Genomic DNA, 72,089 nt, shown 5'->3' with positions numbered 1-72,089 from the left:
ACACGGTAGTGGCCACATTAAGAAAGGAAAATTAGAACAAATGGAGGAAAGCAAACCGGAGAAGGTTAAGGAGTTGGTGGAGGAGTGAGGCAATTGATATGAGGAGCGTGGAGGTGGGAGCGAAGGACGCGGGGAGGTACAATGGAAGGAAGGGGAGGAAGTGTGCAGCGAAAATGGCTCAAAGGTCGATTTGTATAGGCCAATAGAGGAGGAAAAGAAAAACATCTTAATGCCTATTACAATGATTCAGGAAGTATGCCCATATAAGTGTAAGACAGGGGTTATCATCGGGAATGGTTTGAAAAGTTGTTGACGATGGGCAGGTGGCTTGGACTCGGTGAGTTATTTTCGCTTAATTTTCCTTATTTTTGCTTATGTTTTCCATCCTTATCTTGTTGTTTTTATTGATGCATCACATCGATGAGATTTGGCACTGATGAGGCTATGACAGACAGTATGGTGATCTATGTATCCCGACTGTGCCATCACCGTGTGGCGTTTGGCCAAACGCTTGTTTTGACATATCGTACTTTAATTAAAAATGTTGTTAGTAAGGTGCAACAAAGGAGTGAAGCACAAAAAAGATTGGCCCCAGAACAGTTGGACTGCATCCCTAATGATTTTAAGTTGATGACAGGATTATGCAGTATGTAGGGGGAAAGTCCCAAATATGGCCACGGTTGGGCAATGGTTAAAAGAGTCTACGTATCATCAACGTCAGAGAGATGCACTGAGAACAGTCTCGGCATCTAAAGGAGGGGTTGCTGAAGATCCTTGACTACAACCCACTATTTCGAGACAAGCAGTTTGAGATCGATTGGAGGCCACTCCAAGTTGTTCCCGTGGTTGTTGTGTGACAGCATGATTTTTGGGCACTTTGGTGTCAGTACTAACCGAAAGTGGCCACTTAAGCGCTCTACCGTCTCAATAAATGAGTCAAGGTAAATTTTGTAAAAACTAACTTACATATACAATTGTTCTGTAATTTTATTCAATGCTAATGTCTTCTTCCTATTGTAGTGCTTAATGGGGCATATGCCCTTAAATTTCATTCATTCGACATGACCAACACCCCAATGGCGGTTAATGACAAACAATGAGTAACTGTTGAGAGCGTTGGGCTGTTGATTGCTTCCATGGGCATATGGATCCGTTTTGAGTGACCAAAACCCAATCAAAAGTAATGAAAGTGACTTTGAATTTTGTAGTTTATGTGATGTTGATGTTGATACTTGGGTTGTGGTGCGTGATGGTTGCAAGTGTCATGCTATATGGAGCTTTACCGAAAGAGACGGACTGAGTGAACTTCTCAACCTTGCACTCTGTACTTTTATTAAGTGTTTTTTTTTAATTTACAAAAGCTGACGTGTCTGTAGGTGTGTGTTGGATAATTTCGCAGATTCCTGGCAACAATGAGAGGAAACTTCTCAAAGGCTGGTTGGCAAGAGGAGGCATCTGCAATAAGGCTGCTGGAGGCATGGTACCAAACAATGATCTCAGACAGGTTCCTGGCAAACAGAATTTGAAAACTTCTCAAAGGCTGGTTGGCAGGAGGAGGCATCTGCAATCAAGGCTGTTGGAAGGCATGGTACCAAACATGATCGTCAGGTTCCTGCAACAGAATTCGAAAACTTCTCAAAGGCGGTGGGCAAAGGAGGCATCCGCATCAAGGCTGCTGGGAAGGCATGGTACAAAAACAATGATCTTAGACAATGATTATACGAATCCGAAAACTTCTCAAGGCTGGTTCCAGGTCACTGAGGGAAATAAAATGTAATGGAAGGAATGGTACGAAAAATGATACTTGGAAGGGGTTCTTCTTGCAATTGTTTGGTGGGGAAATTTTTTACAATCAAAACTAGAGTTAAATGTCTTAGGAATTATTGTGTTTCGGCACTATTATGGATGATTTTAAGTTTAAACTTTCATTACATTGTATTCTTAAACTTTCAATTACTTTGATGTCTCTTATATTTGAGTTATGATGAATTAGACTGATATGAATTACTTAATTTTGCGATACAAATTCTTTTTGGATTTGGGAGGGAAATGTGAGTAGAAATGTATCCCAATCACAGTCTTCGATTATTACTTAAAGACAACCATGGTACCAAACAATTACGTATATGAGTGACCCATATATCTCTTAAACACAAAGTTTTCTACAAATGACGCTAAGCGATCTAAATCGCTTAAGCGACTAAAGTTATTTTACAAAGAATCGCTTAAGCGATTCATAAGATCGCTTAAGCGATCATAATCTGGGCAGATGTTGATTCTGCCTCGGTAAAGATCGCTTAAACGATCTGAAATTGCTTAAGTCGACCAAGAGTCTTTTCCGAAGAATGGCTTACGCGATACAGGGTCGCTTAAGCGATCATAGAGCGGGCAAAGATTCTGCCTGGAAAGATTGCTTAAGCGATCTGAAATCGCTTAAGCGACCAGAGTAAAGCCAGGACGCTTACGATCATAATTATGGGTAGAAGATTCTGCCTTGAAAAAGATCGTTTAGTGATCTAAATAGCAAGCAACACAAAAAAGCTAGGAATTGCTTAAGCGTAGGTAAGGATCCGCTTAAGCGATCATAGATCTGGGCAGATGATTCTGCCGCGGACAAGATCGCTTAAGCGATCTGAAATCGCTTAAGCGACCAAGAGTAAACTAAAAGAATCGCTTAAGCGATCATAGATAAGGGGTAGATGTTTTTGCCACGGACAAGATCGCTTAAGCGATCTGAAATCGCTTAAGCGACCAAGAGTAAAAGCAAAGAATCGGTTAAGCGATACAAACGGATCGCTTAAGCGATTATAGGTCTGGGCAGATGATTCTGCCTCAATAATGATCGCTTAAACGATTTAAGATCGCTTAAGTGATCATGAGCAAAGAATACACAAGTGCCCACATCACTGAATTACCGGCCAGTTCCGGTCGTTTGTAGGCCGTGGTGACAGATTCCAGCTACCATAGACAGTGGTTATCGGAATCTGACAAGTATGGGTGGGTGGGGGTATTTCTGTTAATTTTTAAACTTTTTTTGGGGGTATTTAGGAAATTAATAAACTTAAGGGGTCTTAATTAATTAAAAAAAATATTAGTATATTTCCTAGATAATTAAACAAACAAATATTTTGGGAATAGGATTAGGAATATTCAACCAAACGCACCCTTTATGTTCTGAAGAAAGAAGAAGAAAATATGTTCACTAAGCTTGCATGGTTATCTAGTTCTCGACCCAAAGATCTAGCGATCCTTGATCGCCTCTACAAAAGGAAATTCGTTTAATCGCTTAAGCGTTTAATGTCTCACTTAACACTAAAACATAATAATAATAATAAAAATTTGAACCCTGTAACCATATGCTCTGTAGTCTGTAGACCATGAGAGTGCCAGAATTTTTCAGAAACTTTTTCACTATTAACAACGATTCCTGTTATCACAATAAGGTTTCCAGCATAACTGTTGTAACCTTCTTAAGCGATCGCCTGCTAAATAGATGGGATCGCTTAAGTGATTAAGGGTAATTTACTACCATATTTCTTTTCCAAGTTTATGGACATATGTTTAATATAGACGTAAACATTCTACACCATATACATTTGATATAGACGTACAAGAACTATATGTTTAATTAAAATATAATAACGGTCAAGTTCCACTGAACGAATCATACACCCTATATGTTCAGAGTTCGAGTAAGAACATGGCTTCAGAGTTGAGATACGGATAAAGAAGAAGACGGTTAAATTTTCACTTGGTCGATTAAGTGATCTACGATCACTTAAGCGATCATGTGATGGGCAGAATCAATATCTGCCCAGGTGCATGATCGCTTAAGTGAGTCTTCTCTTTTCCCCATCGTCGATTAAGCGATCTAAGCGATCATGCACCTGGGCAGATATCATGTGATGGGCAGAATCAATATCTGCCCAGGTGCATGATCGCTTAAGTGATCCGTGATATCGCTTAAGCGATTCTTCTCTTTTTCACTTGGTCGATTAAGCGATCATGTGATGGGCAGAATCAATCTGCCCAGATGCATGATCGCTAAAGCGATCCGTGATATCGCTTAAGCAATTCTTCTCTTTTTCACTTGGTTGATTAAGCAATCATGTGATAGGCAGAATCAATATCTGCCCAGGTGCACGATCGCCTAAGTGATCCATGATATCTTCGGCAATACATACTTTTCCATCATTTCTTCTGATTTTTGACAAACTAAAATTACCAACACATATTAATTCCATACTTTCTTCTCAATTTGACAGCCTAAATCCAAACTAAAATCACCAACCAACACATATTTAGGCTGTATAACAAGAATACTGAATATGAAGAATTATTTATTCAAGGTAACAATAAAATTGAAAACATCAATAATTGAAAACAATAACTCATCAACGGTTGGCCTTAGCAACTCCCTGAATTTCATCCTTCTTCGAACCTAATTTTCAGGATATGCATGTGATTACTTATAGCAACTACTTCTCTTGTGGCCAGGTTGCTTGCAAATTGAGCACTTATTCATCTTTCGAGGAACCTCAGAGGCTGATGGAATACGCTTAACTCTTTTTCTCCCCTTTGTTGTCTTCTTGAATGGCAGATGGATGACAATGTCAGCCAACTCTTGCGGCACTACCCACTTCTCTTCTAGAGGCACTGGATATATCATTTCTGAATAAGCTAGCATGTAGTGATTTGCCATATACAGAGGGGAGCAAAGTTCCATGTAAATTCTTGAACCAAAATCTGGCTTCTGTTGGTGTTTCAGTGCTGCTAGTGCATGAGGACAAGGTAAATGTTGAATGTCAAGCACTTTACAGCTGCAAGTTCTGCTAACAAGGTTAACTAGGGCATCCAGACCATAGCCGCGCACAGTAAACTCTTGAGAATTAAGAGGGTAGGTAAATAGTGCATTTGACAGTTTCATACGTTCTCGCAATAATTTTTCAGTTGACGGAACAAGGGTTGTAGTAAAATTATCTGACTCCGTACGACGCTCATGGAACAACCGTGACAATGTCCTCTGGATTGCATCAAAAAGTGTAACTATTGGAAACTCTTTTTCTATTAGCAACTTCGAATTTAAGGACTCGGCTATGTTCGTGGTCATGACATCAAACCTTCTTCCAGGAAAGTAAGCTCTACTCCAATTGCTCGAAACCAACATCATGCTCAAGATACTTAGCAACTCTATCATCCTTGATTCGGATTTGTTGGAAATGCTCCTCGAACTCATCAACTCGATAAGCTTTTGCTGCCATGTAGTATGTCTGAAAAAGGCCAGCACACTTAAACTTTTTGTAACGCCGCACTTGAGGTACGTAGTTAATGCTTCTTCTTTTGCTCTTTTTGAGTTGATTCATTATTGTTTGGTTGGCCTTTGAGTGATATGTTGAACACTTGCCTTGATATTGGTTGAAAATAGAAGAAGTTTAGTGTTTCAGGCTTCGCCGGTGCGAAGAACAATCTTCGCCGCGGCGAAAAGGTGTTGTAGCCATGGGGAAGCTGCTAGACAGTTTCGCCGGGTCGACAGAAGATTCCTCGCCGTGGCGACGTGCCAACCAAAATGTTTGTTAAGTTTTAGATATATTCTTCCCTAGGGGCAATTTGACCATTCTACCCCTAATTAGTAGGAAAAGTGGGGAGTAAATTGAAAGGATTTTTCATGGAGAATATGTTAATGTGGGGGTGTGTTTGTAATGAATCAAAGGATATAGATGGAGTTCCTAAGGAAGAGTAAGGGCAAAATGGGAAGGCTTGTGCATAAAGTGTGTTAAAAGGAATTAAGTCAATGCAAACCCTTCATTCTTCTTCTCCATCGCCACTTTCCCTTCTTATTTCCTCTCAATTTCTCTTTCATTTGTTCAAGGTTTTTAAGAGGGCTTTTGGAGTGATTTGGGGTAGGAAAGCAATCCAAGGCATCCTAAGGTAAGGATTCTTACTTTGGATGTGAAGTTTTATGAAATTTGAGTGTATTTGAGTATTGAGGGCCTTTGGTTGAATTGTTTAAGGGTAGAGAAAAATCAAGCAAACCAAAGAGGAAGGAAGTACTAGTGAGATCTCTCCACCTCAAAGTAAGTAAATCCCAACCCAAGTGGAGATTTGAGAATTTTCTTGATTAGGGTTTTAATAGCACTTATGTATGTATGTTGTATACATGTTATATGCTATGTTATTGAGTCTCAAATGGAGATTATTATTGCTTTGTGATTGTTCATACATTTACATTATGAGAAATGAGATGTGGGTTGGAAAGGTAGTTTGAGATGGAATTGAAGGATATTGAGAAATCCTTTTTGGAAGTGTTATTCTTTGGCAGGAATTATGGCTATGTGAGGGAGTTTTCTCCCATTTTGGATGGTTAGAGAAAGACATCCCTATCGGGTGCTCTTCGCTTTGTTTATCCCCTCGTTATCCCCTTCCTTTGAACCAACTTCCAACGGTTTTCCTACAAAAGAAACCCTTAAAATCGGCCTCGAACCATTATCGGCCACATCAATCATTTATAACTTCACACTTTCATCCGACTTTAATATAGCAGGAGGTACCTTATAATGTTCAAGAACTCTGCTTAAAACATACTTCATAACTATATCACTCCGTGAGCAACTCAAATCACCTCTTCTAATTATTTCATCAAAACTAACCTTTGTGCTCACAGCAATTGGTATAACTTCTTTGTTCTTCCCAATTCACTTCCACCTACTTTCTTCCTCCACCCACTCACCAAAATATTCAACACCCAAAACAACTTGTCCCATATCTAATAATAGCCAACTATCTATAATGCAAGAAAAAAATATTCTTAACTGATGTACTAAGGGTTGAAATATTTTAAACAGCATCTGCACAGTAGCTTAACAGGTCTGCTGTATTGCTTAAGCGATCTAGTATATCATTTACTGGATCGTTTAAATGATATAATGGATCGCTTAAGCGATCCAGTGTAAATAAGCATGATCGCTTAAGCGATCCAGTGCAAATAGGCGTGATCGCTTAAGCGATATTATGCCATTTACTGATCGCTTAAGCGATCTGCTGCTATACACCAGACTTTTGGCAGATCGCTTAAGTGATCTATCTGCTACATTACCAGACGTGCCATATCGCTTAAGCGATACACCAGATCGCTTAAGTGATCCATCATATCCAGAACACGTTTTCAGTCATCTCCACCTACAATCGGTGCTACCACCCCCAGCTACCCACAATGCAAGAAAATTTTCAACAAATTCCACTCCTTTCAACTTCCATTACATCAAACACAACCCAACAACCTAAGCAACTAAATCAAAATCATAACCCAAAACCAATCCATCATTAAATCTTTGTAAATCGAAAGGGGAGATAAACATACCTGGATTGCTTTCTTAGCAGCAGCAGCAACAGGAGGGGGAGGAGGAGGAGGAGGAGGAGGAGGAGGATCTGTGTTGGAGAAGATGTTAATGGCTGAGGAATGCGTTAATGTGGGGGGAGGAAGAAGAAGAAGGTGTTTGGGTTTGTTTGCAAGATTCTCGACTCTTTGGAAACTTATTATAATTTTTAAAAGATTACCCAATTATTCATTAATCCTAATTAACCCCCTAATCAATAATCATGTTTAATTAAGCTTAATCATAAACAAGGCCATTTAGTTAAAATTTACAAACTCTATAGCCTTTTAATTAAATTTTTAGTTAAAATGGTCTTTTAATAAAATGCCCCTTCTAAATGTTTGAACTTTGAATAGAGCCAAAAATGAGAGGGGCAAATTTGTCTTTAGATTTTAAGAAGTTGCTCCAGCCAACTTTTGAAGTTATTTCACGAGCAATATTACAATTATAACATAATCTAACCAACTTTTCTCATAAATCTTGATATGGCAAACAAAACTAGAAAAATGACTGTTTTTTTAACCTTTGTTAAGCATGCTATTCTCTTTCTAAGATCCCTACATAACATTTAGAATTAGTTAAATATTTTATTTTATTTATCATTGTTACATTCCATCCTTAGTATTCTAATTATTAATAAATACATTTTTGACTAAATGGGAAATTAAGTAAACCCCCATGTGTTACATAAATTAGCATTAAGCACCCTCTAGTTTTGAAAATAGGACCCTATACGAATCGAGTCAAGCCGAGTATTTGGCTACTCGATCTCACCTCAGCTGCTATAGTACCAAGTTCGAGCTCAAGCTCAACACCAAAAAGGGGAGCTCGAGCTCAGGATGTCTTACTAGCCTTAATAATGTCCAAGTCTGATTGTGAACACCCATTGATTGGCAAAATGACCATTTTGCCTCTTTTCAACCCAAACAACCTACCCCCATTACTAAAAAATTGATACTTTGGCCCTTATTCAACTCAAACACTGAACTTGCATAGTGTAATCATTGCTACTGCCCTCGTTGGCGACTCTCACAACTTCAACGCAGCCACTAGAGGCCTTAAAGGCCTTGCGAAAGTAATTGGAGGCCACCAAAAACCATGCAATGGCCATGAAAGGCTTAGAGCCTCACAACTACTGTGAAAAGGCTTGGAGGCCTCTAGCCGACGCCGACACTAATGAAGGCAATTAACTAGCCTCTCGGAATTGGCAAAGGTCCGAACTGGCCCTTTTCAACAGCTTAGAGGTTGGCTCTAGCCTCCATCGACACCATATGTGCCTTAACTAGGGTTGGCAGATTTTGAGTATGGGTACAAGTAGTAGTTTCTTTGTCCCCGCCCGCGAACACCAAACATAATCCCTAAACTCTCCTTTCCCCAAAACTTTTATACCTATTATGCCCTTAATTAAATACCATTTCGGACACAATTACCCTCAAATGTCTACCAAATAGCAATCCCCAACCCCCCCCCCCCCCCAACATTTGAGAAATTAGCTAAAAGACCCTAATTGCAAAAAACATTAAAAGTTAACAAAATACCCCCAGCCACCCAAGACCACCGTTGTGCGCTGATGACAATCGTTGTAATGGCGCACGACCGGCGGGATCTGGCTGGTCGTGCGCCAGTAAGGCCGTTTCTGGCCAGATCTGATATTTTTCATGGTCGTTTGACGGCGAAATTTGTGGCCGTTTCATGGCCACATCTTTGGCCGTCAGACGAGATCCATGGCCGAAAATGTCTTTGCCGGCACACGGCCGACCATATACGCTCAGTTGTGCTTCATTTTGTCGACTGCCAGCGGAGACGGCGATGGTGGCTGGCTGCCGGCAATGGCTTGGGGTGGGTGGGAGTGATTTTGCTACAAATTAAAGTTTTATCTGGCTGGGGTGTTTTAGCAAAATTTTAAATGTAGGTGGTTAAAAGAAATGATTTAAAAATAATATTATTATTAATATTTAAAAATGAGGACAATTTAATAATCTATATAACATACCCACTCATTTATCCTCCCACCCAAACATATAAATATAACATACTCATCAATTTATTCGAACCAACCAAGTACATTTCCCTAAACATTCTCAGTAATCTTCAAGATGATCTATCTTTCCATTAATATAACATCCCTCTATAATAAAACATTATATGATTAATAAAAAAAATTGGACAATAATGCCCTTATTTTGAAATCATTTTACATGAACATGTCATTACAATTTTACCCTTAATTATTTAAATTTTTGGACAATAATGCCCTTATATTTAAAATAAATTGCAGGCCACCCAAGACCACCATCATCCGTTAGCCACCGCCGTCGATTGTTGGCCAACGACCACTGACAATCAATGGAGTGACGCACGATCGGCCAGATCTGGTTTACTGTGCACCGATTTGATCGTTTTTGGCTAGATCCATGACCCTTAACAGCCATAGATCTATGGCAAATCTAGTCGTTAATGGTCAGAATAGATCTAGTCATTTCTAACCAGATCCACGGCCAGGTCGGCGCACAATCAGCCAAATTCGTCTGGTTGTGCACCGTTCCGGCGATTGTCGATGGTGGTCGGCAGCCAGCAGTTGCTTGGGGTAGGTGGGGTATTTTGCTACAAATTAAACTTTTATATAACTGGGGTGTTTTATCAGAATTTCAAATATAGGGGTTTAAAAAAATGATTCAAAAAATAATAATAAAAATAATATTATATTAATATTTAAAAAGGGGAACAATTTAGTAATCTATATAACATATCGACCAATTTATCCTCCCAACCAAACATGTCAATATAACACGCCCACAAATTTATTCCAACCTAACTAAACACATTTTTCTAAACATTCCTAGTAATCTTCAAGGTAATACATTTTTCCATTAATATAACATTCACAGTAATACAACATTCCATGAACCAAACGCACATGTAATAAAATATTCCCTAAGCTAAACGGCCTCAAAATTTTATATTAAATATGTTTGGTTAGATTGGAATAAAATGGTAGGTGTAAAAAATTAATATGTTTGGTTGGGAGGAATAAAACAATGTTGAGATAAGCTTTTTACTAAATTGCCCTTTTTTTAATATTATGATTATTTTTAATATTTGGATTATTTTTTTAACCCCCTACATTTGAGAATATAGCTAAAACATCTCAGTCACAATAAAACTTTAAAATTTAACAAAATACCCTCGGTCACCCAAGACCACAGTCGACCGCCAGTCACCACTGTCGGTGCACTACCGGTAGAGGAAAATAAGGACATGGTTTTGTAGAGGAGAGTGAGGTGGTTTGATAGGTGGTGATAGGGTGAATTTCTAACCGTCCAAACAGTCAAAAAAAGGCTTACAAAATGGCAAATTGGACAAAAATGAAATGGGCATAGCCGTCGATCAAGCTTTGCAGGGTTTCGAAGAGGAGCTGAAGGGGTGTCGATCAGTGCAAGTGAAGGTGATTTCCGTTGGAAAACGTGACTGAAAAAAGGTCAAGAAAATGGGAAAATGCATGGAAAAGCAGTGGGCTTAGCCGACCATTGGAGGCAGCTCCAGTGACAAGGTTTGGTGGGATTTGAAGAGGAAAGCGAGAGGAGTAAGATGGTGGTGGTTGGGGCTAACGGTGATGCCAGATTCAGTCCAGATCAGGCTTAATATCAGAGGCTACGTAGAGGAAAAAATCACCAAAAAAGCCCAGATCCGATTGGTCGTGCACCATTCAGGCGACGATGGTCAGCGACCGACAGTGGTCTTGGGTGGATAGGGGTATTAATTTGGGGATGTAATTTGGTGGAAATACAAGGGTAATAATGTCATAAAAATCTTGTGTATAAGGATAAATAGTTCATGAATATTTTTGTAAATTGTTTTCAGAACAAGGGCATTATTTTCCAAAAAATTTATTACTTAGGGTTAAAATTGTAATAAAATTAAGATTAACAAGCAATCTTAGAATATCTAAGAAAGAGGTGGTATTCAGATTACCAACTATATAATGTGCAGTGATTACTATTTGTATTGGAAGATTACCGAAATTTTTTATTACCTGGCAATCAAACATGATCATGTGGGTGTGTTCGGTTTATGGAATGTTATATTATTGAGAATGTTATATTAATGGAAAGATAGATTACCTTGAAGATTACTGAGAATGTTTAGGAAAATGTGTTTAGTTAGGTTGGAATAAATTGGTGGGTATGTTATATTGATATGTTTGGTTGGGAGGAATAAATTGGTGGGTATGTTATATAGATTACTAAATTGCCCTCCTTTTTAAATATTAATAAAATATAATATTATTTTATTAATAATTTCTTTTAACCCGCTACATTTGAGATTTAGGTAAACCACCCCAACCACATAAAAGTTTAATTTTTAACAAAAATACCCCTACCCACCCAAACCATTGTTGATCACCTAAACTGTCGTCGGCTGTCGATTAGGAAGTAAAATGGAGATGTTCTTTGAGGGGTTTTGAAGAGGAGGTGAAGGGAAGTCAATCGGTGCAAGTGGGGGTGATTTCTAGTGGAAAACATGACTGGAAAAACGCCAAGAAAAAGGGAAATCGCATAGAATAGCAGTGGGCTTCGTCAGCGATTAGGGGCAGCTATGGTGATAGGTTTGGTGGGATTTGATGAGGCAAACGAGAGGAGTAAGATGGTGGTGGTTGGGGCCGATGGTGATACCAGAATCAGCCTAGATAAGGCTTAACACATGTGGCTACACAGAGGAAAAAGTCCAGATTTGACTAAACAAAGCCCAAATCTGCAGCCATCTGGTTGTGTCTAGCCATTGATCTGGCCGGAAATGACCATATTGACGCATAGCCGGCCAAATCCGATCTATCGTGTGCCGTTTTAGCGACATTGGCTGGTGGTGGTGGTGGTTGACTGTCGACAGTCTCCTGGGTGGCTTGCAATTTGTTTTAAAAACAAGGGCATTATTGGCTTAAAAACTTAATTAATTAGGGGTAAAATTGTAATAACAAGGTTCATATCAATTAATTTCAAAATAAGGGCATTATTGTCCAAAAAATTTAATAATTAAAGGAAAATTGTAACAAAATTAAGATTACCAAGTAATCTTAAAATACCTAAAAAAATGAAGGTAATCAGATTATCACCTATATAATCAACAGTAATTACTATTGGTTTTGAAAGATTATTAGAATCTTATATTATTTGACAACCAAATATAGTAATATAAGATGACATTACCTTAATAATAAGAATTACCCCCAACCAAATATATCATATTAGTAATATAATATATATTACTAGAATGACGAGGATTACCTCCAAACAAATGCACCTAGCTAGATTTTTCAGGTCAGTCAGCAGTGGGGGCTATGCGTAATCCCCCACTTTACCTTTGGTGGCTCTGTCCTCTGAAACATGATTAAATAATTTTGTAAGAGGGAGAGGTTGTACCTAGTAGCTAATATTTATTGCTTCACATAAGTAACATGACCATCAATAATTGAACTGAGGGCTCTCACGCTTCTCATTTTAATAATCGCACCAAAACTTCTGTCCATTCTTAATCAGTACAAGTTCAATAAGTATTCATTCTCTAGAGCAACTTTTTAATTTTATATTTAATAAAATAAATGAATAAAAACTATAAAATGTTAGGTACTGGGCCACCTCATCTCTTCAAAGTCATAATTTTTTGGCCATTTCCCCCTTAATGCTCTTTACTCTTTTCATGGGGCAGTTTATTAAAAGGCCATCTCAAGTCTACATTTAATTAAAAGGCTATCAAGTTTTAAAGTGTTAACTAAATAGCCATATTATTGATTAAGAGTAATTAGTGCTTAATTAGGATTAATGAAGTATTATGTAATCTTTTCAAAATTATACTATATTCCCACAAACACGAAATTGTTGCAAACAAACCCAAACACCTTCCCGCCATTAACGCATCTCTACCTCTGCATCTTTTTCTCTTCTTCTTAGCTTCGTCTACATCTTCTTCTTCCTCTGCATCTTCTTCTTCTTCCTCCTTCCTCTACATCTTCTTCTTCCTCATTCCTCTTTATCTTCTTGTTCCTCCGCCATTAACACTTTATTCTTCCTCCACCATTAACATCTTCTCCGCCAAAGATCCCCCTCCTCCTCCTCCTGACATTTCGTCTAAGTATGTGTATCTCCTTTTTTACATTTTATATTTAGATTTACAAAGATTTAATAATGGATGGGGTTTGGGTTATGATTTTGATTTAGTTGTTTAGGTTGTTGGGTTGTGTTTGATGTAATGCAAGTTGAAAGTAATGAAATTTGTTGAAAATATATTCTGGGTATGTGTTCTGGGTATGATGGATCGATTGTAGGTGGAGATGATTGAAAATGTGTTCTGGGTATGATGGATCGCTTAAGCGATCTGGTGTATCGCTTAAGCGATCTGGTAGGTCTGGTAATGCAGCAGATAGATCGCTTAAGCGATCTGGTAAAAGTCTGGTGTATAAGAGCAGACCGCTTAAGCGATCAGTAAATGGCATAAGATTGCTTAAGCGATACAGCAGACCATATAAGCGACTGTGCAGATTCTTTTTAAAATATTTGAACCCTTAGTACAACATTTAAGAATATTTTTTTTCTTGCATTACAGGTAGTTGGCTATTATTACACATGGGATAAGTTTGTTTTGAGTGTTGAATATTTTGGTGAGTGGGTGGAGGAAGAAAGTAGTTGGAAGTGGATTGGGAAGAGCAAAAAAGTTTTACCAATTGTTGTGAGCACAGAGGTTAGTTTTGAAGAGCTAATTGATGAAATAATTAGAAGAGGTAATTTGAGTTGCTCGCGTAGTGATATAGTTGTGAAGTATGTTTTAACTAGAGTTCCTGAACATTATAAGGTACCTCCTACTATATTAAAGTCGGATGAAAGTGTGAAGTTATATATGATTGATGTGGCCGATAATGGTTCGAGGCCGATTTTAAGGGTTTCTTTTGTAGAAAAACCGTTGGAAGTTGGTTCAAAGGAAGGGGATAACGAGGAAGTAGGCGGAGATTTGCCTGGTTTTAATTTGAACTACGAGGCCATGATTTGTTAGTTGAAAAATCAAGAGTAGACGGTGAATTGGGTGGTGAGGAGGACACTATAGAAAAGGTTGGTGATAGGGGGCAGAATGAAAATGTTGAGGAGGAGGACCCCGTAGATGTTCCCACAGATGTAGAGATTTATTTAAATATAGATTATGCAGAAGGCGTAGATTGTGAGGAAGAGAACACTATGGTCATTTATGCAGGTTCAGAAGGGGCAATTGGAGATAGTAGTGAATCAACTCATGTTTTTATGGATGGATTGGAGTTGCACATAGGGTATTTATTTGACAACAAAAAGGAAGTGGTGAGGAAGCTAAAACTTGTTGCCGTGAGAGATAATTTTGAGTTCATCACCAAAAAGTCAAATTCAGTGGCTGTGATAGTTGCATGTCGTGACCGAAAGTGCAAGTGACAAGTTTATTGTAAAAGGTTGGCGGAGTCAGAGAAATTTATTCTTAGCACATATACCCGTGAGCACACATGTGGTTTGGGACATATTTCAGGTGAGCATCGACAAGCGTCCGCTAATGTTATTGGACAATTTGTCAAAAGTCGGTTCGTTGAAGGGAAAGGTCCATCTCCTAAAGACATTCAGAGACTTGTGCGCACAGAGTTGGAATGTGCTGTTAGTTACTGGAAATGTTGGAAAGGGAGACAACATGCACAAGATTTTGTGAGGGGCACGACGGAGCACAGGTACGCAATATTAGAAGCATACCGTTATATGCTTGAGTTGACAAACCAAGGTAGCGAGACGGCTTTGAAGTGGGACAGGAATATGATGTTTAAATATTTTTTTGTTGCTTACGGTTCTGCTATAAGGGGTTTTGTAAACATGAGAAAGCTGTTGGCTGTTGATTGTTGCTTTCTGATGGGAAAGTATGGAGGTTCATTGTTGGTGGCCATTGCACAGGACAGTGAGAATCACACATATCCTGTTGCATGGTGTGTGGTTGACTCTGAGAATGACGAGTCGTGGACTTGGTTTTTTTGGCAATTACATACGATAGTGCTTGATAGTGACGAGTTGTGCATAATATCCGATAGGCACAACTCTATAAAGAAGAGGATTGCCACTATTTACCGTCAAGCACATCACGGATTCTGTATGAGGCACCTTGGTGAGACCATAAAACAAAAGTTTAAGTGTGTTGGCCTCCTTCAGACATACTACATGGCAGCAAAAGCTTGTCGGGTTGATGAGTTCGAAGAGCACTTCCAGCAAATCCGAATCAAGGATGATAGAGTTGCTAAGTATCTTGAGCATGATGTTGGTTTCGAGCGATGGAGTAGAGCTTACTTTCCTAGAAGAAGGTTTGATGTCATGACCATGAATATAGCGGAGTCCATAAATTTGAAGTTGTTAATAGAAAGAGAGTTTCCAATAGTTGCACTTTTTGATGCAATCCAGAGGACATTGTCACGGTGGTTCCATGAGCGTCGTACGGAGTCAAATAATTTTACTACAACCCTTGTTCCGTCAGCTAAAAAATTATTGCGAGAACGTATGGAATTGTCAAATGCACTGTTTGCCTATCCTCTTAATGCTCAAGAGTTCACTGTGCGCGGCTATGGTCCAGATGCCCTAGTTAACCTTGTTAGTAAAACTTACAACTGTAAAGTGCTTGGCATTCAACGTTTACCTTGTCCTCATGCACTAGCAGCACTGAAACACCAATGGAAGCCGGATTTTGGTTCAAGAATTTACATGGAACATTGCTCCCCTTTCTATACGGCAAATCACTACATGCTAGCTTATTCAGAAACAATATATCCAGTTCCTCCAGAAGAGCAGTGGGTAGTGCCGCCAGAGTTGGCAGACATTATCATCCATCTGCCATTCAAGAAGACAGCAAAGGGGAGAAAAATAGTTAAGCGTATTCCATCAGCCTCTGAGGTTCCCCGGAAGATGAATAAGTGCTCAATTTGCAAGCAACCTGGTCACAAGAGAAGCTATTGCCAGAAGTAATCACATGCAGATCCAGAAAATTATGTTCGAAGAAGGATGAAATTTAGGGAGTTACGAAGGCCAACCATTGATGAGTTATTGTTTTCAATTATTGATGTTATAAATTTTATTGTTACCTTTAATAAATAATTCTTTATATTTCTTGTTACATGGCCTAAATATTTGTTGGTGATTTTAGTTTGGAATTAGGTTGTCAAATTGAGGAGAAAGTATGAAATTAATACGTGTTGGTAATTTTAGTTTGTCAAAATTCAGGAGAAAAGCTGGAAAAGTATATATTGCCCATGATTGCTTAAGCGACTAAGTATATCGCTTAAGCGACAAAGGGTTTTTCAAACAGGATCGCTTAAACGAGATCACGGATCGCTTAAGCGATCGTACACTTGGGCAGATATGATTCTACCCAGGTGCACGATCGCTTAAGCGATTCACGATCGCTTAATCGACCGAGACAAAAAGACAACAATCGCTTAAGTGATATCTCGGATTGCTTAAGCGATCATGTGATTGGCAGAATCAATCGCTTAATCGACCAAGTGAAAAAGAAAAGAATCGCTTAAGCGATATCTGCGATCACTTAAGCGACCCTGTGTAAACGAAGTTCCTTTTAGTACGATCGCTTAATCGACTAACGAAAAATTTTAAAATTTAACAAATACACCCCCACCTACCCAACTTCCCAGATTTCGGCCACCACCGTCGAAATCCTACCGGGAAAGGGCATTACGATGCATAGCGATCGGATCAGGCTAATAGGGCATCGATATGGCCTTTTCCGTCCAGATTGACCACGGATGTGGCCGAAAAAGGCCAGATCACTGCCAGATTTGGTCGTCGACGAACGAAAAAGTCGACATTGGGCATTTTGCGATGACCAAATATATGGCCGTCGTTTTTGGTCAACGATGCCCAAGATTTGGCCATCGTTGACCGCCAATGTTGGCCATTTCTTTGAAAGTCGATGACGGCCAGATGTGGCCTTTTCTGGCTAGAACCACAGTGGATTTGGCTGGAAAATGTCACATCTGTGAATTACCGATCATTTTCGGTCATTTGTAGCCGTCGGTGGTGCCAGAATCTGGGAAGTTGGGTGGGTAGGGGTGTTTTTGTTACTTTTTAAACTTTTTCAGGCGGTATTAATGAAATTAATTCAGTTAATGGGTCTAAAATTTATTAAAAAAATACACATATTTCCTAAATAATTAAACAAAGAAATATGTTTAATATAAATATAATAACGGTCATAGTCCACTGAACGAATCGTAAACCCTATATGTTTAGCATAGACGTAAACAGTCTACACCTTACANTATGTTTTATACTGACATAAAATAACTATGTGTTTAATATAAATATAATAACGGTCATAATCCACTGAATGAATCGTAAACCCTATATGTTTAGCATAGCGTTAATCGCTAAACCGATGCTCTGAAATACAAGAAATAATATCTGAATACATAGGATCACCTAAGTGATCCTTTGTATTTACACAGTCGGTTAAGAGATCCGTCTATATCGCTTAAGCAATTCTTTGCTTTTACTCCTGATCGCCTAAGCGATCGGTAATCGCTTAAGCGATCTAGCTCGCGGCAGATGCCCAGATCGAAAATCGCTTAAGCTATCCATTTGTATTGTTTAAGCGATTTTCGTAAAAGACTCTTGATCGCTTAAACGATCTTGGCCAAGGCAGAATGAATCTACCCAGATCTATGATCGCTTAAGCGATCCATTTGTATTGCTTAAGTGATTTTTTAAAAGACTCTTGGTCACTTAAGCGATCTCAGATCGCTTAAGCGATTTTGTCCGAGGCAGAATGAATCTGCCCAGATCTATGATCTCTTAAGCGATCTTATGTATCGCTTAAGCGATTCTTCCTAAACGAGTATCTGTCGCTTAAGCAATTTGGGATCGCTTAAGCGATCTTTGTCAAGGCAGAATGAACATCTACCCAGATGGGTAATCGCTTAAGCGATCTTATGTATCGCTTAAGCAATGCTTCATAATAGACTTTTGGTCGCTTAAGCGATCATATCTGGAAAAGTCTTGGTCATTTGGGAAACATTTGTACATCACTCATTTCTCTCCCAAATCTGAAAAGAATTTGTATCGCAAAATTAAGTAATTTATATCAATCTAATTCATCACAAATCAAAATATAAAAAACATCAATGTAACCTGTTTATTGAAACACAAAATAAAAAATAGGCATGGGATACGGCAAATATCGAAATATATGGACAAGCTAACCATTAGCCCTAACTTTGGTGAATCAAATAATCACACCAGTACATCACACGTTGTAGTGATACACAAAATGAAACAAAATGCTAAAAAACCATTATCCAACTTGGGTGAAGCAAATGATCACACCATACATAGTAAATTCAAACTGCTAATGAGATATCTTATATGGACAAAAAAAAAATATCTCCCAAATGTCAGATCCAATTCTTTATAATGATTCTGCAGGCACAAGGCTTTTGGCTGCCACAAGAAGAGCCACAGCACAAGAATTTCCTATACACTGCCTTTAATTTACTTTTTGATGCCAAAGAGTTTAATGTCACTAACACCTTTGCACAATCCCTTTATTGCAGATGCCTCCTCCTGCCAACCAGTCTTTGAGAAGTTTTCGAATTCTGTTTGCCAACAACCTCTCTGAGATCAGTATTTTGTAACCATGCTTCCCAGCAGCCTTTATTGCAGATGCCTCTCCTCTTGCCAACCATCGTGTCTTTCGAGTAAAGCTCCATATAAGCTGATACCTACACATCAGCACCACAACCCAAGTATATCAACATCACATAAACACAAAATTCAAAGTCCAACTTTCATACCTTTTTATTGGGTTCTCTCACTCAAAACGATCCATCTGCCCATAGAGAAGCCGACAGCCCAGCCCTCCCGACAGTCCTCATTGTTTCGTCATTCAACCTTCATCGGGTGTTGTCATGTCGAACTCAATAATAATTTCAGGGCATATCCCCATTTCACACTACAATAGGAAAGAAGATATTAGCATTAGAATAAACTTATAGAACAATTGTATTAATTAAGTTATTTTTATACAAAGTTACCTTGACTCATTTATTGGGCCGGTAAGCTCTTATTGGCCACTTTCGGTTAGTACTTCATCACCAAGTGCCAACATCCCGCTGTCACTAATAGCCATGGGAACAACTGACAGTGGCTCCAACTCGACTCTAACTGCTTGTCTGACAAATAGTGGGGTTGCGGTCAAGGATCTTCAGCAACCCTCTCTAGAGCGCAACGACTGCTATATCCATGCATCTCTTGACGAGGATGATGCAGTACACTCTTTTAACAAAGCCCACCATGGGTCATATTTGGGCGATCCCCCGTAATACACATATTCTGTATCAAAATGAAAATCACTAAGGGATGGCTCCACTGTACTGGCCCAATCTTTTCGCTTCAGTCCTTTTGCTGCACCACAGCAACAACATTTTTATTAAGTGCGATATTAAACCGTTTGGCCAAACCACATGGTGATGCACAGTCGGGATACAGATCACAATCAGTAGTTGTCTAGCCTCATCAGTGCCATATCTCATCGATGTGCTGCATCAATAAAAACAACAGATAAGTATGGAAAACTAGGCAAAAAAAGGAAATTAAGGAAAATAACTTACCGAGTTCCTCAAGTCATGTGCCATCTCAACAACTTTCAAACCATCCGGGGATAATCCCTTGTCTTACCTTGTATGGCCATTACTTCTTCTGATCCATTGTAATAGGCATGAAGTTTTTCTGTTCTCATTGGCCTATACAAATCGACATTTGATCCAATTTCCCTGCCCATACTTCCCCCCTTCCTCCATTTTACATTCCTGCTTCCTTCGCCTCCCACTCTCCTCCTCCATTATCACCACCCCACTTCCTCCACCAACCTGCTCAACCTCCTCCATTTTGGTTTTTCCTCCATTGTTTCTTAATTTTCTTCTTCTTACCTGTGTCACTACCAGTAGTCGTATCATCCTCCTTTGGTCTCTCTCTTTCAAGCAGGTGTGCACTCAACTTGCGTCGCTCTTCTTCACCGTTCACTCCCACCAATCTCCTCTAATCCATTTCCTACTCTACTCACATTCTTCCCACTTATCTCCCCACTCTTTCTCTCCCCTGTCTTCTGCACTCTCATCTGTGCAAACCTGGCATAAACGACTGTTGAAAACTCCAACAGGCGTTTTGAGGTCAACAACCTCATCCCGACGCCGAGTCTCGGCAAGCGGTACGTTGTTACGGTTTGCTGAGGCATACGAACCTCTCCTCCCTCTTCTCCTCTCACCTCGGGCCTCCCACCCATTAGAGCTTCATAATCCTCACATCAACGACGTTGGCAAGCATGGCCCTGCAACTGCCATTACTAGGGGTGAGCGTTCCGGGTACACTGCATTTTCCGGGGAACCGGAACTGGAAACCGCACAGTGCAGGTTCCCAAAAAGGAACCGAAACCGGAACCGCACAGTGCAGGTTCTTCAATTCAAGGAACCGGAACCTAAAATGCAGGTTCTGGTTCCTTCCAGGGTACCCTGTAAAAATCAATTTACCCCCCTATTAGTTTAAAAAATAACAAAACACCTTATAAGTTTACAAATACACCCTAACAAATTTTCATTATTCATTCATTGTGTCCAATGTAACTCATAACCTATAAGCTCTAACAATACTTGAATTCAATCAATATTCTCACAAATCACATAAAATTGCGTCAATCAAAACCAAACCACAACAATTATTTATCATACACAATGTTTAATTAATTAAGTAATATACTATTTAATTATAATGTAAATATTATAATTATAATTGTTAATCATTTAATTAAGTATTGTAATATTGTTTATAATAAATGTGATAATTAATTAATAATCAACCATAAATTATAATATAAATGTTATAATAATAAAATTATAATAATTTGATTAAGTTTCTGTAAATTGAAATACTAAGTTTATAATATAATGTCATAATCAATTTAAGTATCATTTAATTATGTAATGTTTATTAATTATATGATCATACTATAAAGTATAATGTAATGTTATAATGAATTAAGTACTATTAATAATTCTATATTTAATATTATATTATTAAATTTCAAATCATTTGATTACTAACTGTTATAATGGAATGTTATAATTGATAAGTATCATATTTAAATATATAAGGTAATTTATAATATTAATTTTTAATCCTTAATTAAGAATGTTATATATATTAAATTAGTAATTACTATGTTATAATGTAATGTTAAATTCATAAGTAATTATATATATGTAATCATTAATATGGTAATGCTATAATTAAGTAAGTGGATCATAATATATAATGTAATATATAATATTATAATTTAATTGAGTAATTATTGTAACTATAATTTAATGCTTATATTAATGTTTATAATGAAATTTATAAGGAATGTTTAATTAATAATTTCTTATTATTAATTAATATGGTGCAATGTTAGTAAATATAATTCTATGTTTAAAACATAATATATATAACTCATATCAATTAAGTAATCTTTAATTATTAATGTTCATATTAATTATCATGATCATACTATAAGAATATAATATATGTTATAATGAATTAATTATCATACTATAAATCTATATTTAATATTATATTAATTAAATTTCAAATGCATTGATTAATAACTAATGTTTATAATGGAATGTTATAATGATTAAGTAATCATATTATAAATATAAGGTAATGTTATAATTATTAAATTTTTAATCCTTTAATTAAGTAATGTAATATATAGTAAATTAGTAAATTACTAATGTTTTATAATGTAATGGTATAAATTCATAACAATTATGTAATTACTGTAATCATTTACTATATAATGCTATAATTAAGTAAGTGATCATAATATATAATGTAATATAATATATTATAATTTAATTGAGTAATTATTTACTATAATGTATGCTTAATTAATGTTTATAATGAAATGTTATAAGTATAATTTTATAATAATTAAATTTCTTATCATTTAATTAAGTATTATGCTAATGTTTATGTAGTAATTAGTAATTACTAATATTTATAATATAATGACATAATCATTAGTAATTATTTAATTACTGTAATGTTATAATTAATTATATAATCATACCATAATGTTAATGTTATAGTGAATTACTATTAAGTAATCTATATAAATTTTTAATGTAAATTATAATTAATTAATTTTTAATCATTTATTAAGTTTGTACTAATGTTATACAAAATGTTATAATTGATTAAGTATTATACTATAATCTATAACGGAACTGCTAATATTATTAAATTCTAATTATAAGTCAATTAATTAACTATTTATTATATTATAACTTATAGTCAATTAAATTATATTCAATTAAATGGTACTTCTAGAATTAATTATACTATAAATCAATTAAGTAATGTTATAAAATTATAATTAATTAAGTAATCATTTAACTATAATGTAATGTTATAATTGATTAAGTATGATATTTAACTAGTAATTAAATTTATTAATGTTTATCAATTTATCATATATAATTAATTAATTACTAATTTATTATAGATATACTTAGAACTTGATAATTGAAGTAAATAACTAAATATATTATTACTCAATCAAATATACTATTTTATTCAAAAATAATTCTTTTAATAACATTAAAAATGTAAAACACTTTTAATTGGATCATAATTCCAATTATTCACTTAATTGATCAAAACTTTAATATTAATGTATTATAATATATTAAAGCTTTTAATATGGTGTAATTTATATGTAATAAGTATAATTGTATTCGTATATTTATTTAATTAGTTTATTCTAAAAATTTAATTTTTTCTATTTTAAATTTTTTTATATGTAAAATAATAGAAACTCCCCCATTATTTACATTTCACAAATATTTCATTATAGTCCAGGTTCCAAAATAGGTTCTAAGCAGGTTCCAAAGCAGGTTCCAAATAGGTTCCAAAACAGGTTCAAAACAGGTTCCAAAACAGGTTCCAAACTAGGTACCCCCTACAGGTTCCAAACAGGGTACCTTTTTTACAGGTTCCGGTTCCAGTTTCGGTTCCTCCACATGCAAGAACCGGAACCGGAATCCGAAACGCACAGTAGCAGTTCCAAAAAATTGGAACCGGAACCTACCCGCACAGTGCAGGTTCTGGATAGGTTCTGGTTTCGGTTCTACCCGCTACCCGTGCTCACCCCTAGCCGTTACATACGTGATCCCTTTTAGGTTTCGCATCAGGCGATCTATCCGTTCATCCCTTTCATCCTCCATTGCTTTGAAAGATGTGACATAGTCATCTTCTGCTTCATCCCCAGTAGCAGTGAGAAAGGAACGGACGACTCCCTGCAATAAGAAACAAAATCAATCAGATTGAAGCAAAATCAAAAAGCAACTGCATATTCAAAAGCTTAATCCTTTAATCTTACCCCAGCCGCTTGAATCTCAATCTCTATTTGGTCGTAATCCGAATGGTTACACTTCCCGACATGCCACCGCAACATCCTAGGAAATTGCTGTTGCACATCCAAATTGTTGCTCCTCTCCCCCGCCTTAGCGAAGACAGGGATGGGCTCGTACATCCAAGCCTACATTGTAAAAAAACAGTCCATATCATAATTCAAACACATATATTATAAAAAAATATAACAGAGAGCTATTAATATTTACCTGCATTGCCCATGGGAAGCCAAACAAATTATACGTGCTTGGTTTAGCCTTTCCGCCCCATTCAGCATGCTTTAATGCCATGTCTGGTTTTTTCAGGCTCTTGATGGTTCGCTTAAATGATATCCGTCCCTACGGATAAGAATTAAAGAACTCCAAGTTGCTTGCAAACAACAACCAATTTTCTCAACAGCTTTTGTTGAGTCACCAGCCAATAAGATAGAATGTAAAAACAATAGCAAGCACACTTTTATCTTCTCTCCATCATTGAACCGAACTGTTTCTAGCCTCTCCTCTAAAACCTGTCATGTAATAGACTTTGCCCCCTGCAAAACCTTCGTACGAAACCTTATGGCTGTCGGACTTATCCTTATTGCGTTTGCCTCCGCCTTATTTGGCACTTCCCCGCATCCTAAGCTCGTCACCAAGGCATACTCCGTCATCCCAAAACGTAGTGGCTTTCTGTCCACCACGAAGCACATTTCATTTTTTTTGTTGCATTTTACTGAGTGCAGCAACATGTAATGCACTCCTTGCCCCCAAAATGCCTTTTTCCAATTTGTTCCGATTCTTAAAAACTGACGGAAACAAGTGCAACCGAAATCTCTTTCACCACGCCTCATTCCAGCTAAAATGGCTCTTATTCTGTCAAAAACATCCCAACTCGACCTCACCGTCACCCTTGCAGGGAAGTAGGGTACCTTCTCACTTATAGGCTCCAACTCGTAGTCTCTACAGTTTACGGTCCGCACAATCTGCACAATCGATATAAACAAATATTCAACAACAAAAATAAACCAAAACAACTAATAAAAAAAATATCAGCAATAAAAAATTACCACTGTAGTTGCTTAAGCGATTTCGGATCGCTTAAGAGATCTTGACTCTGCCTCGTGCAAAATCGCTTAAGCGATCTGAAATCACTTAAGCGACCAAGAGCAAACTGAGAATCTCTTAAGTGATACAAAAGATCACTTATTATATCTGTGACTCTACCTCGACAAGATCGCTTAAGCGACCAAGAGTAAACTGAATCGATCGCTTAAGCGATCATGAGTGCAATCATGAGTAAAACAGATTAATCGCTTAAGCGACAGTACAAGCAATATTCCCAAACAACGTACCCTTTCTTTGTCGGCCTCCTCCTCATCGCCTGAATCCTCGGACGACTCCTCCTGGCTTGAATTCTCGTCTGAATCCTCCTCCTAATCTGAATTCTTGACTGACTTCTCGTCTTCAGAACCGTTTGTCGGTTCTTCCCTCTGATCTTGTGCCGCCGGCGTCTCCTCTACGTGTGGACCACCTTCACTGATTGGATGATCCACCGGAGTAGCCATTGAACTGCTTGCGCCATCGGAATCTAGGATTCGAAGTGTCAGCCATGGTTTTGGATTGAGTTTGGTGTCAAAGTTTGCAGTTTCGATAGAAAATGTGGACTGTATCGCCGGAAATCGCACATATTCCGTTTAGGGTTAAGGAAATCGATTTTAGGGTTCAATAAATCGATCGAAAATCGCGATTATATCGCCGAAAATCGCGACTGTATTCGGTTTAGGGTTCAAGAAATTGATTTTAGGGTGCAAATTTGTGCAGGTTCGATCGAAAAAATCGCGTCTCCCTTTGGTTCAAGAAATTGCTTTTTGCCCTAATGAATTTTGATTAAGCGAGGTGAATAGTGGGGCTTGTTTTGAAAAAAAAAAAAAAAAAAAAAAAAAAAACTTGATGTATAAGATATATCTATTGACAAGATTATTGAAATCAAGTCAGCAAAATAAAATAATAACATCTCTAATTTGCAAAAGAACTAATTAGAGAAAAAAAAAAAAATCTAAGACAATTGTTGATACCGAAAAAAGGCATCAATTAATCGAACATCTTGAAATCAGAACCAATGTGTGTCTGATTAATTAAAATCAGCAATGAATGTGAAACAAAACCAAAAGAAAATGAAAATGATACAAAAAGTTTTAAAAATGGTTCACTGAGTTATTTCTCAAACCTACATCTACTGTTCTTGTCGTTCTTCTTTGATGGAATACAAAATACGCTCTCTCACTTTCTAAAATCTCAACCGCTTTACGTTGTTTTTTGGGGGTATTTATACAAAATTTTCGAAATGGTAAGTGAGATAAATCTGGGATTGCAGTCATATATAATTTATATCACGTAATCTCTGTGATTATGTGCCAAAGTCCAGCTAAATGGATATTGGCAATATCTCCTCCGACAGTCCTAGTGGTGGCTGCGACGGCGCAGGCTTTGGTTTTGTTTTAGTTTTAGGAGCCATTGCTCCAGATTTTGTTCGTTGTGGGAATTGCTTGTAATATTTAAAATACTTTATTATGAATTTTTTTCATTAAAAAGGACATGAATCTGATTTTAATTGGAATTTTAGTCCTTAGAAAGGAAATAAATCTGATTTTTTTTTAAATGAAATAAAATATTTACTAAATATTGTGAAGAATGAAGATGAGGCCACCGGGCATGCAACAAGTCATCTGAACGGGCATAGTTAAGTGAAATGAGTTGCTTTAACTGGTTTGCACTAGAAATATAATGCATTTGCATTGGTTTACCTGTAGTTGTTGAAGATAAATTATTGATGTTGGAATTCGGCCAAGCTTTTGATGGATTGGGAAAACCCATCTATGATTTTCAAGATAAATTATACGTAGTTGTGGTGTTTCTGTTTTTTGGTCCCAGTGAGAGGTTCTGTATCATTGCTGGCATGGAAATAAACAGATTGCAGATTGGTTCTCGTAACGATCATTTGCAGATCTTTGTCCGTTTTACTGTTTGTTAAGAGGGAAATTTTTTCGGTGAATTTGGATTTGGTTCACTTTTGCAATTTTGATTGAACTGTGCTTCTCATTCATTGTTAATGAATTTTTCTTTGTTTCTCTTCGTTCTTTTTGAAGCAATGGAAGATCTGGTATGGGTAATGGACAACAATAAGCGCCCGCTGGAAGATGGAGAGGACCCTGCAGCAAGTGAGCAAATCTCAAAGTTCTCTAAGCAAGAGGGGGAGTGGATGTAATAACAGTTTGGCATAATTGACAACAATAAGGCGGGTGAGCACGGGTAGTGGGAAGAATCAAAACCTGCAGGTAGAACCGAAACCGGAACCGGCATTATGCGGGTAGGTTTTGGTTCTATTTTATTAGAACCGACACTGTACGGTTCCTGTTCTGGTTCTTGTGTGTGGGGGAATCGGAACCAAAATCAAAACCTGGAAAAAGAACCTAAAACGGGTACCCTGTTTGGACCCTGTAGCGAGTACCTAGTTTAGAACCTGTTTGGAACTGATTTTTGGAACCCGTTTTAGAACCTGTTTGGAACCTGGACTACAATGAAATATTCGTGAAATGTGAATAATAGGGGGTTTCTATTATTTTACATATAAAAAAATTTAAAATAGAAAAAGTTAAAATTTTAGAATAACCTAATTAAATAAATATACAATTATACTTATTACATATAAATTACACCATATTAAAAACTTTAATATATTATAATATTAATATTAAAGTTTTGATTAATTAAGTGAATAATTGGAATTATGATCCAATTAAAAGTGTTTTAAATTTTTAATGTTATTAAAAGAATTATTTTTTAATAAAATAGTATATTTGATTGAATAATAATATATTTAGTTACTTACTTCAATTATCAAGTTCTAAGTATATCTATAGTAAATTAGCAATTAATTAATTATATATGATAAATTGATAAATATTAATAAATTTTATTACTAGTTTAATATCATATTTAATCAATTATAATATTACATTATAGTTAAATGATTACTTAATTAATTATAATTTTATAACATTACTTAATTGATTTGTAGTATAATTAATTATAGCATTACATTAATTGTTTGCTACTTAATTAATTGACTTATAAGTTATAACATTTAGTATATTACTTAATTAAATAATTAGAAATTTAATTAATTATAGCATTACATTATAGATTTATAGTATAATTACTTAATTAATTATAACATTTCATTATAAACATTAGTACAAACTTAATTAAATGATTAAAAATTTAATTAGTTATAATATTGCATTAAAGATTTATAGTATGATTACTTAATTTTATAACATTACATTATAGTATAATTACATAATTAATTATAATATTATATAATTAAATGATTACTTATTTGATTATGATATTATATTATAAATATTAGTAATTACTAATTTACTACATAAATATTAACACAATACTTAATTAAATGATTAGAAATTTAACTAATTACAACATTACATTATAAATTTATAGTACGATTACGTAATTAATTGTAACATTACATTATAATTAAATGATTACTTAATTAATTATAACATTCTATTATAAACAAATTAATTATAATATTATATTAAAGATTTATAGTATGATTACTTAATTCATTGTAACATTTCAATATTTCATTATAGTATGATTACATAATTAATTATAACAATACATAATTAGATTATTATTTAATTGATCATGACATTATATTATAAACATTAATTATAACATTATATTATAAACAAATGATTACTTATTAAATTATTATAAATTTAATTAATTAAATATTACATTATAGTTAAATAATTACTTAATTAAATTATTACATTATTACATTACATTATATTATGATCACTTAATTAATTATAGTATTACATAATTAAATAATTACTTAATTAGTTATAAATTTATAACATTACATTATAAACATTAGTAATTTACTACATTATTATATTACCTAATTAAATGATTCAAAATTTAATTAATTATAATATTACATCAAAAATCTATATTCTGGTTACTTAATTCACTATAACATATAACATTAAATTATAGTATGATCACATAATTAAATAATTACTTAATTGATTATGAGTTATGGCATTATATTATAAACATTAGTAATTACTAATTTACTACATAAACATTAGCACAATACTTAATTAAATTATTAGAAATTTAATTAATTATAATATTACATTACAAATTTATAGTACGATTACTTATAATTATAACATTACATTATAATTAAATGATTACTTAATTAATTATAACATTTTATTATAAACAAATTAATTATAATATTATATTAAAGATTTATAGTATGATTACATAATTAGTTATAACATTACATAATCAGATGATTATTTAATTGATTATGACATTATATTATAAACATTAATTGTAACATTACATTATAAACAAATGATTACTTAATTAAATAATCAGAAATTTAATTAATTAAGCATTACATTATACTCTCTCCGTTTTCTTTTAATTGACGTTTTAGGTGTGGGCACAAGTTTTAATAAAAAAGAAAAATTCTTTCTCCCACCATTTTTTTCCCTGATTTTGCAGGTGGGAGAGACTTTGAAAGTGGGAAACATTCCCGCCTATTTAAATAACATTTTTAACAATTTTGTCTTATTCATTTGTTTCTCCCACCAACTTCGTATGTTTCTTTTCTTTTAAGCTGCTCCAGTTCTTTAATTTTTCTCCCATGGACACCACTCAACCAGACTAGTCCACTCTCCCTGCACTTCTCCTCAACGCCATCGCTAAACGCCTTGCCACACACAGAAAATCCTCTCTTTCTATGCCGTCTATAACTCTTCAAAGGCTTTCCTTTCCCATCATCTGTAACTCACTCTCCTCTCAACTCCCCTCAAAAACTTCAATGCTTTTGTTAACATCCATGTGGACTAGAAGAAACCCCAAAAGCTCACGGTTCAAGGCTAATCTTCTAGGCTCAAGAAAGAGTAAGTGAAGGTGGAGATTAAAGACGACAGGTGCTTCAAATAAGTGGAGAGAGGAACTATAAAGAAGACAAGAAAAAAGAGAAAAGATGAAGCAGAGACAGATCAGAGAAAGAAGAGGTGGCGATGGAAAATAAGGAAGAGATAGAAAAAGGGAAGAGATAAGATAAGATAAAAATTAAGACGACAGAGACAAAATAAAAAATACAAGATGGAATGGAGATTACAGAGAAAGAATTGAATATTGTGAGGACAATCCCAGAAATCTTTTAAGTTCTGGGCCGCTGCCTAAGATTCTTCATATCAATAGTACAATGTCACGTATATTTGCTACATCTACGTATTCAATCGATAATGCTTACACAATTATAATTAATTATAAACCTACAAATCATATGTGTAATTGAAGACCCCTACGCCCTAGTCAAATTATACTTCCCAAAAAATAATAATATAAAAAAAATATTAAATTTGTTGATTAAAATGTAATTACTTTATTGGTGAATATGTTTAACAAGAAGAAAAATTAAAATACAATGGAAAAAAGAATAACACGTGAGTAATTAGTGCAAGTTTTTATTTGGATCAGCTTAAAGCGTGGATCTAATTTTCATTGAACCCGATTAATGAAAAAAAAAAAAAAATACTTGTGAATCATTAATTGAAAATGGTTTATTGACTTGAAGGTCAATATATAATTGAACTGCATCCGAGCGAACGAATTTCAAAGCTATTATTAGTCATTAAAAATGACCCAAATGGCTAACAATTTTCTTTTTACATATGGCACTGTTGCCAAAACAATAATGAAAAACAATTGACTAAAAAGATTCCATACCCAATGAACACCACTCAACCAGACTAGTCCCTCTCCCTGCACTTCTCTCAACGCCATCGCTAAACGCCTGCCACACACATAAACATCCTCTTTTCTATGCCGTCTATAACTCATTCAGGACTTTCCTTTCCCATCATCTGTATCGTCACTCTCCTCTCAACTCCCTCAAGAAACTCAGCTTTTGTTAACACCCTGTGGTAGATAGAGAACCCCAAAAGCTCACGAGTTCAAGCTAATCTTCTAGGTCAAGAAAGAGGAAGTGAAGGTGGAAATTGAAGACATAGGGCTTCAAATAAGTGAGAGAGGAACATATAGAAAGAAGACAAGAAAAAGAGAGAAAAGATGGAAGCAGAGACAGATCAGAGAAAAAGGTGGCGATGGAAAATAAGGAAGAGATGAGAAAAGGGAAGAGATATAGTAAGATAAAATTAAAGACACAGAGACAAAAGTAAAGAAATGACAAGATGGATGGAGATAGAGAGGGATTAAAAATTGGAAGGCGATGAAAGGTGCAGACAAGATAAAGGCGACGACTTTTATTGAAAAATTTTAGAAAGTTTTAAATGATAATTAAAAGGAAACGGAGAAGTAGTTAAATAAATAATTACTCAATTAAATTATAACATATTATATACATTATTTATGATCACATTAATTAATAACATTACATAGTTAAATGATTACATATTATTTATGATTTATAATATTACATTATAAATTTAGTAATTTAGTATATTATTACATTACAAATAAATGATTAAAAATTTAATTAATATAACATACCTATATATTTATAATATATTACTTAATCAATTATAACATTCCATTATAACATTATTATATATTTAATAATTTAATTTAATTACTACAAATTTAAATTTAAATTTATAGTATGATTACTTAATTCATTATAAACATTATATATATATGATCACATAATTAATTGTAACATTACATAATTAAATAATACTTAATTAATTATGACATTATATTATAACATTAGTAATTTACTAATTTACACAATACTAATTAATGATTAGAATTTATTAATTATAACAGTACATTATAAATTTCAGTATGATTACTTAATTAATTATAGTATTCTATTTAAACAATATTATAATACTTAATTAAATGATTAACAATTTAATTATTATAATTATAGTATATTCTTAATAATATAACATTACAATTTACATTGTAGTATGATCACTAATAATTATAATATTACATAATTAATGATTACTTAATTAATTATGACATCATATTATAAACATTAACATAAATATAATTAAATTATTAGAAATTTAATTGATTATACATTACATTATTGTTAAATAACTACTTAAAATAATTATAAATATTTATAATGTTACTTATAGTATGATCACTTAATTAATTATAACATTACATTATAATTTAATAATTACAACATTAATTACACATTAATAATTACTTATGAACATTATCATTTTAATATTAAATTTATGAGTTATGAGTTACATTGGACACAATGAATGAGTAATCAAAATTTTTTAGGTGTGTATCTGTAAACTTTTAAGATATTTTTGTCATTTTTTACACTACTAGGGGGTAATGGATTTTTTACAAGATACCCAGGAAAGGAACCGGAACCTGAACCGCATTTTTAGGTTCCAGTTCCTTGAATTAAAGAACCTGCACTCTGTAATTCTGATTCTAGTTTTTTTTTTTTTGGGACTTACACTATAACGGTTTTGGTTTCCTGAAAAATACAGGGTGCCTGGAATCGCTCACCTTACAATAAGCGCCTGCTGAAGATGGAGAGGACCCTGCAGCAAGAAAAACCGCGAAACTGTTAAAGAGCTCAATGAGAAAGACGAACAATGAAGGGGTCTACACGATCTTCCTCTTGCCCAAACCGAGCAACCGATGACCAGAATCGTGGAGGTTATCATTCAGAGTCAAATCCACTCATTTACCAGCTTGGGCAAGACATATCAATCAACCGTCTCCTCTCATGCTCAAGGTCTGACTATGGCAATAGCGGCATTGAATAAGCATTCCCATCTCTAATTCAAAGCGGAGAACTTTATAGCTGACGCGGGGTATGGGTATCGTTGAACATTGGGTTTGCAGAAATTTCTTCAACTCTGCTTAATTACATTCCATTATTGTTCTCCAATCCCCATGTTCTTTTGTTTCTCATTTCATCATGCCGCCGGAAAAATAAACAAATGAAAACGACGCCATTGTTTTCTCATTAACCATCTTATACGTCATCGATGTGCTTTCATTGGATGACTTAGAACCTGCTTAACTGTTTTATTGCCCTCTCTGCCTAGAGAGTAGGGGTGGGATAAATAATCCGAAAACCAAACCAAACCAATAATCGATCCAAAACCGAACCGAAAATTAGGTTTTTTTATAAACCGGTTCGGTTTTCAGTTTGCAAAATTCAAAAAACTGAAAAACCATTTCGGTTTTCGATTTGAAAAATATTCCAAACCGGTTTTTAAACCGGTTTTACCCTAACTATATTTGAGTTTATTAATGAGTATTGATTATTGAGTAATGTGTAATTGAATGTTATGTTTAGTTTAACACTGCCAAATTAAATTTAATGTATTTTTCATACAAAGAATACAACAATAATACAAAAATAAAAGGGAAAAATAGTATGAAAATTTATATAAAATAATAAATATTTGAATTTAAGGACTTAAATGAAACATTGAAAACTTTTAGGGATTAATTTAAAAACCGGTTAACCAGCAACCAAACCGAATATTCGGTTCAGTTTATAACCGATCTATATAACCGAAACCAGTCCGGTTTTTGGTTTGCATTTTCTCTAAGCCGAATAACCGGTTCGGTTAACTGGAGTATCCCACCCCTACTAGAGAGGCAATATTTGACTCTTTGATTGCAATTCCAAATGATGTATTTATATTTCTTAACTTATCAGAAAGAGAAGATGGTGACCTGGGACCTACAGATGGACTCCAGGGAAGACACTTTGGTGCCAGGTTAGTTATTTTCTTTTATCGTAAAGGAATCGCAATTCTTTCTCAAGTTCCAAACATCCTCTCTTATGGTTTTAATTTGCAGATATACGCAGGCCAATGATACAATCAGTTGTTGGATGTTACTAATAAAATCAAGAATAGACCAGATGATAGAAGAATTATCCTCACGGCATTGAATCCATCAGATCTCGAACTAATGAACCGTTTACCTTCTCGCATATTTGCACAGGTCTGGAACATGACACATTACTTCTCTTGAAATTTTTTTCCCTTTATTTTCCATTTAATGCTATATTTCATCTCATTCATGACCTCATAAAAGAATATTTCCACGTGAATTTGACTTAATGAAGTTCAACAACCCAGAGAGAGTAACCTGTTTGCCAATATATTTGAAATGTTGTTCTTACATCAGATTCCGTCGGAAGAGGAAGAGCAAATGACGGTGGCGAGTGGTGGTGAAAGACAATAGCCGGTGGTGTTGGTGGAGGACAATTGATGGTGGTAGAGTGGGTTTTGTAAAGGATAAGCCTAAGAGGAGCAATGACTAACGATGGGAGATGGTGGTGGAAGACAATAGCCGACGGTGGTGTTGGTAGAGGATAGTCAGCAATGGGAGAGTGGGTTTTGTAAAGGATAAGCCTTGCGGTGGAAAAGGAACAACTGATGATGGAGGGTGGTAGTGGAAGACAATAGCCAACGACGGTGGTGGTAGACGACAATAGATAGCGATGGTGGTAGAGGTGGGTCAACAGTGGGAGAGATTTTTCAATTTTATGGTAAGCGTTCTCAATCTCAATTTTAGGGTTTCTAACGTGGGAGAGATTTTTGATTCAAGGTAACGAGGCAATTAAAATTTTGATTTTTTTTTTAACCTTTTTGGGGGGAACTGATGTGGCAAGGCTGTGATGTGGCAGATGAGGTGGCATCTGCCACGTCAGTCAGGATGAGGGTGTTAGTAAACATAGTATTTCTGTTTTACCAGAAGCCCTGCAAGAAAGAATTTCTTGTTTCATACTTTGGCCAAGTATTTGCCCAGGAATCGTTCCTAACTTGAAATTTTCAATAAACTCCTCTCAAAGTATTCACAAAGCAATTCTTCAAGGTAAAGTTAGAGATGACTTTGCATAGCCACTATCCGGGAAAGACCAGAATGATGGAAACCTCCCCAAAACTCACCCAAACCGTTAACAATAGCAGCCAACAGCTAAGTAAACCAGATGAACAATCACAACCACAACCAAATCAACACACACAAAACCACAATAATCAAGGTCAATCAAGCACACACAATGAGAAATTAGAGTAACAATGAGCAAAAGAAGGGAATATTCATTGAATGGAAAATAGAGCCAACTGGTATTCGAGGGCCAGCACCTCCCAAGAAGTCACACACATAAATCTCAGCACAACCTCTCACTCGCTCGTAATCTCTCTTTTATTCTGATATTCAGATTCTACTAACGGCCTATGCCACCTGTCCATATGGCTAATTACCCTTTTTGCCCCCATTTCCTTAACGATTGTACCACGTAGAAATACCAGGTCCATCACAGAACCAAAAACTACTCAACCTACAGGAATCTCAAACATGTTTCCAATCTTCTAAACAGCTCACCTTCACCTAGCTCACTGTCAAGGGAAACAATGACCCGTGCTCCAAATAGGATAACAAAAAATCCCCATTGCCGTGATTGTTTTAAATTAAATTTAATGTGAGTTAACACAGAGGCCAAAAACTTACATGTCAAAATCTCAGTTGAGTCAAGACAACAAAAATGCAAAGTAAAATGTGAAAATATTTAAAATATTTAACTAAAATTATGGTTCCTTACCAATTAATTCCTAGACTTCTTTCTTGAAGACTTGGATGAAGCCTTGGATTGCTGTCCAGCATTCTGTGAAGCTCCTTTGGAACTACTAACTTGGCTTGATGTTGAATTTGAAGCATTAGAATTAGTACCTGAGGCACCAGCTTCATGTTTGTCTTTAGCAACTGCACCCTGAGAGCCTCTCACTTGAGCAGCTCTCTTATCCTTTCTCTTAGGCCTGTAACTTGACCTCTCTCTCCTGGGGAGCCACCTTTCTGGGTCTNAATTCTATGGACAACACAAAAAATAAGAGCAGATGTGCTCAAATTCCAGCTGCAGAAAGCAGATATATTAGTAACTCACATTGAGTCTAGTGCTGCTACTAACCCATTTTGCAGCAACAGAAATAGGTGAAGATGAAACCCTCTTGTCCTTCAACAAGGCAAGATCATCACAATCTGGTGCTGGCTCCATACTGTTCAACACATCATTGTTATCTTTCTCTTCTTTCACATCTTCCAGTTTCCACTCTCCACTTTCAATTCTCTTCAGTTCATCCAAAACAACAACCATGGGAGGTCTCATTTCCTTGTTCTGTTGCAGACATAGAAATGCCAACTCTGCAACTAAAGTTGTCATTCTTCTAACTTCTTTATTTGATAGGTATCCAAGGCGTGGGTCGACCAGCTCTTCGATTGCACCTTTTTGGATCCTGTTTATTGCGAAGTAACCCAAGTTGATCTCATGTCTGTTCCTTTTTTTATCAATAGCAGGCATTGATGAAATGAGCTCAATCAGAACAACTCCAAAGCTATATACATCACTCCAATCAGTTAGCTGATAACAATGATAATACTCAGGGTCAACATAGCCTGGAGAACCCTGTGGAGCGGTTGAGACATGAGTAACATCAGCTGGGAAGAATCTTGAGAGCCCGAAATCAGCAACTTTTACACAGAAATTGTTGTCAAGAAGAATGTTTTTAGTTTTCACATCGCGATGTATGGTATCAGAAGCATGGAGGTAGGCCAATGCACTAGCTGTTTCTATTGCGATCTTCATACGAATAGGCCATGCTAATGAACCAGGCTTCTCCAGATCACGTCTGAGATGATCTGCTAATGAACCAGGCTTCCCAAGATCACCTCTGAGATGATCTGCAACAGTTCCATTGGAAACATATTCATATACAAGAAGGAGACCCTGCTGACTGTGCTGTGAAGTGCAGCCATATAGGGACACAAGATTTCCATGGCGCAAACGCGTGAGGATTTTTACTTCATTCATGAACTGGTTAACCCTTTTGTAATTGTTCTCATTTAGGCGCTTGACCGCAACTTCCCTTCCATCTCGAAGTTTTGCTGATTGAAAAGGATCAAATAGGCTATTTAGCAACCTGTAAAGTGTTCCAATTTCTTCCTTCTACTAGCATTTAGCAAGTACATAAAAAATTGTATCTTCTTACCGTAGTATACCGTTCCAAAGCCTCCATTTCCAAGTACTTTCTCATCACTAAAATTGTTGGTGGCTTTTGCAAGTTCAGAGTAGGAGAATATGGGGACCTCAAAGTAGACACCACCCACTTCCAGGTCTGATCTTGAGGAGGGATCTGAAGAACTATTTCTTGAATTGAAGCTTGTGGAAGTATGTTTTTGTTTCTTGCGTCGCCAAATAATAAATATCGACAGAGCCACAGTCAGAATAGATCCTCCAACTCCAATACCTGATCAGGAGAAAGAAACGCTATAAGCTTTTTTACCACAACACTTTTTTAGAGGAAAACCACAAAATACTAATCGAATGTTTATCATTGAAAGTTGCAGAGAACCTTCAAGAGGTGTATTACCTATTCCAAGGCGTAGCTTCATATTAGATTTTCCATTTCCTGCAATAAAAGTTACAGAAAAAGAAATAGTGTTAGTTCAGAAACCCAGTTGGCGAAGAGAAGAGTTTGTTTGTTGGAATAGGTATAAAAATTAATGCAGCTCATTCAAATCTATGAAATTTGACAAGTAAAATATTAAAACAAGAAACCAATATGTAAAACATGGAAAGCAAAATATGTAGTAACCAGGAACCGGTCGTAGTACTTCACCGTGATTTGTGATGTGTGTTCTTCGAGGGTAAGATATATTGGAGTTTGTTCTTCCTGTCACAGAACATCGAAAGTTTCCCTTGCGATCAGTTTGACATTGCCCTACCGCAAAAAAACAGTCATAACATTCATCCGTTACATTCACTTTCAAAGAGAACCAACCCGTAAACAAATCAGAGTATGTAACACTTTTCTGAGTCTTATTCACTCGGTAGTTTACAGGTGAACAATTATGAGGGCTTGGAAATTGATCACTTGGCCTACTGTAGAAGATATAGGAGTGTTGGGAATTATTGCAGCCAAAACGGAAATTTTGGGGGAGCCTGTAACCGCGGGGGCATTGGAACACTGATTGATTGTAGGGCAGATGAAAAGAGAGAAAAGGAGAGATGGGAAGAATTAAAGTTTTCAAGGATTTGGGGCTACAATTCTTCAACTGTTCTTCAGAATTTTTGTCATAAAGCTTGATCATATTATCCTGAGAAATGGCTGCAACATTAAACCACGGCACATCCTTCCCCAACTGAATCTTCTGAACATCTTCAGTGCAGTTATCTACAATCAGCAACCCACACTCCGGATGCGTTCGATTGGAGAAGGGGAATCTAATATCGCCCAAGAAACCACAAGGGAAACCTGGACATCTTTGATTCACTCTCTTTTCTTCTTGAGCCAAGCAAAGAAGCAGAAGTAAAAAAAAAGAGAAAACAAAAAACAAAATGTAAGGGAGACGAACCATCTCCACTCGGTAACAGAAGTAACAACAGGATCAATTATTGCTATTTCTGTAGTCTTTTGCATTCACTTATTTCTCAATATAGAACTTGAGTTTCTGCACTCACTTACTTCTCAATATAGAACTTGAGTTGCCTTATCTATTCAAACACGCCAGTTGACTTGGAAATTACATAGAGAAGACTTAGAGAATCAGAAGGAAACGAGCGCAACTTCGGGTATTCCTGAAGGTTACCCGAAGACAAATGTAAAACCTCTGTATATTACTCTCAAAAGACTTGACCGATTGACTACTCTGGAAAGACCTTTCTGATGGATTTCAAGTTGTCTTGCCCGCTGCTTGCTTTACGCGTTTAGATAAACGACAGGGAAAAATGAAAGATCTTGGCTCCATGATTAGAAATTGATAAATTAATGGCCATTAAGTGATTCTCCATCTTGTTCATTACCAAACAAATTAGGAACCGTTAAGAGAAGTTTTGGTGGCCCTTTTGAAAATTCAAGAGTAAGGTGTGAAAAGGGAAAAGGTGTTGAACACAAGTATCAATCACAATTTGGGTGTGAACTCATAAAAGAGGGTTAATTCTCAACAGTAACACTGATAAGTAGGCCATGATTTGAACAGTTACAGAAATGAACACTAGTATAACAATTGCAGACCCTCAAAAAAGAACAAGAAGAGATAGCTACAGTAACTACGAATTTACAATGTGTTAGAATTGGCAATCACTTCAACAATAAGAGATTCGTCTGTAAGGGGCAACGCACACGGGTCCCACTGCCTGGTCAGTGGGGAGGACAGGGGCAGGGCCCCAGGCCTATAAGCTGTTTAAGCTTGTACCATGAATACCTGTTATAAGATTTCCCTAAAGAATAGAACTCTTAATCGTAGTTTTAGATTTCTCTTATTATATCTAATATATAAACACATTATTCTCTTGTATAAATGATAGACTAATAAAATATTGAAATAATATCGTAACCCAGATTTGAGTGAATCAAAATAAATTGCACGTATTCTTTTTTATTACTATTTTGTTCTAACTGTTATTTTGTTGTTTGCATGTGTTTGGTTTTCTTTTGGTTCTAAATACTCTTTAGATCATTTCACAATGTACATTCCCTCTTGCTTGAAGCTTGGAAAATGACCACTTGGGATACTATAGTGGATATGGGAGTGTTGGGAGTTCTTGCAGACAAAATGGAAATTTTTTGGAAGCGTGTAAACTCTGGGCATTGGAACTCTGATTGATTATAGAAACTACATTAAATGGTCCAAAACTCTAGAGATGTTTCGGTGGTCCTTTTGAAAATTCAAGATTAAGGTGTGAAAAGGGATAACGTGTTGGACACAAGTATCAATCACCATTTGGATGTGAACTCATAAAAGAGGATCAATTTTCAAAAGTAATATTGATAAGTAGGCCATAATTAGAACATTTACAGAAAGAGTAAATCTGAATTTTTCCCATCCAAGGTTTGTCTTAATGATACATTCCCACCCATAAAGTTTCAAAATACCACTTTCTCACCCATAAGCCAGATCCGTTAGTAAATTTTGTTAACTACAGTGTATATTCGCTGTAAAGACAAAGCCAAGCAAAAGAACAGATAAAACAAAAAAAAAAAAAAAAACAGAATGTAAGAGAGATGATCCATCTCTACTTTGGTAACAGAAGTAACAACAGGATCAACTATTGCTACTTCCAAGGCTTTGCACTCAATTCTTCCTCCATATATAAAACTTGAGCCATCCAAATACGCCAGTTGACTTGGAAATTGCATAGAGAAGACTCAGAGAACCAGAAGGAAACCAGTGCAAGATGGGGTTCGCTCAAGGTTACCAAAAGGCAATGCGAAACTTTTCAACTCCCTTACTGTAATAATAAATGAGTACTACTACAAAAGACTTGACCGATTCCCTACTCTGCAAAAACCTTTTTGATGGATCTCAAGTACCCTTGCCACTCGCAACTTGCTTGACACATTTGGTTTTGGATAAAGGAGACAAAGAAATGAAAAATCTGATCCCTTTGTTTAAAAAATTCATAACATAATGGACAAAATATGATTACCCATCTTGTTCATTCCAAACAGACAAACTTATGGTCCACAAACTTCGGATAAGTTCGGTGGTCCTTTTGCGAATTCAAGAAAAGGTGCGAAAAGGAGAAAGGGGTTTAACAAATCTTGTTGGAATTGTCGACAGCATTAATGGGTTACGCAAACACATAAAGGAGTCTCATAAATGGTTTGGGTTTTTTTTCCATGTATAACTGTTGAAAGATTTCTTTAAGTTATTTCTTATTAGTTTTGAGCTTAAGAATAAGATCCATGTAATACTAGGTTTTAGTCTTTCAAACCTAATATATAAACTCATTTTTCTCTTGCAATGGGTGATAGCAATCATAGGGTAAATTACTTTATTGTAAACGAGAGGTGAGACAATATTGACTCTGCTGGACATAGTCTGTTAATTGGGTAAACTAAGGTAAATTGCGCTTTATCTCTTCTCTTGTTTTACTGTTTATGATTTGTCTGTTTGTCTGTTATTTTGTTTTCGTATTACTCTCTATTTCGTTCAACCGTATCATCAAATGATTAATCCTCAACTATAATACCGATAAGTAGGCTATGATTGGAACATTTACAAAATATGAACAATAGTATAACAATTGCAGAGCCCACGAAAAGAACATCTCCATTTATCCATTTATTATGAATTTACAATGTACCTTTCCTATTGCTTTAACCTACACATAATGTAGGTAGTAGGTACAAATCTACGAACGGCACCAAAAAAAGGAGCAGATGAGTTTTGTTTAGAGATATTTTCACCATCCAACTCAGAAATCCAGCTTCAAGAAAGCAAAAATCTTAGCTACTGACATTAGGTGTGGTGTGAGCACTAACCCATTTTGCAGTGACAGAAATGGGTGAAGATGGCACCCTGATGTGCTTCAACAAAGCAAGATCGTCGCAATCTGGTGGTGATTGTGGCCGCTGCATGCTCTGCAACTCATCAATATTATCTTTCTCTTCTATTACATCTTCCAGCTTCCACTCTCCACTTTCAATTCTCTTCAATTCCTCCAAAACCACATCCATGGGGGGTCTCACTTCCTTGTTCTGTTGCAAACATAGAAATGCCAACTCTGCAACCGCAGTTGTCATCCTTTTAACTTCTTCATCTGATTGGTATCCAAGTAATGGATCGACCAGCTCTTCAAATGCGCCTTTTTTAATCCTGTTTACTGCTAAGTTTGCCAGATTAATCTCATGTCTATGCCTATTTAAATCCACAGCAGGCATTGATGAAATGAGCTCAATCAGAACAACTCCAAAGCTATATACATCACTCCTATCAGTTAGTTGATAACACTGATAATACTCAGGATCAACATAGCCAGGAGATCCATGAGGAGCGGTTGAGACATGAGTAACATCAACGGGGAACAATCTGGAAAGCCCGAAATCAGCTACTTTTACACAAAAATTATTGTCCAGAAGGATGTTGTTAGTTTTCACATCCCTGTGTATGATGTCAGATGCATGGAGGTAGGCCAATGCACTAGCTGTTTCTATTGCAATCTTCATTCGAATAGGCCATGTTAATGAACCGGGCTTCACTAGATCACCATGGAGATGATCTCCAACAGTTCCATTGGGAACATATTCATACACAAGAAGCAGACCCTGCTGACAGTGCGGTGAAGTGCAGCCATAAAGGGACACAAGGTTTTTGTGGCGCAAACGTGTGAGGATTTCAACTTCATTCATAAACTGCTCAACTCTTCTGTAATTGTGCTCATATAAACGCTTGATCGCAACTTCTCTTCCATCTCGAATTTTTGCTGAATAAAAATAAATAGGTCATTTAGCAAACTGTCAAGCATCCCAGTTTGTTTTTTTATTTTTTTTTTTTTGTTTTTTTTTTTTAGCAAGTATATATGAAGTGTTTTTCCAATTTCTTACCGTAGTATACCGATCCAAAGCCGCCATCTCCAAGTCCTCTCTCATGACTAAAATTGTTTGTTGCTTTTGCAAGTTCAGCATAGGAGAATATGGGGATCCCAAAATAGGCCCCACCCACTTCCTGCTCTGATCTTGGCGAGGGATCGGAAGAACAATCTCTTGAGTTGGAATATGTGGGAATATATTTTTGTTTCTTGCGATGCCACCAAATAAAAAAGGACAGAGTCATAATCATAACAGATCCTCCAAGTCCAAAACCTAATGAGCAGAAGGAAACGACTATAAACTTTTTTACCATAAAACTTTTCTTTGGAAGAAAACTACAAAATACTAATCGAATATTTATCGTTGTAGGTTCCAGAGAACATTCAAGAGGTATTTTACCTATTCCTAGGCGTAGCTTCAAATCAGATTTTCTGTTTCCTGTAACAGAAGTGACAGACAAAGAAATGGTGTTAGTTCAGACTATAAAAAACTGTGTAATCATAGCTGTATCATCCAAATTCTTGACAAGATTGTGCAAAGGATTCGGTTGAATAATCTCAAGTAGAAAGCTCGAGAAGATTTTGTTTTGTGAAATGGTATTAAAATCAATGCAGCGTATTTAAATCTATGAAACTTGGCAAGTAAACTATTACAACAAGAAACGAAAACCCATGCCTGTTCTTTGCTTTACAGAACAATTGAACTTTCCCTCATTATCAGTTTGACATTGCCCTCCAGCCAAAAAACAATCAAAACATTCATTTGTTACATTCACTTCCAGAGCGAATTCACCCATAAACAAATCAGAATATTCAACACTTGTTTGAGTCTTTTTCACTTGGAAATTCATAACTGTGCAGTGAGATGGAGAAGGTGGCAAAGTTTTACCAGGGTAACTATGGTAGATATAGGAGTGTTGGGAATTATTGCAGGCAGAACTGAAATATTTGGGGGGTTTGTAATTGCGGGGGCATTCGTACAGGGATTGATTGTAGGGCACATCAAAAGATAGAAAAGGAGAGATGGGAAGACTCAATTTTTTCAAGGATATGTCGCGCCTACAGTGATTCTTGTACTCTTCAACAGGACGGTCATAAAGCTTAACCATATTATCCTGAGAGATGCCTGTGGTATAAAACCACTGGCCATCCTTCCCCAACCGAATCTTCTGAACATTTTCAGTGCAGTTATCTACAACCAGCAACCCACACTCTGGATGCGTTCGATTGGAGAAGGGGAAGCCAATAATGCCAAGATAACCACAATCAAAACGAGGACACCTTGGATTAAACCTCTTTTCTTCTAGAGCCAAGCAGAGAAGTAGAAGCAAAAGAAAAGAGAAAACAAAAAACAGAATGTAAGAGAGACGAGCCATTCCAGAGTTCTCCCTACTTAGAAACAGAAATGACAACAGGATCAACTGCTGCTACTTCAACGTCTTGGCACTCACTTCCTTCCCAATATAAAGCTTGAGTTGCTTAATCCATCCAAGCACGCCAGATGACTTGGTAATTGCGTAGAGAAGACTTTAAGAACTATAAAAGACTTTGACCCTTTTGACTACTCTGTAAAAGCCTTTTTGATGGGTCTCAAGTTGTCTTGCCTGCAACTTGGTTAACGCGTCTGGATATAGAGAAAGGAGAAATCAATAACTACGATTAGAAAATTCATAATGTGAACATATGGCAAACTTTAGTGATGTTTTTGTTTTTTCTTTTGATAAGTCAAGAATAGGGTGTGAAAAGAGAAAAAGAGATTTGACAGAAGTCTCAATCAAAGGACTAAAATCCTCCACTATAACACAGAAAAGTAGGCCATGATTGGAACATTTACAAGATACGAACACTAGTATGACAGTTGCAGAACCAAAAAGAAAAAGAAGTAGCTCCATTCACTATGAATTTACAATGTACATTCTCTCTTGCTTTGACCTACACATATTGTATATTTACTTCTATGAACATCGCAAAAATAAGAGCAGATGAGCTCAAAGACAAAAATCCAGCTTCAAGAAAGCTAAAATCTTAGCTACTGACATTAGGTGTGGTGTTACTACTAACCCATTTAGCAGTCACAGATATGGGTGAAGATGGGACCCTGATGTGCTTCAACAAAGCAAGATTATCACAATCTGGTGGTGATGGTGGTGGGTGGATATTCTTGGGCATATCATTATTATCTCTCTCTTCTTTTACATCTTCCAATTGCCATTCTCCATTTTCAATTCTCTTCAGTTCCTCCAAAATGACATCCATCGGAGGTCTCATTTCCTTGTTCTGTTGCAAACATAGAAATGCCAACTCTGCAACTAAAGTTATCATCTTTTAACTTCATCTGATTCGTATCCAAGTAATGGATCGACCAGCTCTTCGATTGCGCGTTTTTGAATCCTGTTTACTGCTAAGTTAGCCAAATTAATCTCATGTCTGTGCCTGTTTATATCCACAGCAGGCATTGATGATATGAGCTCAATCAGGACTACTCCAAAACTATATACATCACTCCTATCAGTTAGCTGGTAACCAGGGCCGTCTCTAGAATATTTGTGGCCCTAGACAGGAGTTACTTTGGGACCCTCTAATAATATAAGCATATATTAAAAAAAATTATTCTTTTTCTTTTTTTTTTTTTTTTTTTTTGGCCTTTTGAGATGAAAAATTACTAGGAGGTGGACAGCAACCGGCAGGCTAACAAGGTTAAGGTGTTGGTGGGGGGTTTTGGGAGAGTAGATGTTAGAGAAGTGGGTGGTGAAATGGGTGATTCCATGCCAGATTGATAAGAAATGCTTGAGAAGTCACGGCCCAAAAGGTATCGAGGGCGGGATGGCAGAGTAAACAGATAGGGATGATAGGGGTTTGGTGAGAGGGTGAGGGGGAAGATGGTGGTGTCGGGAAAGGCCAACAATGTCGCGAACATGCCAAAAAGGCTAAAATGGCTGTCGTGTGGTGGAGTTGGGCTGCGAGATTCATAAAAAATTAGTCAAATCGAGGACTATCAAGGTTAGGAAATGATAAAAATGATGATTTTCGGTCGATTTTAGGAGAAAATTGATGGAACCAAAATGACCGAAATCAACTCCAAACCACTGGCGGCAGAAGAGGTTGGAGATGATTATGTGAATTTCAAATTTTGGGATTGAATTAGGGGTGAGTAATTTGAGATATGTAAATAACTATTTTAGTCTTCCTATTTTAAAAGAGATTCAATGTGTTAATTTAGGGGATATAAACTAGAATATAAAACTAGAGGTACAAAATGCTATTCGTTAAACTTTGGGTGGGAATATATGTAAAAAGTTTATAATAAATTTGGGCTTTTTTGGCTTTTTTTTTTGGGCCTTGGCTTAGATAAGAAATTATAAACCATTTTCATTTTTGTTAGATATTCAAAAAAAAAATATATGGGTCCCCATTTTGTTGGGGCCTAGGCAGGTGCTCACTGCCTACCCTTAAGCCAGCCCTCTGGTGACATTGGTGATACTCGGGGTCAACATAGCCTGGAGATCCTTGTGGGCAGTTGAGACAAGTAGTAACATCAATGGGAAACAATCTAGAGAGCCCGAATCAGCTACTTTTACACAAAAATTATGTCAAGAAGAATGTTGTTAGTTTTCCATCGCGGGTGTATGATATCTGAAGCATGGAGGTATGCCAATGCACTAGGTTCTTATAGCAATCTCATACGAATAGGCCCAGTTAATGAACCGGGCTTCACTAGATCATCATCGTGGAGATGATCTGCAACGGTACCATTAGGAACATATTTATGTTAAGAAATATGGGTTATTTTGTTTATGTTATTAAGGGGGTAGATTTGTTTTTCATTATTTCCTTTGTTAGCCTATATATATATTATCTTTGATTTAGGTTAAATCATACTTTTTGTATTCAATTGAATTGTGCAATATTAAAGAACCCTAGCCTCCTCTTTTATTATTTTCGGATTGTTTAACATGGTATCAGAGCAAAGTTTCATGGGACGAGGCTTAATCTTAAACACAGCTTGCGGGATCCAAATGGTATTTCGTTGGTATTCATTCAATTTCGGCAATCTGGTATTTCGTTTCCTTTCTTTTGCATTCTGGTTTCTTTGTTTTTTTTTGAATAGGTACTGAAAGAGACGATTCGCTTCAGTCTGTAAGTGTGAGGTTAGATGACAAGAATTATTCGTATTGGAGTTATGTGATAAGAAATTTTCTTAAGGGTAAAAAGATGTGGGGATATGTTAGTGGAACTTCTGTGAAACCTAAGAATACTGAGGAGGGTTATGATGCTTTGATAGATGCCTGGGAAGCAAACAATGCAAAAATTATTACTTGGATTAATATTCTGTGGGCATTCCATAGGTACACAGTTAGCGAAGTATGAGACAGCAAAAGAGGTTTGGGATCATCTACAAAGGTTATTTACTCAGTCAAATTTTGCAAAGCAGTATCAATTGGAGAATGCAATACGAGCTCTTCAGCAGAGAAAATATGAGTGTTCATGAGTTTTATTCTGCTATGACAGATCTTGGGATCAATTGGCTCTTGCAGAATCTGCAGAATTAAAAGCATGTGGTGCCTTATTGCTCATAGGGAGCAGAACGGTTGGTCAGTTTTTAACGGCACTTCGTAGTGATTTTGAAGGACTTAGAGGTTCAATTTTGCATCGTTCTCCAATGCCTTCTGTTGACTCAGTTGTCAGTGAGGTTATTGGCTGAAGAAATACGTCTTAAGTCTCATCTGAAAAGGGAATTCTTTCTGCTTCGACTTCTATCCTTCTGTGTTGCAGTACCTTCGAAGCCAGTCTTTAATAATCATAATAAACCTTACACAAGGGTTGCCTTCGACGAGTGCAGTTTCTGTAAGCAAAAAGGTCATTGGAAGGCTCAGTGTGCCTAAGTTGAGACAGCAGAATCAATCGCAGCAGCAATCTCAAGCTTGGAAGCCTGGCAACCAGTACAATCTAATGCTCATAGACCACCTCAGGGTTACAAACCACCACAGTCTAATACTACAGAGTAGTTTCATCAAGTCTTCACCACTAGTACTCTGGCTGAGCAATTTCAGAAGTTTCTCTCCTTACAGCCACAAGTATGTCGCTTCTTCTTCCGTAGGTCAGTTACCTCATAGTTCTTCAGGATGACCATTCTGTATGGGTTTGGATTCTGGTGCTTCAAATCATATGTCTCCAGATTCTTCATCTTTGCTTCTGTGTCCCTTGTTTCTATTCCTGTCATGACTGCTGATGGCATCTATGCTTTAGCAGGTGTTGGTTTGTTTCACACCTACTTGTCTCCTCTAATGTTTATCATATTCCAAAATACATTAAATCTTGCTTCTGTTGGTCAGTTATGTGATTCTGGTAATTTAGTCACCTTTTCCTCTCTCTTCTGTTTAGTGCAGGATTACAGTCTCAGAAGCTGATTGGGACAGGCCGTAGGAAGGGGGGACTATATATTTTGGATGAGTTAAAAGTGCCAGTTGCTGTTGTGCTACTAGTGTGATGCTGCCGCTACTAGTGTTGATTTGTCTTCTTCGTTTGAGTCCTTCTTCTTCTAGTTTTTATTTATGGCATTCTCGTGTAGGTCATGTTTCGTCTTCTCGTTGAGATTTTGGCATCCACAAGGGCTTTAGGAAATTTGCAAACTTGTGATATTTCTGTTGTAGGGATGTAAACTGGCAAAATTTTCAGCTTTACCTTTAATCGAAGTATTTCTGTTTCTTCTCTCCATTTGATTTGATTCATTCTGATGTATGGGGACCTTCTCCTGTTGCCACAAAAGGAGGGTCTCGAATTATGTTTCTTTTATTGATGATCATACTGTATTTGTTGGGTTTATTTAATGAAACATCGTTCTGAATTTTTTGAGATATATACAGCCTTCGAGTCTTGTCAAAACTCAACATTCTGCTATTATCAGATGTTTTAGGTGTGATTTGGGTGGGGAATACACTTTCTAATTTTTTGAGTTGCTTGCATAGATGGAACTGTTTACCAACCTCGTGTACAGATACTCCTGAGCAAAATGGTGTGGCTGAAGAAAACATAGGCACATTGTTGAAATGCTCGTTTCTCTTATTGTTTCTTGTTCCTAGTGTGTTTTGGGGTGAAGCTGTTCTTACTGCTGTAGGTTTGATTAATACAATTCCATCTTCTCATATTTCAGGTTTTCTCCTTTCGAAAAGTTGTATGGGTATGCCCTGTTATTCTTCCTTAAAGTTTTTGGTTGTACTTGTTTTGTTCTTCGTCCTCATGTAGAACGCAGCAGTTGTCCTCTCGATCTGTTATTTGTGTCTTTCTTGGTATGGTAAAGGTAAAAAGGGGTATCGTTGTTTTGATCCAATAACTCAGAAACTTTGTGTTCGTCATGTTGTTTCTTGGGCATATACCTTTCTTTTCTATCCATCCACTACTCATACCTTGACTAGATCTGATAATTCGTATAGATCCTTTTCTGAGGATTCTGTAGTTGTCATCTCAGGTTCCAGTACTGATCATTCTGCAGTACTGACACTTACTCTCAGCACAACTGAAGCTCCCTCTTCTCCTATGGTCACTAAGCTTCGTTGAGATTGGGGATCCACCTTACGTCAATCCATACGCATTCGTAAGTCCACAAAGTTACCAGATTTTGCTTATTCTTGTTATTCTTCATCTTTTGCTTCTTTTTTAGCTTCTATTCACTGTCTCTCTGAGCCCTCTTCATAAAGAGGCAATCTGATCCTCTTGGCAGCAAGCTATGGATGAGGAACTTTCTGCTGCAAAGACAGTACTTGGGATTTGGTTCCTCTACCTCCTGGTAAGACTGTTGTTGGTTGTCGTTGGGTGTATAAGATCAAGACTAATTCTGATGGATTCATTGAGCGATACAAAGCTAGGTTGGTTGCAAAAGGGTACTCTCAACAGTATGGTATGGTATGAGGAGACATTGCTCTGTTGCAAAAATGACTACTATTGTACTCTTATTGCAGTAGCTTCGGTTGTCAGTGGCATATCTCTCAACTTGATGTTAAAAATGCATTCTTGAATGGGATCTTCAAGAAGAAGTTTATATGGCGCCCCCTCCTGGTGTTTCGCATGATTCTGGGTATGTTTGCAAGCTGAAGAAAGCGTTATATGGTCTTAAACAAGCACCTCGTCTTGGTTTGAGAAATTTTCTATTGTGATCTTTCCCTTGGATATGCTCTAGTAGTCATGATTCTGCTCTTTGTTAAGTGCACTAATGCAGGTCGTATCATTCTGTCTTTATATGTTGATGACATGATTATTACTGGTGATGATATTGATGGTATTTCAGTTTTGAGACAAAGTTAGTCAACAGTTTGAAATGAAGGATTTAGGTTCTCTACGATTTCTTGGGAATTGAGGTAGCCTACTCACTAGAGGTTATCTTCTCTCTCAGTCGAAATATGTTGCAGATATTCTTGAACGGGCTAGACTTACTGATAATAAGACTATCGATACTCCGATTGAGGTTAATGCAAAATATTCTTCTTCTGATGGTTTACCTTTGTCAGATCCTACTTTATACCGTACGTTGTGGGAGTTTGGTATATCTCACTATTACGTCCAGATATTGCATATGCTGTTCATGTTGTTAGCCAGTTTGGGCTTCTCCTACTATAGTTCATTGGGCAGCTGTTCTTCGTATTTTGCGGTATCTTCGGGGTACAGTCTTTCAGAGTCTTTTACTTCCATCCACCTTTCTTGGAGCTGCGTGCATACTCTGATGCTAATCATGGCAGTGATCCCACAGATCGCAAGTTGTTACTGGTTTCTGTATCTTTTGTGGTGATTCTCTTATTCTTGGAAGAGCAAGAAACAATCCATTGTTTCTCAATCTTCAACCGAAGCGAGAATATTGCTATGGCATTACTACCAAAGAGATTGTTTGGTTACGTTGGTTACTTGCAGATATGGGCGTTTCTTTTCTTCATCCCACTCCTATGTATTGTGACAACCAGGTTCTATTCAGATTGCTCACAACTCGGTTTTCATGAACAACTAAGCACATTGAGATCGATTGTCACCTACTCGTCATCATCTCAAGCATGGCACCATTACCTTGCCTTTGTTCTTCTTCTTTGCAGATTGCAGATTTCTTTACCAAGTCGCATTCTTTCCCGTTTTCGTTTTCTAGTTGGCAAACTCTCGAGCTTGTAGCCGCCGCATCGTGAGTTTGAGGGGAGATGTAAGAAATATGGGTTATTTTGTTTTATGTTATTAAGGTAGATTTGTCTTTTCATTATTTCCTTTGTTTAGCTATATATAATATATATATATATATATATATATATTATATATATATATATATATATAATATATATAATATAATATATATATATTATTATATATATATTATATATATATATATATATATATATATATATATATATATATACTTTGTATTTAGGTTAAATCATACTTTTTGTATTCAATTGAATTGTGCAATATAATGAAACCCTAGCCTCCTCTTTTTATTATTTTTTTGGATTGTTTACAAATTTATACACAAGAAGGAGACCCTGCTGACTGTGCCGTGAAGTGCAGCCATATAGGGATACAAGATTTTTGTGGCGCAAACGCGTGAGGATTTCAACTTCATTCATGAACTCTCAACCCTTCTGTAATTGTGCTTCACTGCAACTCTCCGCCCCATCTCAAAGTTTTGCTGATAGAAAAGAATCAAATAGGCCATTAGCAACCTGTCAACTATCCCAATCTTTACCTACTTTCATTTAGCAAGAATATCTAAAGTGTTTCAAGTTCTTACGTAGTATACCGTTCCAAATCCTCCGCACAGTCTTTTTCATGACTAAATTGTTAGTCGCTTTTGCAAGTTCAGAGTAGGAGAATATGGGGACCCCAAAATAGGCGCACCCCACTTCCTGCTCAATCTCGAGGAGGGATCGGAAGAAAGTCTCTTGAATTGAAGCTTGTGGGAGTATATTTTGTTTCTTGCGACACCAAATAACCAGAACAACAAAACTCCAAAACTGAATATAAACAAAAAAAAAAAATGTGTAAGTTTTAATTTGCGGGCTGTTTGGAGGAAAACCTCAAAATACTAAAAAATATTTTTCATTGAAGGTTTTAGAGAACTTTGGATTGAAGAAGTGTATTACCTAGTCGAGGTCTAGCTTCAATGCAAATGCTCCCTTTCCCGAACAGAAGTTACAAAAAAAAGCATAGTAATGTTAGTTAATACAATGAAAACTTTATGTAAGCATATTGTTTCATCCAAATCTGACAAGATTTACAAAGGACAGTCAGAACTTCCTATATGAGGAAAGCACACAACAATTTATCTCTTTTCTCTCGCGTTTACATTAGATTCATGTTCTTATTTTCTACTCTTTCAAATATTGTAATCAGGTTTTAGATTCTTGAGAATCTTGGTAGCAAAAAATACAGGGTGATTTTTCGGGATGGCCTTCGGTTTTTCTAGGTAGCTTATTGTGATTACAGGGAAGTTAGAGTGATTGTTGAACAATGTAAGAGTTGAGCGATTTGGGTTGTGATTGAGTTGTACTTGTAATACTTTGATCCTATAGTGCAGTGAGTCCCAATTTGCTTGGAGCTCAACGTGGATGTAGTTTATTCCATTGGATAAACGAACGACGGTAAAAATTTGTGTTTGATGTGTCTTGGTAGATTAAGTCTTGTGATTGTGTTCGTGGTGTTGATTGATAGGTTTGAATTATGTTTTAAACGCAACAGAGAATATAGTTCGTAATCTCATTAAGGAATCAATCAAACTCCAGAGGGCAATTCAAGTAGAAACTAGAGAAGAGTTTATGTTGGCATGATATTAGAAGTAAAGCAACTCATTCAAATCGACTATAAATTGGCAATACCAAAATGGAAAGCATAACAACTAGTAACCAGGAACAGCCCTAGTACTTGTTGATGAAGATGATATTATGCTGGAAACTCATGAAGGTGGTCAATTTTGGAATCTGGAGCTGCAAGTTGACAGCAAAATTTGAAGTTCTGCTACTGTTTTGGTTCTACTGTAACTCAATGGAACTGAATTCTTTAATTAAAGTAATGTTCATCTTAGGTGAATTCAGCTGTAAATCGCTGATTAGGTGTTTATGTGTAATGTAATGTGTTAGTAGTTGTTAGCAAAGTATGGTGTGATTTTATTGTAAAACCTGCTGCAGAGTAGGTGCAACAGTATTGTAAACCAAGTATTATTACATTGTTGCTTAATGAATTAAGACCATTCACGAATTCAGCTTCTGCGTGTTAACTTCAAGCAGTGTTTTGGATTCCAGGCGTTTCAATCGTCGTAACAGTGACTATCCGACTTGCCTATCATTCACAATTGCACCAACAATCCCTATTAATGAGCAACACTCCATCCGCAGTTTCCAAAGCTTAAAGCATTTGCCGTCGAAATTCAATCTCAACCTTTGATCCCACCATCTCTAAATCACAACTAATAAAATCTACTGATACCAATTGAACGAAATGGGACCATAACAAAACCAATATACAATAAAACAAATCACTAGACAGTAAACAAAGAGAAATAACACACAGCAATTTACCTGGTTCACCAATATGGGCTAGTCCAGTTGAGTCAATATTATTGCAAGACTCCTCACCTCTCTCGTTTACAATGAATGAACTGTCATCCTGATTACTATCACATCATAACAAAAAGAAAAATATGTTATACTAGGTTTAAAGTGACAAACTTAGTTTTACAAGGATTTTTATTCCTAAGCCCAGACCAATAAGGAATTAATGACTTAAAGAAATCATACAGCGATTATAAAAAAAAATGCTCAAACTATCGAATGCGTTTGTGTAACTCATTAATACTGAAATAGTCGGTAACTCCAACTAGAGATGCTTGAAACAATAAACCATGGCCCTTACCTAGCTGAATCTTTGAAATGGTTTGTCACAGTCGTGTACTATTAAAACACGCTCGGGATGGTGCCATTGGAGAAGGGGAAGCCGATCTTGCCTAGTAACCACAAGAGAACGTGGACATTTTGGATCGAGACTTTCCTTTTGAGCTAAGCAAAGAGGTAGAAAATGAAAGATAAAGACACCACATAGGAGACAGGAGCCACTCCAATGTTCTCATGGAGAAAAAAAACTGCAAAAGCACACAAAACTCTCAACAAATAATACTGTAAGAACTCTTTGCTTCACTCCAAGTCTCTTACTGTTTCTTCTCAACATAGAAGTGAGTTTATTAATATTTCCCTTCAAAACAAAACACCCCAGTTGACTTGGAAATTGCGAAGAAATGGAAGTTGGGGCATCCACATAAATCACACTCGTACGTGCATGAAATGCCATTTCCATGTTCGGCCAAAGGCGAAAGTAACCTTGTATTAATTAATAATTAGTACTACAAAAGACTTGACCCAAGACTAATTTTATGGCTCTAAGTTGTAAGTTTTGGTGGCCCTATTACAAAAGTTGAGAAGAGGTGTGAATTGGGAAATGGGGCTTGACTGTATGAGGAAAAGCTAAAAATGGCGGGGTCGGAGAGAAAGACGACAAAGATGTGGACTATAAAACTGTGATTGGCCGTTAATTAAACAAGACCACTAGATAATCCAACTAAAAAGTAAGAGAACAGTTATTGTGTTTTGGCATGTTTAAACTAATCCACTAGAATAACACTATAAGCTTTTTTACCACAAAACTTTTCTTTCGAGAAAACTACAATAACTAATCAAATACTTATCGTTGTAGGTTACAAGGAAAGTTCAGAGGTATCTTACCTATTCCTAGGCTAGCTTCAAATCAAATTTTCCATGTCCTGCAACAGAAGTTACAGACAAAGAAAATGGTGTTAGTTCAAACTATAAAAAACTGTGTAATCATTCCTGTACATCCAAATTCTTGACAAGATTGTGCAGAGGATCGGTTGAATAATTTCGAGTAGAAACCTCGAGAAGAGTTTGTTTTGTGGGATGGTATTAAATTCAATGCAGCGTAATAAATCTATGAAATTTGGCAAGTAAACTATTACAAAAAGAAACGAAAACCCATGCCTGTTCTGATACCTGTTCTTTCTAACAGAAAAATTAAACTTTCCCTCATTATCAGTTTGACAGCCCTCCAGCCGAAAAACAATCAAAACATTCATTTGTTACATTCACTTCCAGAGAGAATTCACCAATAAACAAATCAGAATATAACACTTGTTTGAGTCTTATTCACTTGGAATCTAATAGGTGTGCACTGAGACGAGCAATTCCAGGTTCTCCTACTTAGAAACAGAAATGACAAAGTCTTGGCACTCACTTCCTTCCCAATATAAAACTTCAAAGTTGGAAATTGCGTAGAGAAGACTTGAAGAACTATAAAAGACTTGACCCTTTTGACTACTCTGCAAAAGCCTTTTTGATGGATCTCAAGTTGTCTTGCCCGCAACTTGGTTAACGCGTTGGATACAGAGAATGGAGAAATCTATAACTACGATTGAAAATTCATAATGTGAACATATGGCAAACTTTAGAGATGTTTTTGTTTTTTCTTTTGATAAGTCTAAGAATAGGGTGTGAAAAGGGAAAAAGGGGTTTGACACAAGTCTCAATCAAAGGACTAAAATCCTCCACTATAACACAGAAAAGTAGGCATGATTGGAACATTTACAAGATACGAACACTAGTATAACAGTTGCAGAACCAAAAGAAAAAGAAAAGAAGAAGCTCCACCTATGAATTTACAAGTACATTCTCTCTTGCTTTGCTTGACACCACATATTGTATATTTACTTCTATGAACTCACAAAAATAAGGCAGATGAGCTCAAAGACAAAAATCCAGCTTCAAGAGAGCTAAAATCTTAGCTACTGACATTAGGTGTGTGTTACTACTAACCCATTTAGCAGTCACAGATATGGGTGAAGATGGCACCTGATGTGCTTCAACAAAGCAAGATTATCACAATCTGGCGGGTGATGGTGGTGGGGGGATATCTTGGGCATACATATTATTTCTCTCTTCTTTTAATATTTCCAATTGCCATTCTCCATTTTCAATTCTCTTCAGTTCCTCCAAATGAAACATCGGAGGTCTCATTTCCTTGTTCTGTTGCAAACATAGAAATGCAACTCGCAACTGAAGTTATCATCTTTTAACTTCTCATCGATCATATCCAAGTAATGGATCAACCAGCTCTCGATTGCGCGTTTTGATCCTGTTTACTGCTAAGTTAGCCAAATTAATCTCATGTCTGTGCCTGTTTATATCCACAGCGGGCATTGATGATATGGCTCATCAGGACGACTCCAAAACTATATACATCACTCCTATCAGTTAGCTGGTAACATGGTGATACTCGGGGTCAACATAGCCTGGGATCCTTGTGGAGCAGTGAGACATGAGTAACATCAGTGGGAAACAATGCTGGAAAGCCCAAAATCAGCGACTTTTACACAAAAATTGCTGTCAAGAAGAATGTTGTTAGTTTTCACATCGCGGTGTATGATATCTGAAGCATGGAGGTATGCCAATGCACTAGCTGTTTCTATAGCAATCTTCATACGAATAGGCCATGTTAATGAACCGGGCTTCACTAGATCACCGTGGAGATGATCTGCAACGGTACCATTAGGAACATATTTATACACAAGAAGGAGACCCTGCTGACTGTGCCGTGAAGTGCAGCCATATAGGGATACAAGATTTTTGTGGCGCAAACGCGTGAGGATTTCAACTTCATTCATGAACTGCTCAACCCTTCTGTAATTGTGCTCATATAAGCGCTTTACTGCAACTTCCCGCCCATCTCGAAGTTTTGCTGATAGAAAAGAATCAAATAGGCCATTTAGCAACCTGTCAACTGTCCCAATTTTTTCCTACTTTTACATAGCAAGAATATCTAAAGTGTTTCAAGTTCTTACCGTAGTATACCGTTCCAAAGCCTCCGTCTCCAAGTTCTTTCTCATTACTAAAATTGTTAGTCGCTTTTGCAAGTTCAGAGTAGGAGAATATGGGGACCCCAAAATAGGCGCCACCCACTTCCTGCTCCAATCTCGAGGAGGGATCGGAAGAACTGTCTCTTGAGTTGAAGCTTGTGGGAGTATATTTTTGTTTCTTGCGAAACCAAATAATAAAAACCAGAACAACAATCAGAGTAAACCCTCCTCCAACTCCAATACCTGATTATAAACCCAAAAAAAAAAAAATGTAAACGTTTTTATCGGCAGACTGTTTTGGAGGAAAACCTCTAAATACTAATAAGATATTCTTCATTGAAGGTTGCAGAAAACTTTGGTTGAAGAAGTGTATTACCTAGTCCGAGGCCTAGCTTCAATGCAAATGCTTCCTTTCCTGCGACAGAAGTTACAAAAAAAAGTAGTAATGTTAGTTAATACAATGAAAACTATATGTAAGCATATTTATTCCATCCAAATTCTAGACAAGATTGCACAAAGGACAGTCAGAACTTCCCATATGAGACTAATATAGTTCTTCATCCCGGTAAGGAATCAATCAAACTCCAGAGGGCAATTCAAGTAGAAACTAGAGAAGAGTTTATTTGTTGGCATGATATTAGAAGTAAAGCAACTCATTCAAATCGACTATAAATTGGCAAGTAACCAAACATGGAAAGCAGCACAACTAGTAACCAGGAACCAGCCCTAGTACTTCACCGTAATTTATGATACCTGTTCTTTCTGCCCCAGAACAATTAAACTTTCCCATTCTATCAGTTAGGCATTGCCCGCCCGCATAGAAACAATCATAACATTCATCCGTTACATTCACTTCAACAAAGAAAAAACCCGTAAACAAATCAGAATATTCAACACTAGTTTGAGTCTTATTCACTTGGAAGTTAATAGGTGAACACTGAGATGGAGGACTTTGAAGATGGTCTGTTGGGTTTGAGTAGACAATATACAAGTGCTGGGAGTTATTGCAACCAAAACTGAAATTTTTTGGGATCGTGTAATTGCGGGGACATTCGTAAAGGGATTGAACGTAGGGCACATTAAAAGAGAGAAAAGGAGAGACAGGAAGAATCAGTTTTTTTAAGGAGCTGTGGTTACAATTGTTTTCAAAAACTAATGGGTTCTGAATTTGAATCATATTATCCTGAGAGATTGCTGAACTATTAAACCAATGGCCCTCCTTCCCCAACTGAATCGTCGGATATGGTTCAGTGCAGTTGTCTACCATCACCAACCCACATTCAGGATGCGATGTATTGGAGAAGGGGAACCTGATATCGCCCAAGAAACCACAACGGAAACTTGGACATCTTGGATTCACTCTCTTTTCTTCTTCAGCCAAGCAAAGAAGTAAAAGACAACAGAAAACAAATAACAGAACGTAAGAGGGACGAGCCATTCCAGAGTTCTCAACTTGGCAACAGACGTAACAAGAAGATCAAATATTGCTACTTCCAAGTCTTTGCACACACCTCTTTCTTAACATAGAAGTTTGAGTTTTTGCACTCACTTTCTTTCCTAATATTAGAATTTGAGTTGCCTGTCCTTCCGAACACGCCAGTTGACTTGGAAATTGCGTATGGAAAACTTGAGAAACAGAACGAAACAAGTGCAATTAAGGTCAGACAAAGACGACTGATGTAAGACTTTTTAACTCCCTCTTTATTACGTATTAATTACTAACTACAAAAGTCCTGACAAACAGACTACTGTACAAAAACCTTTTTTATGGATTTCAAGTTGGATTAACCCCCGTTTAGATAAGGACCCAGAGAAATGAAAAATCTTGGCTGCATGATTCTCGTGAGATTAGAAAATTTATGATAGCCTGAAATATCCATTACCAAACAAAATTGAAATTTTACTGAATGGTTCACAAACTTTGGGGAAATTTTTGGAGGTCGTATGACAAAAGTATAGAAAATGGTGTGAAAAGAGAAAAGGGGTTTGATATGTATAATAAAATCTGAACATGGCGGTGTCATGGAGAAGGACTAAGATGTGAACTTTCCAGACAATCGGAGAAAAAACAGAACAAATTTTTGAAAGAAAGGCATGTGTAAGTTGCGGCATTGTCGTTTCTTAAATTCTAGAGACGGTCTTAAATAACAGCAATTTTGCCCCAATATTCATGAAGAACACAGCGACTTTACCTATCAACAATGTAGCAACGGGTAAGGTTCAATGTTAAACAATCAAAAAGCCTAGAAGTGCTAAGTGTTTTGCTTTTAGGAGTAGCTACTTGCTCCAGAAGAGTTTCAATAAACAGGTGGAAAACATCTACTCATAACTAGTAGTACTAAGCTCATTCTACAGAATCCTCCTAGTTCTATCGAATACCTTAAAACTTGGTATATCCATCCAGTTCAATTTAGCTCTACCTATCTGTAAATCCATAAGTTGCACCTAGACCAAGAATCGTCAGCCACCACTTTTTTGTCACTGGCTTTTTTGCCACTTAGAACAATGTTGTCTGTGTCCAGCCCAGTTCAGTGTAAATCCATCCTACAATTGCATACAGTCAAAACTATTTATTGTTTGATTAATTTTCCTTTCCTCCAACTGAACAGGTGCACCAACTAAATATCACCGTAGACAATTCTACTCCTATTCACATTCTCATCAACAGAAGTACTATGGGATGCACTGGAAGCACAAGTAACCACAGATTTTATGTAATTGACACGAAACAGATCATTACAGTTATGAAGAAAGACTAGATCAGCATGGTAGGGTCTGAAGTTGAGGGAAGCACAATCAAAGGAGAAATAATTGAAAACTTTATGTGACCATATTTGTATCATCCAAATTCTAGACAGGAATGTGAAAAGGACTTTTATGCTCTGACAAACTAAAGTACTATCTCTTAACCCAGGTAAAGAATGGATCAAGATCCACTAGAGTGATCTAAGTAGAAAGCTAGAGAAGAGTTTGTGGCAATATGGTATTGAACTAAATGCGGTTCATAAAAATGCATGAAATTTAGATGGTAATTTAGAACAAGAAACCAATATGTAAAACATGGAAAAAACCTGTTACCACTCCTAATACTACAGTAATTTGTGATACCTGTTCTTTCTTCTGAACAATGAAAATTTCCCTTGCTATCACTTTTACATTGCCCTCCTCTCAAATGACAATGACGACATGTTTTTCTTACTTGCACTTTCAAGGCAAAACGAGTGGTATACAAATTGAAGAATTCAACACTGTTTTGTGTCTTATTGACTGAGAAGGGAATACGTGAACATTGAGGAAGAAAACTTGGCACTTCAACTTGTGGGTAATAAAACATAAAGAAGTGTCGAGAGCTATTACAGAGCCAACGGGAATTTGTCGGTAAACTGAGATTGAGGAGGCATTTGAAAATGGTTTGATTGTAGGGCATTTCAAAAGAGAGAAGAGGTGTGATGGGAAGAGTTAAATTTTTCGAGGGTCTGCAACTATGGTTGTCCGAGTGACATTGATATTCTGGGTCATGAAGCTTAACCGAGTTATCCTGAGAGATGCTTAAAACCAAAAACCATGGCCCATGCTTCTCGAGTTGAATCTTCTGAAATGGTTTGTCACAGTCATGAACTATGCATAAACCACACTCGGGATGCGTGCCATTGGTGAAGGGGAAGCCGATCTTGCCTAGTAAACCACAAGAGAAACGTGGACATTTTGGATTAACTCTCTTTCCTTCTTGAGCTAAGCAAAGAAGTAGAAAATGAAAGATAACAAAGAACCCAACATAGGAGACACGAGCCACTCCAATGTTCTCCATTGGAGAAAGAAACTGCTACAGCTACACAAACTCTCAACAAATAATACTGTTAAGAACTCTTTGCTTCACTCCAAGTCTCTCACTGTTTCTTCTCAACATAGAAGTTGAGTTTATTAATTACTTCCCTTGAACACGTAACACGCCAATTGACTTGGAAATTGCGCAGGGAAGACTTGAGAGAAGAAATGGAAGTTGGGGCATCCACGTAAATCACACTCGTACAGTGCATGAAAATACCCATTTTCATTGGTCGGTCAAAGACGAAACTAAACCTTGTACTAATTAATAATTAGTACTACAAAAGACTTGACTTGAAGACTAATTTTATGGCTTTAAGCCGTCTTGTTTAGAAAATTCACAACATAATGGCCATAATTCTTCATTACAGAACAAACAAGAAACTTTACTAAATGGTCCACAAAGTTTGGAGAACATTTCGGTTGCCCTACTACAAAAGTTGAGAAAGAGGTGTGAATTGGGAAAATGGGTTTGACATGTACGAGGAAAAGCTAAACATGGTGGGGTCGGAGAGAAAGTCGACACAGATGGGAACTATAAAACTTGTGATTGGTTGGTAATTAAACATTAATTGGTAATTAACTGAGGACAAACTTGTATGTTTGAAAGTCCTTACCGTTGTCAGTTGAAGTTGGGAAGAAAATCTAATGATATTTCAGGAATCTGTCGGGTCCCTACTATTAACTCAGTCTCTCATGAAACAGAGGATTTATTGGTATCTCAGACTTGAACTTCAAGGCTGAGCACACAATTCATACAAACAGACAAACAGGTTTTTGCAATGTCAAGCAATTCAATCACATCACAGGCCACAAATCAGTAACAGCAATTTTTCCCCAAGATTCAGCTCAGGTTGATGATAAACTAAAAGGAACAAACTAAAGAATCATGAAGAACTCGGGGATTTAGCTATCATGCTATGACAAACTGAACTGCTTTCTCTTAACCTAGGTAAGGAATCAAGCAAAACTCACTAGAATAATCCAAATAAAAAGTAAGAGAACAGTTATTGTGTTTTGGCACGCTATGAAACTAATCCAGCTCATATGAATGTATGAAAATTGGTTAGTGAATTAGAACAATTCGTAAAAAATGGAAAGTACGACAAATAGTAACCAGGAACCAGCCCAGTACTTTCGCCTGTGATTTGTGATACCTGTTCTTTCTGTCACAGAACAATGAAACTTCCCCTGGCTATCAGTTTCACATTGGCCTCCCGAGAAATGACAGTCATAACATTCTTTTCTTACATTTACTTCCAGGGAGAATTTGAAAGTAGACAAATTGAAAAATTCAACACTGTGTTGTGTCTTATTGACCAGGAAGGGAATACGTGAACATTGGGGTAGAGAATTATTGGGTAATTTAACATTTGCGTAGTGTATGACAAAGGAATGTCCGGATTTACTGCAGTTCCAACCGAAATGCGGGGGGAATCTGTACTTGAGGGGGCATTTGAAAACGGTTTGAACATTGGACATTTCAAAAGAGAGAAAAGGAGAAATGGGAAGACTCAAATTTTTTAAGGATATGCAGCTACGGTTGTCTGGGTGAGATCGAAACTCTGGGTCATGAAGCATAACCGTGGTATCCTCAAAGATCCTTAAAACATCAAACCATGGCACATGCTTCCCTAGTTTAATCTTCTGAACTGGTTTGTCACAGCAATCTACTATGCATAACCCGCACTCCGGGTGGGTTTTATTGGAGAAGGGGAAGCCAAAATCCCCAAGGAAACCACAAGAAAAAGGTGGACATTTTGGATTGAATCTTTTTTCTTCTTGAGTCAAGCAAAGAAGTAAAAGACGAGAGATAACAAAGAACACAACACAAGAGACACGACCCATTCTAAACTTCTCCATTTGGCGAAAAAACCTGAAACAGCTGCACCAATTTTCAACAAATAAGACTGTTAAGAAGTCTTTGCTTCACTCCATTTGTATCATATAACTCTCTTTGCTCTTTCTTCACAGTTCTCTATATAGAACCAGAGTTGCATATTCTTCTTAACAGTACACGCCAGTTGACGTGGAAATTGCACAGGAAAGACTTGCGAAAAAGCAGAAGGAAACAAGTGCAATTTGGGGCATTCGCGTGAATCACACTCGTACACTGAATGAACATCCATTTTCATTGGTCGGCCAAAGACTAAGCTAAACCTTTTCAGCTCCCTTTTTGACTTAAAGCGGCCTTCTCTGCCGCTTACTTGACGGATTCAGAGAAAAGTGAAAAAATCTTGGCTCTATGACTCTCGTGAGATTAGAAAATTCACAGAATAATGGCCATAAAATAATTGTCCATTTTTTTCATTACAAAACAGAATAGAAACTTACTAAATGAAGTATTTGATGGACCTATGACAAAAGTTTGGAAAATGGTGTGAAAAGAGAAAAGGGATTTAAGATGTATCAGAAAATTTTGAACAAGGCGGTGTTGGAGAAGAGTAAAATGTGAGCTATGAAATAAGACTATGAATCAAGGGCAAACTGCGTCTTTGAAAAGTCTTTGCAGATGAGTAGGTATCAGGGCAGAGAAAAAAAGTATGCAAAAGAAAATCTAGCGATATCTCGGGAGTCTTTCTAGTTTCTGTGTTTTGGAAGAGGTTCTCTTCTCTAGCTCTGTCTCTCATGAAACAGAGGATTTAGTATCTCAAAATTGAACTTCAAGGCTGAGCAGACAATTCATACAAAACAGACAAAGAGGTTTCTGCAATGGCAAGCAATACAATCACACCACAGAATCCTGTTGAACACAACGTTTTTACCCATCAACAATATAGCAACTGGTAAGATTCAATGTTAAATGTTCAAGTAACCTAGAAGTTCTTAGTGTTCTGCTTTTATGAGTAGCCACTTACTATTGAGTTCTATAAACAGGTGGAAAGCATCCATTCACAATTCGTCATACTAATCTTTACTGATATGGTAATTCTATCTCCTTAGAAATTCATAGGGACTAATTTATTATCATCCAATGCAGTTTAGCTCTACCTGTCTGAAATAGTAGGAAATCGCGCAACAGAAAACATACATACGAGATAAATAACATAGGAATAAAATCACACCACACAAAGAGACAAGATATTTACATGGTTCGGCAAACCCTGCCTACATCCACGGATGAGAGAAATTCACTATAATTTCATGAACACGATATACAAGAGTACACAATACCATAAACCTGGTACATAAAATAGAGAGGAAACATCCTAGTTTCTAACTATGCTCAACCCAGTACCTAGAGTGGAAACGATCGCAGTTTCTTAGACACTCTCCCCATGGTGTTTTATACCCTTACTTCAAATACCCTGTGTTCTCTTATTCTCTTATAACTTTGAATTAGTTCTCACCCCTATAAATATAGGTAGTATATGGGATATTTTATTCTCAATAGGAATCATATTTCAATTCTTAATAGGACTCTCATAATTCTATTCCTATTTAGAATTGTATTTTTTTCTAAAGAGTTTTCCTAAAGACATAAAATTTTACATGGGAAAAAAATAGGAAAACGGGTCACAATATCCCAACATGAAATGCATAGGTTGCAGTCCAATCCAGTCCATTTCAGTGTAAATCCATCCTTCAACAACTTCACGTGATCAAAACTAGTTATTTTTTCATCCCTTTCCTCTAATTAAAAAGGTGCAGCACAGGAACTAAGTATTCACGGGAAATTTTACTCCAATTTCAAATCCTCATTCCTAGGGAATAATTCAATAGACATATTGCGGGTTACATACTATAGTTGGAATCACAAGTAACCTCAGATTTTGTGTAATTGACAGAAAACAGATCATTGCACTTATGGAAAAACACTAGATCAGCACGGTATGTATTGGAGTTGAGGCAGAAATTATGAAAACTATTTGTGGCCATATTTGTATGATCCGAATTCCAGACAAGATTGAGCACAAAACTGTCAGAATTGCCAATCCGAGAGTCTTATAGATGATAGATCATGCTGCTGACTTAGTAAACTGCTTTCTCTCAACCCGGGTAAGGAATCAGTCAAAATCCACAAGACTAATCCTAGTAAAAAGCTACGGAAAAGTTATTGTTTGGCAGTTATGGTATTAAACTAAATGCAGCTCATATGAATGTATGAAAATCAAATAGTAACTTAGAACAAAGAAACCGATATTTTAAAAAAGAAAAAACAGGACATGGATGTAACCTGTTAACACTCTGGGACGACTGTAATTTGCTATACCTGTTCTTTCTTCTGAACAATAAAAGAATCCCTCGCTATTCCTTCCACAACTGCGTCCGGTCATATTACAATGTACACATTCTCTTTCTCTTTCTCTTTCTCTTTCTCTTTCTCTTTCTCTTTCTCTTTCTCTTTCTCTTTCTTTTTTCCCATAACACTTAAACTTCCCCTGATTATCAGTTTCACATTGGCCTCCCTCCAAATGACAGTCAAAACATTCTTTGGTTACCTTCACTTCCAGCTCGAAAAGAGAAGTAGACAGATTGAAAATTTCAGTACTGTGACGTGTCTTATTGAACAGGACATGAATACATGAACATTGAGGTAGAGAACTAGGACATTTTTTAAATCTTGGGTCGTTGTAGATAAACAAGTCCCTGGAATTATTGCAGACAACAGGGGGAAAAACTGTGGGCTTAGTATGATTGAGGGGGCATTTAAAAATTGTTTGGTTATTGTGAATTTCAAAAGAGAGAAAAGGAGTAATGGGAAGAATTAAATTTTTGAAGGATCCGCAGCTACGGCTGTCAAAGGGAAGCAAATATTCTGGTTCATGAAGCGTAACCGTATTATCCTGTAAGATGCTTGAAACATTAAACAATGGTACGTGCTTTCCGAGTTGAATTCTGGGAAATTGTTTGTCACATTCATCTACTATGCATAACCCACAGTCAGGATGCGTTCGATTGGAAAAGGGGAAGCCGATGTCGCCAAGCAAACCACAAGAGAAAGGTGGACATCTTGAATTCCACCTCTTTTCTTCTTGAGCAAAGCAAAGAAGTAAAAGATGAAAGATGACAAAGAACACAACACAAGAGGCACAACCCATTCTAAACTTCTCCATTTAGCAACAAAAGCAGCAACAGCTTCCCCAACTCTCAACTAGTAATACTGTTAAGAAGTCTTTGCTTCACCCCATTTTTATCCAATCATTCTCAGACTGTTTCTTCACAGTTCTTCTCATTATAGACACGGCAGTTGACTTGGAAATTTCACAGGGAAGACTTGAGAAAAACAGAGTACAGTGCACGAAAAATCAATTTTTATTGGTCGGCCTAGAGACTAATAATTAGTAACTTACAAAAAGAGTTGACGATTGACTTGCTTGAAGTCTTTAAGTCGTCTTCTCCACTGCTTACTTAACGCGTATAGACAAAAGACCAAGAGAAACACAAAATCTACTCTCTATACACAGCATAATTACCACAAAATGATTGCCCATCTTGTTCGTTACATAACAAAAGAGAAACTTTGCTAAATGGTCCACAAACTTTGGAGAAGTGAAGCTCTTGGTGGTCATATAACAAAAGTTCAGAAAATGGGGTGAAAAAAGAAAACGGGTTTGACATCTATGAGAAAAACATAAACAGATAAGGTAGCTTTTTGGGTTAATTACTTTCCTGATAATCGAGGCAAGACAGGAACAAATTCTGTAAAGAAAGGGATGTGCAAATTGGGCCATTGTAATCTCTAAATTTAAGAGGTGGTTGTCATTGTGATAAAGAAAAGTTTTTTCAGATGAAGTAGGCAATGGCCAATGTGGCAGCAAATGTAAGCACAAGGAAATCTATTGACATTTGAAGAATCTTTATCTGATTTGGAAGAGGTTATCTTCTCTAACTATGTCTCATAAAGCAGAGGATTTAAATTCAAGTTATCATTGTGATAAGACTAATAATTGAGGACAAACTTGTTTCTTTGAAAAGTCTTTGCAGTTAAAGTACGTAACGGGGCAGAGAAAAAATGTATGCACAAGGAAATCTGATAGAGACAGAGGATTTAGTATCTCAGAGTTGAGCTTCAAGGCTGAACAAATAAGTAATACAAAACAGACCAACAGGTTTCTGCAACAGCAAGCAATACAATCACACCTCAGTATCCGGTCGAACACAGCGGTTTTTAACGATCAACAACCACAGAAACTGGTAAGGTTCAATCCCAACTTATCAATTAGCTTAGAATCACTTAGTGTTCTGCTTTTATCAGTAGCTACTTGCTAAGCTTGTGCAGGAACCATGCTAATCTTTTTTGTATTCCTCTAATTCTATGAAGTACCTTAGAAATTCGAAAGGACTACTTTGGCACCTAGACCTAGAATTAGTTTTCAAAGAATTGTGAGTTAGCTGGACTCAGATCATAGGACTCTATTATACTGACAGTATCTAACTGTGTCTTGTCCATTACAGTATAAATTCATGCTTCAACAACTTCACATCCTCCAATTGAACAGGTGCAGCAAATAAATATGTACAGGCAGTTTTACTCCAATTCACATCCTCATCCCTAGGAACTAATTCAATAGAAGTAACTTCAGATTTTAAGTTAGTGACAGAAAACAAGTCATTGAAGTTATGAAAGAAAATGATATCAGCATGAAGGTATCCTTCCCTCTTCTGAACTCTCTTGAACTTTTATAAGTCTAAGAGACCACAGTGGGGCAAACTAAGCTGCTTTCTCTAAACCTAGAAAGGAATCAATCAAAATTCACTAGACTTATCCAAGTAAAAAGCTAGGAAGAGTTATTGTTTTTTGGAAAGATGGTTACTAAACTAAACTAAATGCAGTTCACATCAATGCATTAGAAATGCTAGTAAACTTAGAACAAGAAACGAATAAGTAAAACATGGAAAGTAAGACAAGTAGTACCCAGGAACGGGTCCTAGTACTTCACTATAATACCTGTTCTTACTGTCACTGAACAATTAAACTTTCCGTAGCTATCAGTTTGGCATTGCCCTCCCGCCTTATAACAATGATGACATTCTGTTGTCACATTTACTTTCAGGGCGAACACATGAGTTGACAAATTTAAAAATTCAACACTGTTTTGTGTCTTATTCACACGGAAGGGAATACGAGAACATGATTGATATACAGAACCCGGCAATTCAGAAGTTGGGAGATAGTATAAAAACAAGTGTTTGGAGTCATTGCAGAACAAACCGGAATTTTTTTTCTCAGAAAAATTGAGAGGGCAACTGAATATGTTTTGGTTGTAGGCATTTTCAAAAAAGAGAAAAGGAGTGATGGGAAGACTCAAATTTTTTAAGGATCCGCAGCTACGATTGTCGAAGGGTTTCAGCAATTTTTGGTCACGAAGCGTGACCATATTATCCTGAGAGATGCTTGAAACATAAAACTGTTGCCCATGACTCCCCAGTTGAATCTTCTGAAACGTTTGGTCACAGTCATCTACTATGCATAAGCCACACTCGGGATGCGTTCGATTGGAGAAGGGGAAGCCGATCTCGCCGAGTAAACCACAAGAGAAAGGTGGACATTTTGAATTGATTCTCCTTTCTTCTTCAGCCAAGCCAAGAAGTAAAAGATGAAAGACAACAAACAACAAAACACAACACAAACGAGCCATTCTTCCAAACTCCTCTAGCTCTTAACGTTTCTTAATAGTTCTTCTCAATATAGAAGCAGAGTTGCTTCTTCTTCAAAAGTAAAACACGCCAGTTGACTTGGAAATTGCAGGGGGGAAGACTTGAGAAAAACACAAGGAAATAAGCGAAAGTCGGGGGCATTCGCGGAAAGAATAGACTTACAGTGCACGAAAAACCAATTCTCATTGGTCGGCCAAAGACGAAAGTAAACCTTTCAGCTCCTACTACTGTTTAAACTAAGAATAAACCGATTGACTATTCTGCTGGCTTTTAAGTTGACTTTTCGGCAGCTTATTTGACTTATTGGCTCTATGATTCCGCCAGATTAAGAAAATTCACAGCTTAATGGCCACAAAACGATTGCCCATCTTTTTCATTTCCACAAACTTTACAGAAGTTTTTGGTGTGTCCTGTGAGAAAAGTTTATAAAAATCTCAACATGGTGAGATCGGAGGAATTGGACAAAGATGAAAACTATAGAACTTCTGATTGGTGGGTGATTTCGTACACGTATAAACGAATTACGAAATTTCTCTACCTAATAGACTAGTGTTTTGGGTTGAATAATCACTCTTCCAGACGTTTCAGGGAAGAAAGGGTCAAATTTTACAAAGAAAGGGATGTGCAAGTTTAAATGCTAAGGATCTCACACTTGGACTTAAAACGCTAAGCACACAGATTCATACAAAACAGACAAATAGGTTTCTGCAATCCACAGGCCTCAAATCAGTTACCAGAAATTTTCCCCAAGACTACTTCTGCTAAGTTTGAGGATAATTAAATAGAAGACAACTAGAAAATCCTACACAAAACAGCTATTCTGAAGGCGACGAGACAAAGAACCATATTCATGAACATTGTTGAACATGCATTAAATAGCTAATGGAACATAGAGCAACTGAAAAGGTTCAATGTTCACCTCCTGGGAAAAATCAAATGATCAAATAGCCTAGAAGTGCTTAGTGTTCTGCATAAAAGTCGCTAATTGCTCTAGAGGAGTCATACTAGTCTTCTCTGTATTCTCGTGATTCTATCGAGTACCTTATAAATTCAAAACAATTAATTAGTTTCTATCTAGTACAGTTTAGCTCTACCTATCTGTAAATCCTGTTTATAATATATAAGAGCTTTAAATAGAAATAGTTAGGGGGCTAAATGAAAAAAGAGTGAAGATTTAGCCTACCAATCTTGCAGTTTTGAGCATGGGATCCATCAGGGCAGAAACAAACATTTTTATCCTCNTAAGAAAATTCACAGCTTAATGGCCACAAAACGATTGCCCATCTTTTTCATTTCCACAAACTTTACAGAAGTTTTTGGTGTGTCCTGTGAGAAAAGTTTATAAAAATCTCAACATGGTGAGATCGGAGGAATTGGACAAAGATGAAAACTATAGAACTTCTGATTGGTGGGTGATTTCGTACACGTATAAACGAATTACGAAATTTCTCTACCTAATAGACTAGTGTTTTGGGTTGAATAATCACTCTTCCAGACGTTTCAGGGACGAAAGGGTCAAATTTTACAAAGAAAGGGATGTGCAAGTTTAAATGCTAAGGATCTCACACTTGGACTTAAAACGCTAAGCACACAGATTCATACAAAACAGACAAATAGGTTTCTGCAATCCACAGGCCTCAAATCGGTTACCAGAAATTTTCCCCAAGATTACTTCTGCTAAGTTTGAGGATAATTAAATAGAAGACAACTAGAAAATCCTACACAAAACAGCTATTCTGAAGGCGACGAGACAAAGAACCATATTCATGAACACTGTTAAACATGCATTAAATAGCTAATGGAACATACAGCAACTGAAAAGGTTCAATGTTCACCTCCTGGGAAAAATCAAATGATCAAATAGCCTAGAAGTGCTTAGTTTCTGCATAAAAGTAGCTAATTGCTCTAGAGGAGTCATACTAATCTTCTCTGTATTCTCGTGATTCTATTGAGTACCTTATAAATTCAAAACAATTAATTAGTTTCTATCTAGTACAGTTTAGCTCTACCTATCTGTAAATCCTGTTTATAATATATAAGAGCATTAAATAGAAATAGTTAGGGGGCTAAATGAAAAAAGAGTGAAGATTTAGCCTACCATCTTTGCAGTTTTGAGCATGGGATCCATCAGGGCAGAAACAAACATTTTTATCCTCTTCAAACCCACATCTGCCACCACTGTTTCTGCACCCAGCACAGCTCTGTCCAGTCCATTTAAGCGTAAATCCATCCTTCAACAGCTTTACATAGTCAAAACTATATATTGTTCGATTAACTTCACTTTCCTCCAACTGAACAGGTGCTGTGACTAAATATTCACAGGCAATTCTACTCCAATTCACTTCCTCATCTCTAGGGACTAATGCAATAGAACTATTGTAGGTTGCATTTGAGGCACAGGGAACCTCAGTTTTTGTGTAATTGACCTCAAATGAGACGTTGCAGTTACGAAAAAAGAATAGATCAGCATGGTAGGGTCTGAAGATGAGGGAAGCGCGATCAAAGGAGAAATTATGAACCGGGGTTATGCAAGAGTCATTAGACAGTACCTCTTTATCTACTAATCGAAACCACTGGTTTTCGTAAGAAATGTCTTTAATGATGAAGAGACCACTTGAGGTCTTATAAATAGGTTCATCATTTTCACAAGCAATTCTGAAACCTGGATGGCCACAGAATTCTTCGCCAGCATCCTTAACATAGAAAGGGTAGCTTATGTTTGGGCCCAAACCACAGTTTATAGGTGCACAAGCTTCGTATTTTGATTGATCTTCAGATAGAACTAACTCTATTAGCATGGCTGCGGTAAACAAAATGATCCCACCATTGCAGATCAATCTGAAATTGAACAAGATGCGCATACCCATATGGGAGCACATTGATGAAAACGAGGCTTGGGAGAATTCAAGGGCGGCCTAACTGTTTAGAATGCTAAATATTTTTTCCCTTTTCAATATTTTCCTCTCCCACTAGTGGTCCTCAATTTGACTTGGAATGCTGTGCACAATTTTTCCAATTCAAAAGATTGAAAAGAATTTTATATGTCACAGATTGGTTGGACTTGAAGGCCTTATAGTATTAAATTAACAATACAATCAACATCAAATGTTGTCATGGTATCATCAAGGTAACCATCTACTAAGATTATAAAATTCAGAATCTAAACGCTTGCAACCTGTACTAGGAACAAACAATCAACAACTAAACAAAAACGTTTTATATTAATTTTCTTATTGTTTTATACTCTTATTTTATCAATAAAATAGCACCCTTGATGTCCCTTAGACGTCCAGGATCTAAATAAATAAATAAAAAATAGTAATCATGATTGTTTTTCTTGTTTAGACTTTCCAGGGTCATGTAGAAGATTCCCTGGAAAATGCTTAGATGTTAAGAAAAAACTTTAAAAAAAAACATGGAAAATATACAGGCAAGTCCCAGCACTTTCACAGTAATTTGTGATACCTGTTCTGGAGTTTGAACAATGAAATTTCCCCCTGCTGTCAATTTGACATTCTCCCTTTCTCCTATGACGACATTCTCTGGATACATTCACCTGAAGACGGAATCGACCGGTGTATAAATTAAGGATTTCAACCCTTGTTTGAGACTTGTTCACTAGGAACTGAATAGATGAACATGGAACAGTTCTTGGCAACTTTTTATAAATAGAATGTTTGGAGTCATTGCAGAGAGAAACGTAATTCGAATTAATATCACTAATCCGTGAACAATTGAACAGGTTTTGAGGGTAAGGTTCAACAGAGATAAAAGGAGGGATGAAAAGGGTCAGACTTTTTAACAAGGATTTGCAGCCAATAGTATGAAGATCAGATGTTTGGTTCTGGTTTTCCTGAAGCCTAAGAGTGTTATCCTGAGAAATGCCTGTAACATAAAACCAAGGCCCTCCTTTTCCCAGTTGAATCTTCTGAATTTGTTCATTGCAGTTATCCACAATGAAGAATCCACACTCAGGATGTGTTCCATTGTAAAAAGGGAAGTGTAAAAAACCAAGATCTCCACATTGAAAACTCGGACATCTTGGATTCGAAACCGTCTCTTCATCGGCCAAAGAAAGATGAACAAACAGATGAAAGATTGTGAATATCACAAGATAAAGCACAGAAGCCATTGCAAAATTCAAATTATGGCCACGGACCGATTAGTATTGAGAAATTCATTCATATTTTCTACTTGTTTTATAGCATAATTAGTCGTATATCCATTAAAGGACAACAGTTGACTTGGAAATGGACTTGCAGAAACAGGAAGAGTGAAGTGGAAGAGGGGCGTTTACTTCAAAGTTCAAATATTCACAGAGTTAGCAGTGCATCGTGAAAAACCATTTTGATTAGCAGTGCATCGTGAAAAACCATTTTGATTGGTCTAACTATAAATAATTAAAGAAAAAGTTTCCTTTTCTTCTCCAGCTGCAATGAGTACTACAAAGACCAGACCCATTTGCTCTTCAAAAAGCTT

General features: G+C 36.5%; 3 protein-coding genes and 1 pseudogene across 4 annotated transcripts; all 4 read right to left on the bottom strand.

Moving 5' to 3' along the window:
• Positions 1-35,806: 35,806 nt before the first annotated feature.
• Positions 35,807-38,748, bottom strand: LOC116109834 (LEAF RUST 10 DISEASE-RESISTANCE LOCUS RECEPTOR-LIKE PROTEIN KINASE-like 1.1). The gene is made up of 4 exons (XM_031396069.1): positions 37,608-38,748; positions 37,359-37,397; positions 36,978-37,235; positions 35,807-36,873 (listed from the first exon to the last, which is right to left on the bottom strand). The coding sequence occupies exons 1-4, from the start codon at positions 38,344-38,346 to the stop codon at positions 35,864-35,866; spliced, it is 2,046 nt and encodes a 681-aa protein (XP_031251929.1). The 5' UTR covers positions 38,347-38,748; the 3' UTR covers positions 35,807-35,863.
• A 2,261-nt stretch (positions 38,749-41,009) lies between these two features.
• On the bottom strand, positions 41,010-43,881 carry LOC116109850 (LEAF RUST 10 DISEASE-RESISTANCE LOCUS RECEPTOR-LIKE PROTEIN KINASE-like 1.1). Of its 2 annotated transcripts, none has more exons than XM_031396091.1 (4): positions 42,978-43,881; positions 42,702-42,740; positions 42,318-42,575; positions 41,010-42,196 (listed from the first exon to the last, which is right to left on the bottom strand). In XM_031396091.1, exons 1-4 carry the CDS (start codon positions 43,675-43,677, stop codon positions 41,220-41,222), a joined length of 1,974 nt encoding a protein of 657 aa, XP_031251951.1. In that variant the 5' UTR covers positions 43,678-43,881; the 3' UTR covers positions 41,010-41,219. The 2 variants fall into 2 exon arrangements, with proteins under 2 accessions (XP_031251951.1, XP_031251952.1); XM_031396092.1 differs by having other exon boundaries at positions 43,191-43,881.
• A 393-nt stretch (positions 43,882-44,274) lies between these two features.
• On the bottom strand, positions 44,275-70,539 carry LOC116109785 (annotated as a pseudogene).
• A 393-nt stretch (positions 70,540-70,932) lies between these two features.
• On the bottom strand, positions 70,933-71,742 carry LOC116109777 (LEAF RUST 10 DISEASE-RESISTANCE LOCUS RECEPTOR-LIKE PROTEIN KINASE-like 1.1). Its single transcript, XM_031395999.1, has 2 exons — positions 71,076-71,742; positions 70,933-70,982 (listed from the first exon to the last, which is right to left on the bottom strand). Exons 1-2 carry the CDS (start codon positions 71,740-71,742, stop codon positions 70,933-70,935), a joined length of 717 nt encoding a protein of 238 aa, XP_031251859.1.
• Positions 71,743-72,089: the final 347 nt, after the last annotated feature.

The sequence above is a fragment of the Pistacia vera genome, unplaced genomic scaffold (assembly GCF_008641045.1).
Source record: "Pistacia vera cultivar Batoury unplaced genomic scaffold, PisVer_v2 Contig59, whole genome shotgun sequence".
Lineage (NCBI taxonomy): Eukaryota > Viridiplantae > Streptophyta > Magnoliopsida > Sapindales > Anacardiaceae > Pistacia > Pistacia vera.
This window is presented reverse-complemented; position numbering and strand designations above follow the sequence as displayed.

What these genes read in the sequence shown, in the direction of transcription:
- LOC116109850 (XM_031396091.1), bottom strand. Translation starts at nt 43,677, where the DNA reads ATGGCTCGTCTCTCTTACATTCTGTTTTTTGTTTTCTCTTTTCTTTTG. An exon ending in TTCTGTAAAGCAAAGAACAG is followed by an intron (nt 42,741 to 42,977) that starts GCATGGGTTTTC and finishes CTTCTGTTACAG; the next exon opens with GAAACAGAAAATCTGATTTG. An exon ending in CTTTGGATCGGTATACTACG is followed by an intron (nt 42,197 to 42,317) that starts GTAAGAAATTGG and finishes ATTTTTATTCAG; the next exon opens with CAAAAATTCGAGATGGAAGA.
- LOC116109777 (XM_031395999.1), bottom strand. Translation starts at nt 71,742, where the DNA reads ATGGCTTCTGTGCTTTATCTTGTGATATTCACAATCTTTCATCTGTTT. An exon ending in TTGTTCAAACTCCAGAACAG is followed by an intron (nt 70,983 to 71,075) that starts GTATCACAAATT and finishes AGCATTTTCCAG; the next exon opens with GGAATCTTCTACATGACCCT.
- LOC116109834 (XM_031396069.1), bottom strand. Translation starts at nt 38,346, where the DNA reads ATGGTTCGTCTCCCTTACATTTTGTTTTTTGTTTTCTCTTTTTTTTTA. An exon ending in AACACACATCACAAATCACG is followed by an intron (nt 37,398 to 37,607) that starts GTGAAGTACTAC and finishes CTTTTATTGCAG; the next exon opens with GAAATGGAAAATCTAATATG. An exon ending in CTTTGGAACGGTATACTACG is followed by an intron (nt 36,874 to 36,977) that starts GTAAGAAGATAC and finishes CTTTTCAATCAG; the next exon opens with CAAAACTTCGAGATGGAAGG.